The following is a 72,089-nucleotide window of genomic DNA, read 5'->3' as shown; positions in this document are numbered from 1 at the left end:
CGTGTTCTGTCTCCTAGAGATAAACGTACTTTGGTGCGAAAAGTGCAAATCAATGCTAGAACAACAGCAAAGGACCTTGTGAAGATGCTGGAGGAAATGGGTACAAAAATATCTATATACACAGTAAAACGAGTCCTATATCGAAATAACCTAAAAGGCCGCTCAGCAAGGAAGAAGCCACTGTTCCAAAACCGCCATAAAAAAGCCAGACTACAGTTTGCAACTGTACATGGGGACAAAGATCATACTTTTTGGAGAAATGTCCTCTGGTCTGATGAAACAAAAATATCACTGTTTGGCTGTAATGACCATCGTTATGTTTGGAGGAAAAAGGCGTAGGCTTGCAAGCTGAAGAATACCATCCCAACCGTACATTCTATCTAATTCTAAATGAAAATTATGCAAATCTAAAAGTAACTTTGATTATAATTACACTTCCTAAAGGAGGGAAACGAGGTACAACACCTGTTTGTCCCCACCCTTTCCTTGGTCGGTGAAGAGCGGTATTAAATTTAAGGAAGAAATTCAAGCCTCACTCTCGTCACCTGTAGAAGGTGGGGCTTCCAGCAAGGTGTGAATTTAATTGTATGTTGTACCTTGTTTCCCTCCTTCAGGGAACAGTAGTTATAGTCATAACGTGTGGATTTAATAGTATGCTGTACCTTGTTTCCCTCCTTCAGGGAACAGTAGTTATAGTCACAACGTTATGCTTGTCATATGATGAGCTTTAACTTAAATATGGGATCTTGCTGTCGGACAGTTTTTTTACATTTACATTTACATTTAAGTCATTTAGCAGACGCTCTTATCCAGAGCGACTTACAAATTGGTGCATTCACCTTATGACATCCAGTGGAACAGCCACTTTACAATAGTGCATCTAAATATTTTAAGGGGGAGGGGGTGAGAAGGATTACTTTATCCTATCCTAGGTATTCCTTAAAGAGGTGGGGTTTCAGGTGTCTCTGGAAGGTGGTGATTGACTCCGCTGTCCTGGCGTCGTGAGGGAGTTTGTTCCACCATTGGGGAGCCAGAGCAGCGAACAGTTTTGACTGGGATGAGCGGGAACTGAACTTCCTCAGTGGTAGGGAGGCGAGCAGGCCAGAGGTGGATGAACGCAGTGCCCTTATTTGGGTGTAGGGCCTGATTAGAGCCTGGAGGTACTGAGGTGCCGTTCCCCTCACAGCTCCGTAGGCAAGCACCATGGTCTTGTAGCGGATGCGAGCTTCAACTGGAAGCCAGTGGAGAGAGCGGAGGAGCGGGGTGACGTGAGAGAACTTGGGAAGGTTGAACACTAGACGGGCTGCGGCGTTCTGGATGAGTTGTAGGGGTTTAATGGCACAGGCAGGGAGCCCAGCCAACAGCGAGTTGCAGTAATCCAGATGGGAGATGACAAGTGCCTGGATTAGGACCTGCACCGCTTCCTGTGTGAGGCAGGGTCGTACTCTGCGGATGTTGTAGAGCATGAACCTACAGGAACGGGCCACCGCCTTGATGTTAGTTGAGAACGACAGGGTGTTGTCCAGGATCACGCCAAGGTTCTTAGCGCTCTGGGAGGAGGACACAATGGAGTTGTCAACCGTGATGGCGAGATCATGGAACGGGCAGTCCTTCCCCTGGAGGAAGAGCAGCTCCGTCTTGCCGAAGTTCAGCTTGAGGTGGTGATCCGTCATCCACACTGATATGTCTGCCAGACATGCAGAGATGCGATTCGCCACCTGGTCATCAGAAGGGGGAAAGGAGAAGATTAATTGTGTGTCGTCTGCATAGCAATGATAGGAGAGACCATGTGAGGTTATGACAGAGCCAAGTGACTTGGTGTATAGCGAGAATAGGAGAGGGCCTAGAACAGAGCCCTGGGGACACCAGTGGTCAGAGCGCGTGGTGAGGAGACAGATTCTCGCCACGCCACCTGGTAGGAGCGACCTGTCAGGTAGGACGCAATCCAAGCGTGGGCCGCGCCGGAGATGCCCAACTCGGAGAGGGTGGAGAGGAGGATCTGATGGTTCACAGTATCGAAGGCAGCCGATAGGTCTAGAAGGATGAGAGCAGAGGAGAGAGAGTTAGCTTTAGCGGTGCGGAGCGCCTCCGTGATACAGAGAAGAGCAGTCTCAGTTGAATGACTAGTCTTGAAACCTGACTGATTTGGATCAAGAAGGTCATTCTGAGAGAGATAGCGGGAGAGCTGACCAAGGACGGCACGTTCAAGAGTTTTGGAGAGAAAAGAAAGAAGGGATACTGGTCTGTAGTTGTTGACATCGGAGGGATCGAGTGTAGGTTTTTTCAGAAGGGGTGCAACTCTCGCTCTCTTGAAGATGGAAGGGACGTAGCCAGCGGTCAAGGATAAGTTGATGAGCGAGGTGAGGTAAGGGAGAAGGTCTCCGGAAATGGTCTGGAGAAGAGAGGAGGGAATAGGGTCGAGCGGGCAGGTTGTTGGGCAGCCGGCCGTCACAAGACGCGAGATTTCATCTGGAGAGAGAGGGGAGAAAGAGGTCAGAGCACAGGGTAGGGCAGTGTGAGCAGAACCAGCGGTGTCATTTGACTTAGCAAACGAGGATCGGATGTCGTCGACCTTCTTTTCAAAATGGTTGACGAAGTCATCTGCAGAGAGGGAGGGGGGAGGAGGATTCAGGAGGGAGGAGAAGGTGGCAAAGAGCTTCCTAGGGTTAGAGGCAGATGCTTGGAATTTAGAGTGGTAGAAAGTGGCTTTAGCAGCAGAGACAGAGGAGGAAAATGTAGAGAGGAGGGAGTGAAAGGATGCCAGGTCCGCAGGGAGGCGAGTTTTCCTCCATTTCCGCTCGGCTGCCCGGAGCCCTGTTCTGTGAGCTCGCAATGAGTCGTCAAGCCACGGAGCGGGAGGGGAGGACCGAGCCGGCCTGGAAGATAGGGGACATAGAGAGTCAAAGGATGCAGAAAGGGAGGAGAGGAGGGTTGAGGACGCAGAATCAGGAGATAGGTTGGAGAAGGTTTGAGCAGAGGGAAGAGATGATAGGATGGAAGAGGAGAGAGTATTTTTTTAATATTTTTTTTATTATTATTATTTTTTAAATAGTTTTTGTATTCTGAAATGCACTCAAACTATGTATCATTTAGTGGCTCCTTATGTTACGCTGGGAAAACAGTTTTCATGGGCACAGTGCTAAATCCAATGGTTTTTAACTGTGTCATCTTGTAATCCATCTTGTAATCCAATAAAGACGTGTTTGTTGTAAATGTTATGCTTTATTCATATATCTTGCAATATATTTCACTCTTTTTCCATTTTTAAATTAAATATACCTTCCGGCAACCCACCTCACCCAATGTGATATGGATCTGCTATTTTTTTAGACCTTATAGCTAGAACCTCCATCAGAAGCTAGCCATCAGAAGCTAACCAGCTAATTAGCTACTAGCTATTTAGTCATTGTTAGCCACTGCTAGCGGTCTTTACCTTTTTAGCTCAGGCACCAGCCGCTTTTAGCCTGGATAATACCTGCGCTGTCTTCACAGCGCGATATCAACCCTGAGCATATCAGACTGTTTTTATTCACTTCATCACCATATTCCTGCTGTAAGCTCTGGACCATAACACCGGATAATCGCAGCTAGCTAGCTGCCACCAAGTGGCCCAGCCTCAAAGCTAGCCTTGAGCCAGGCCCATCTCCCGGCCTGCTCAGTGGACCCTATGATCACTCGGCTACACAGCTGATGTGTCCCAGACTCTTCACTAAGACGACTAGAAGCCACTACGTCACCGGATTCCTGCTGTAAACTCTGCACCTGATTGGCTGTAGTGGCTAACGCCCTTAAGTTAACACCAGTTACCCTCGAGCCAGGTGCATCTCCCGGCTAGCGTAGTAATGACTACCTAATGGCTTCCCTGGTTCATATATTGCTGTTCACTGGACCCTATGATCACTTGCCTGCTGGACTGTTCATTAATCACGGTACTCCATTTAGTTTATTTTGTTTATCTGTCGGCCCTAGCCTCGAACTCAGGCCCTGTGAGTAATTAACTGACCCTCTCTGCCCATTCATCACCATTTTACCCATTTTGTTGTTGTCTTAGCTGATTAACTGTTGTCTTACCCGTTGTTGTCTTAGCTACCTCCCCCAATCAACACCTGTGATTGCTTTATCCCTCGCTTTATGTCTCTCTAATGTCAATATGCCTTGTATACTGTTGTTTAGGGTAGTTATCATTGTTTTATTTTACTGCGGAGCCCCTAGTCCTACTCAACATGCCTCCGAGAACTCTTTTCTCCCACCTCAAACATATTCGGTGACCTCACCTAGCAGAACTGGTGCCTCCAGAGATGCAACCTCTCTTATCGTCACTCAATGCCTAGGTTTACCTCCTCTGTACCCGCACCCTACCAAACCCTGTCTGTACATTATGCCTTTTATTCTCTGTTCACAACGCATTAGACGACCAGTTCTGATAGCCTTTAGCCGTACCCTCATCCTACTCCTCTCTTCCTCGGGTGATGTAGAGGGTAACCCAGGCCATGTGTGTCCCCAGGCGCTCTCAATTGTTGACTTCTGTAACCGCAAAAGCCATGGTTACATGCATGTTAACATCAGAAGCCTCCTCCCTAAGTTTGTTTTACTCACTGCTTTAGCACACTCTGCCAACCTTGATGTCCTTGCCGTGTCTGAATCCTGGCTTTGAAAGGCCGCCAAAAATTCGGAAATTTCTATCCCCATCTACAACATTTTCCGTCAAGACATAACTGCCAAAGGGGGGGGGGAGTTGCAATCTACTGCAGAGATGGCCTGCAAAGTTGTATCATACTTTCCAGGTCCATGCCCAAACAGTTTGAACTTCTAATTTTAAAAATTAATCTCTCCAGAAATAAGTCTCTCACTGTTGCCGCCTGTTACGGACCCCCCTAAACTCCCAGCTGTGCCCTGGACACCATATGAGAATTGATTGCCCCACTCACCCCCCCTATCTATCTTCAGAGTTCGTTTTGTTAGGTGACCTAAACTGCGATATGCTTAACCTCTCTAGAGTGTGTGGGACGCTATCGTTCTTAACACCCCAGCCGTCCTACAATCCAACCTAGATGCCCTCAATCTCACAGAAATGATCAAGGATCCCACCAGGTACAACCCTAAATCCGTAAACATGGGCACCCTCATAGATATTATCCTGACCAACTTGCCCTCCAGATGTTTTATTTGACCTTTAATTAACTAGGCAAGTCAGTTAAGAACAAATTCTTATTTTCAATGACTGCCTAGGAACAGTGGGTTTTACTGCCTTGTTCAAATACACCTCTGCTGTTTCAATCAGGATCTCAGCGATCACTGCCTCATTGCCTGCATCCGTTATGGGTCCGTGGTCAAACGACCACCCCTCATCACTGCCAAATGCTCCTTAAAACACTTCTGCAAGCAGGCCTTTCTAATCGACCTGGCCCGGGTATCCTGGAAGGATATTGACCTCATCCCGTCAGTAGGGGATGCCTGGTTGTTCTTTAATTGTAATTTCCTCACCACCTTAAATAAGCATGCACCTTTCAAAAAATGTAGAACTAAGAACAGATATAGCCCTTGGTTCACTCCAGACCTGACTGCCCTCGACCAGCACAGAAACATCCTGTGGCGTACTACACTAGCATTGAATAGTCCCCGCGATATGCAACTTTTCAAAGAAGTCAGGAACCAATACACACAGTCAGTTAGGAAAGAAAAGGAAAGCTTTTTCAAACATAAATTTGCATCCTGTAGCTCTAACTCCAAAAAATGTTGGGACACTGCAAAGTCCATGGAGAATAAGAGCACCTCATCCCAGCTGCCCACTGCACTGAGGCTAGGAAACACTATCATCACCGATAACTCCACGATAATCGAGAATTTCAAGAAGCATTTCTCTACGGCTGGCCATGCTTTCCTCCTGGCTACCCCAACCCCAGCCAACAGCTCCCTAACCCCTCAGCTACATCCCCAAGCCTCCCCCAGCTTCTCCTTCACCCAAATCCAAGATAGCTGATGTTCTAAAAGAGTTGCAAAACCTGGACCCGGTTGGGCTAGACAATCTGGGTTGCCAACAACGATGAGACGGCCTACAGGGAGGTAGGGCTAGACAATCTGGACCCTTTTTCTAAAATTATCCACCGCCATTGTGGCAACCTCTATTACTAGTCTGTTCAACCTCTCTTTAGTATCGTCCGAGATTCCTAAAGATTGGGAACGCTTCCGCGATCATCCCCCTCTTCAAAGGGGGGTGACAATCTAGACCCAAACTATTACAGATCTATATCCTGCCCTGCATTTCTAAAGTCTTCGACAGCCAAGTTGACAAACAGATCACTGACCATTTCGAATCCCACTGTACCTTCTCTGCTGTGCAAGACTGTAAACTCTCCTTCTAGACTAATATTAAGCTTTTCCAATCCCAAATTACATCTTGAATCGGCTTCCTATTTTGCAACAAAGCCTCCTTCGCTCACGCTTCCAAACATACCCTCGTAAAACTGACTATCCTACCGATCCTTGACTTCTGTGATGTCATTTTCAAAATAGCCTCCAACACTCTACTCAGCAATCCAGATGCAGTCTATCACAGTGCCATCCATTTTGTCACCAAAGCCCCATGTACCACCCACCACTGCGACCTGTATGCTCTCGTTGGCTGGCCCTCGCTACATATTCATCGCCAAACCCACTGGCTCCAGGTCATCTATAAAGCTTTGCCTGGCCGCCTTTACTCAGCTCACAGGTCACGATAGCAATACCCACCCATAGCATGCGCTCCAGGAGGTATATCCTGTTATGGCTGCATCCCTTTGTTCTCAATTTCCGCCTGAAGACATACCCAAATCTAACTGCCTGTAGCTCAGCCCCAGAGGCAAGGATGTGCATATTCTTGGTATCATTTGAATGGAAACATTCTGAAGTTTGTGGAAATGTTAATTGAATGTATGAGAATATAAGACAGTAGATCTGGTGGAAGAAAAGAGAAAGAAAGAGCATACGTTTTGTTTTTTATTGTTGTAGTATCATCTTTCACATGCATTCTTGAATAGCCACACAGTCAGATAGGATACTGGAGATAATTCTGATGGATAACACAAGAGGGCAACTAGGTGTGCAAAGTTTCAGACTGATAACTTCAGGAATGGGTGAGCTACATGACATTTGGCATGAAGTCACCCAGGTGTCCCACACAAGTTGCCCAAATGTACCCAAGTGGCCGAATTGGTGAAATGATCCATAACTATATACAGCAGTGCAAATAACTATATACAACACATCAAAAAGCAATTCTAACACACACACACAATTTTTATATTTTTTATATTAAAAATAAATATAGAAAAAAAAAATAGTACACCCCTTGGAATCCTCGTCACAGTATTTTTCTGCCTGTGCCCTGTCCTATTGCAGTCTCTTTCTGATGTAAAGCAGAGGCAAACTGAACAAGTGGTGGATTTCATGCGACACAGAACACAACGACGCCTCCATGCTGTGCCCTTTTGGCCCTAAGGCACAGTCATGCCTGCAGTAATGAACGTTACATGTACAATACTATCCCATTTTGGAAATCTTACATGGACAATACTATCCCATTTTGGAAACGTTACATTTACAATACTGTCCCATTTTGGTAACGATACATGTACGCCCCCTTGTGGAGGGAAATTAATATCTTAGATTGTAGCTGTAGATGGGATTCAAAAGCATAATGGTATTAATACAGTGTCTAGACTTCCTCTTTTGTATAAATGCCCTTCAGAATCCAAACACAGTATTGCCACGCAGCAAAATGGTGCGTATAATCTTTCAATTCAGCCTGATAAAATATTAAACAATTTGTGTTCAAAGATATCTTTGAAATGTGATATTAGGCCTGTATGGCAGTACTGTATTGGCTAGTGCTTTCTCCAATATGTTCTTCTATTTTGCATTCAATTGTATGTTGATGCCATTTATGTTTCAATATTTATATTTCAATATATATATTTATATATATATGTATATTTTCATGCTTGTTAGACTATTATTTGACACATTTCTCTTCCTTTGAAATTCTTATAGGACAGAACATGGACACAATGCAATTGGGATCAAGAAGAAGGTACAGATATGTTGTAGGACAGCTGCATCTTTTCAAATACATTTTTGATAGGTGGGAAAGCCCCAATGTCAAAACACAGTTTTAACGTGTCCAAATCGATAACCAATATGCAGAAACAGTTTGTGATATATTGAAAAACTAAAACATATGTGCACAAACATCTGCCACAATATTCATATTAATTATATATTTTTTAAACAAGCTCCTTATAAACTGCACAAACACCAGAAACACTGTTGTTTTGACAAGTAGCAATAAATCACTGATATCGATCAGGGGGGAAATCAGGTTGTTCGTGATGTTGAAACTAACTAAACTAACTCTTCCATCAGTTCGTATAGGTCATACTGATTACAAAGAACAAAAGTGGTCTAAGACACTGGCCTCCTAAGTCATGGATTGTGAGATCTAGTCTTTTCTGAAGTTTAATGGGCATGTGTAAGTGCCATAAAAAATTTTTTACCTCTTCCATCAGTTCATTTAGGTCATACTGATTACACAGAACCCCAGTGGCCTAAGACCATAGCCTCCTAAGCCATGGATTGTGAGTTCTGGTCTTTTCTGAAGTGGCTGAAAGCAGAGTGGCGCAGCGGAAGTGTGCTGGGCCCATAACCTAAAGGTCGATGGATCGAAACCATTCTCTGCTAACCAGCTTGTTTTTAGCATTGAAGTGCAAAAAAAAACCGCGTAGTTTTATTGCATGTGTAATTGCAATTATTCGTTTTTTATACCTCTTCCATCAGTTCATTTTGGCCAAACACATGGAAATGGGAGATATCTTTTACCTCACTGGTTACAGGAAAGCCTGCAGAAGACAGTCAGCTACAATTTGGAGTGATGCATTTAAATTTAGAGTTCGCTAAACAAAGGAACGAACACATTTGTCATCAATCAACGATATCATGTTGAAATCAATTGTGCGAGAGGGGGGAGATGAGGTTGCACGTCCTGTTAAAACTAACAGCTCAAAAACCAAACGGAATTTACATTTTGAATTGTTGCGTTTTGATTCCAGTGGGTCACCGACGTGGTAAGTGTAACACAACTATTTTGTTGTTAGTCACTTTTTTGTTAAATCTCATAAATAGTATTCTTTCAATTCAGAGCCTGGATTTTCCCCCTGAGGCTAATATCCATATCATGCTGAAATCAATAGAACAGGCGACAAACGTTTAGGGTTCTACATTGTGACATCATTAAAATACTCCTACTACAATGTTAAAACATTCTACATTGTGACATTATTTAATTGATGTATACTCCATGTATTTTCTGATGTTTAGTCAGAGATCTTTTATCAGAGTATCTCTTCCCACACTGATTACAGCTAAGAGATTTCTCTCCTGTGTGTCTTCTCTGGTGCAAAGTCAGCTGGCTAGATGTTCCGGAGTTCTAAATTGAGCAGCTGCTGAAAAATGAGCTCCTGTATATATTGAGATTTAAATGGTTTTTTAGAGTGAAGTACATCAAAAAAATCAAGAGAAAACTGCAAGACTCAATAGAAGACAAAACAAGGAACAAACCAAAAAGACAGGCTTTTGAAAAATTAACTATTTTTCATAAAATTGTACAGTTATCTTAGCTAGCTGAATTGCTAGCAGAATTGTTTACTTGTTGCTAAGCAGTTGCTAGGGACTCTCCTGGAAGAAGCTAGCTAGCTTACAAAGAATAACAACAAAAAATATCTAGTTAACAGAAGAAAGGAAGACAAAATAAGGACAAAAGAAGGACAGAAGAAAAAGGAAAAGAAAGAGGACAACATAGTGAAACAGTACTTCTATTGCAACTTGTATTTCGTCGTCCTAACGTAGTCGACACTGCTATCTGCCCAGCAGCTAGCCAGCTAGCATACGTCCACCGTCTACCGAATTGCAGCACTGTAGAAACTATTACACTCAACTGAACGACTTGATTAGTGTAGTGTTAGCTAGCTACATAGTTGTCTTTGCTGTCTTCGTATCCAAGATAATTGTGTAGTTTAGAGCGTGTAGTCTTAGAGTGATTATCTTAATTTACTGAGGTTAGCTAGCCAGCTATTTGTCGTCCTTAACGTAGGAGACACTGCTAGCTAGCCAACAGCTAGCCAACGTCTACTGAATAGAACTTCCGCACTCAACAACCCGGTCGCATTCCGCTTCGCTCCACAGGTAGTATCACATTTTTCATTTCATTTCATTACAGCACAACGGTTTGATTTGTTTGATCGTAGCTAGCTACATAGCTAGCTACATAGCCGTCTGTGTATCAAAGATAATTGTTGTCGTTCTTTTAACGCAACGTAACGTAATCAACACTGCTAGCTAGCCAGCTAGCCCCGAATAGCAGCACTGTAGAAACTATTACACTCAACGGAACAACTTGATTAGTGTAGTGTCAACAACGCAGCCACTGCCAGCTAGCCTACAAAGTCAACAACGCAGCCACTGCCAGCTAGCCTACTTCAGCAGTACTGTATCATTTTAATCATTTTAGTCAATAAGATTCTTGCTACGTAAGCTTAACTTTCTGAACATTTGAGACGTGTAGTCCACTTGTCATTCCAATCTCCTTGCATTAGCGTAGCCTCTTCTGTAGCCTGTCAACTATGTGTCTGTCTATCCCTGTTCTCTCCTCTCTGCACAGACCATACAAACGCTCCACACCGCGTGGCCGCTGCCACCCTAATCTGGTGGTCCCAGCGCGCACGACCCACGTGGAGTTCCAGGTCTCCGGTAGCCTCTGGAACTGCCGATCTGCAGCCAACAAGGCAGAGTTCATCTCAGCCTATGCCTCCCTCCAGTCCCTCGACTTCTTGGCACTGACAGAAACATGGATCACCACAGATAACACTGCTACTCCTACTGCTCTCTCTTCGTCCGCCCACGTGTTCTCGCACACCCCGAGAGCTTCTGGTCAGCGGGGTGGTGGCATCGGGATCCTTATCTCTCCCAAGTGGTCATTCTCTCTTTCTCCCCTTACCCATCTGTCTATCGCCTCCTTTGAATTTCATGCTGTCACAGTTACCAGCCCTTTCAAGCTTAACATCCTTATCATTTATCGCCCTCCAGGTCCCCTCGGAGAGTTCATCAATGAGCTTGATGCCTTGATAAGCTCCTTTCCTGAGGACGGCTCACCTCTCACAGTTCTGGGCGACTTTAACCTCCCCACGTCTACCTTTGACTCATTCCTCTCTGCCTCCTTCTTTCCACTCCTCTCCTCTTTTGACCTCACCCTCTCACCTTCCCCCCTACTCACAAGGCAGGCAATACGCTCGACCTCATCTTTACTAGATGCTGTTTTTCCACTAACCTCATTGCAACTCCCCTCCAAGTCTCCGACCACTACCTTGTATCCTTTTCCCTCTCGCTCTCATCCAACACTTCCCACACTGCCCCTACTCGGATGGTATCGCGCCGTCCCAACCTTCGCTCTCTCTCCCCCGCTACTCTCTCCTCTTCCATCCTATCATCTCTTCCCTCTGCTCAAACCTTCTCCAACCTATCTCCTGATTCTGCCTCCTCAACCCTCCTCTCCTCCCTTTCTGCATCCTTTGACTCTGTATGTCCCCTATCTTCCAGGCCGGCTCGGTCCTCCCCTCCCGCTCCGTGGCTTGACGACTCATTGCGAGCTCACAGAACAGGGCTCCGGGCAGCCGAGCGGAAATGGAGGAAAACTCGCCTCCCTGCGGACCTGGCATCCTTTCAGTCCCTCCTCTCTACATTTTCCTCCTCTGTCTCTGCTGCTAAAGCCACTTTCTACCACTCTAAATTCCAAGCATCTGCCTCTAACCCTAGGAAGCTCTTTGCCACCTTCTCCTCCCTCCTGAATCCTCCTCCCCCCCCTCCTCCCTCTCTGCAGATGACTTCGTCAACCATTTTGAAAAGAAGGTCGACGACATCCGATCCTCGTTTGCTAAGTCAAACGACACCGCTGGTTCTGCTCACAGTGCCCTACCCTGTGCTCTGACCTCTTTCTCCCCTCTCTCTCAGATGAAATCTCGCGTCTTGTGACGGCCGGCCGCCCAACAACCTGCCCGCTGACCCTATCCCCTCCTCTCTTCTCCAGACCATTTCCGGAGACCTTCTCCCTTACCTCACCTCGCTCATCAACTTATCCCTGACCGCTGGCTACGTCCCTTCCGTCTTCAAGAGAGCGAGAGTTGCACCCCTTCTGAAAAAACCTACACTCGATCCCTCCGATGTCAACAACTACAGACCAGTATCCCTTCTTTCTTTTCTCTCCAAAACTCTTGAACGTGCCGTCCTTGGTCAGCTCTCCCGCTATCTCTCTCAGAATGACCTTCTTGATCCAAATCAGTCAGGTTTCAAGACTAGTCATTCAACTGAGACTGCTCTTCTCTGTATCACGGAGGCGCTCCGCACCGCTAAAGCTAACTCTCTCTCCTCTGCTCTCATCCTTCTAGACCTATCGGCTGCCTTCGATACTGTGAACCATCAGATCCTCCTCTCCACCCTCTCCGAGTTGGGCATCTCCGGCGTGGCCCACGCTTGGATTGCGTCCTACCTGACAGGTCGCTCCTACCAGGTGGCGTGGCGAGAATCTGTCTCCTCACCATGCGCTCTCACCACTGGTGTCCCCCAGGGCTCTGTTCTAGGCCCTCTCCTATTCTCGCTATACACCAAGTCACTTGGCTCTGTCATAACCTCACATGGTCTCTCCTATCATTGCTATGCAGACACACACAATTAATCTTCTCCTTTCCCCCTTCTGATGACCAGGTGGCGAATCGCATCTCTGCATGTCTGGCAGACATATCAGTGTGGATGACGGATCACCACCTCAAGCTGAACTTCGGCAAGACGGAGCTGCTCTTCCTCCCGGGGAAGGACTGCCCGTTCCATGATCTCGCCATCACGGTTGACAACTCCATTGTGTCCTCCTCCCAGAGCGCTAAGAACCTTGGCGTGATCCTGGACAACACCCTGTCGTTCTCAACTAACATCAAGGCGGTGGCCCGTTCCTGTAGGTTCATGCTCTACAACATCCGCAGAGTACGACCCTGCCTCACACAGGAAGCGGCGCAGGTCCTAATCCAGGCACTTGTCATCTCCCGTCTGGATTACTGCAACTCGCTGTTGGCTGGGCTCCCTGCCTGTGCCATTAAACCCCTACAACTCATCCAGAACGCCGCAGCCCGTCTAGTGTTCAACCTTCCCAAGTTCTCTCACGTCACCCCGCTCCTCCGCTCTCTCCACTGGCTTCCAGTTGAAGCTCGCATCCGCTACAAGACCATGGTGCTTGCCTACGGAGCTGTGAGGGGAACGGCACCTCAGTACCTCCAGGCTCTGATCAGGCCCTACACCCAAATAAGGGCACTGCGTTCATCCACCTCTGGCCTGCTCGCCTCCCTACCACTGAGGAAGTACAGTTCCCGCTCAGCCCAGTCAAAACTGTTCGCTGCTCTGGCTCCCCAATGGTGGAACAAACTCCCTCACGACGCCAGGACAGCGGAATCAATCACCACCTTCCGGAGACACCTGAAACCCCACCTCTTTAAGGAATACCTAGGATAGGATAAAGTAATCCTTCTCACCCCCCCTTAAAATATGTAGATGCACTATTGTAAAGTGGCTGTTCCACTGGATGTCATAAGGTGAATGCACCAATTTGTAAGTCGCTCTGGATAAGAGCGTCTGCTAAATGACTTAAATGTTAAATGTAAATGTAAATGTAAATGTAGATGAAGTAAAACCCTTCCCACATTGACTCCAGCTATAAGATTTCTCTCCTGTGTGTGTCCGCTTGTGTATATTCAGGCTGTCTGGCCGAGAAAAACCCTTCCCACATTGATCACAGCTATAATATTTCTAACCAGTGTGTGTTCTCTGGTGTAAAGTCAGCTGGCTAGATGTAGTAAAACATTTCTCTCCTGTGTGTGTTCTCTGGTGTACTATCAGGCTATTTAGCTGAGTGAAACACTTCCCACATTGATTATAGCTATATGGTTTCTCTCATGTGTGTGTTCTCTGGTGTATCCTTAGATAACTAGATGTAGAAAAACTCTTCCCACATTGATTACAGCTATAAGATTTCTCTCCTGTGTGTATTCTCTGGTGTGTTTTCAGAGTTTTTAGCCGAATAAAACTTTTCCCACAGTGATCACAGACAAAAGGTTTCTCTCCAGTGTGAATTATTTTATATATGTTAAGGTCTAACTGGAGAATTGAATCTTTTCCCAAAGTCAGAGCAGCAGTGAGATTTCCCTCCAGTGTGAATTCTCAGGTGTACTTTTAGTGAATTAGATCTTATGAAACATTTCCCAAAGTCAGAGCAGCAATTCGATTTATTCCCTGTGGGTCTCTGCTGGTGTTTCTTGAGAAGTTCTGATCTGGAGAGACTCTTCTCTGCCTCGTCAGCATCATGATGTTATTTAGGATCCCCAGAGGATCCACGATAGTCCCGTCTCTCTCCTGTGTGAATCACAAAGTCAGACAGATGGTTAAATGCCAACAACAGCAGATTTGAAGAAAATGTGATACCCATAAAGTTGTATAACAATTGACATCTGATAGATTTGACAATTAATACAGTCAAGTTAGCAACAATAGTCATATTTTGTCTTGTTTTCACATTAGTAGTAACTAGAAATAAGTTATTAAAGTTGTTGAAATCCAAACAGGCTGACTACACCGCTCGCGTTGCAAAATAAAATTAGAAATCTATATAATTTAATTATTGCACCCACACTGCTTGCACGTGCCAACAAGCGTCTGTGTTGCTAAGGGCTAAAATAGTCAGTTCTATTTGTGATGTAGATCGCGCTGCAAGTCCTGCCTCTCTGTTACAGGAATTCTATTCCTCTATTTTTTAATACCCAATTAAAATTAAACACTCTGTCAATTCCTAAGAATTTGTAAGACTCTTATTTCTATGAAATGGACAGAGACCAGTCTCAAATATCAACCAGCTGTGTTTATTCTCGAGAGTACTGAACATGATACAGTTTACCACAGATTATAAACTGAAAATGACGTCATTAGTTTTCGTACTACCCCGTCTCATCAACCAGCAGTACAGTGGCTGTATAGTTCTCAAGCCTTCCCACATCGTCTCTCCCTACTAAGATAATTTACGACGCAAGCCAAGCTCTGCCTGTGTAGATAAGCATTCTAGCCAGTCTGGCTATAAGTTCATTCATTTCTACCAAGGAACAGACAGTCATTGTTCTACTTCTTGATTATATTTACACACAATATATTCAGTACTAGGGTTAAAATAAAATTCATACATCTATACAGTAACATAATAGTATTCTGATTAGTCAGTCCTGATTGAAATGTATATATAATTAGTCATTATTGATTAAAAAAAATCCCATAACACTCTTCCCATTTCCTTATTGGTTTATAGAAGCAGGTATCCACGTGCCATCTCCTCATTGGTTATACCCACATGGGTGACTGAAAGACGAACGAGGTCAGTTTCGGTAATGGACCTAATTTATGAAAATTGCCAATCGCAATGTAAAGTCAAGAGAAGAAAAAGCCTGGAAGGAAGAGAGATGACTAGAAACGATTCGGTTGACTGTTTACATGTGGACTCATTGGTAGAGTAGAGTATCTTGTGCATTTCAGCTAAAATAACAACTCAATGTTGATATCCCAGGACAAATTAGCTAGCAACAGCAAGCTAGCTAAATAGGGAAAATTAGCTAACAAGTGCAAGCCAGCTAGCTAAATTGCCATAAATGTTTAATGCTTTTCGACGTGTCCCCAAATTAATATAATTGGTTCAGTTTGTTTTGAAATTTTAATCTGCGTGTCGTGATCACGTTTGGTGTGGGGGGACAAAATACATTTATGCACGATGGCGCACGTGCGCTGCCGGTTTGGGTTCCGTTTAAGCAGTGCGCCAGAAAACTTTTGGTCTCCAATATAGGCCCCTTTCTGTGTTTGCTAAAATTGGCGCACGATGGTGATGCACATGCAATTTGGTTCATAACCTGATCACCAGATAATTTTGTGAATTATCTCCCAAGGCTACTTTGTAATGTGTTGTCATTCTAAATGCCCTGAATAAAGGAAAATAGCTCTGTGTGTTGTACAATAGCCTATCCATCAAGGAACAGTTCTCCACACATTATGAGCTAAGTATTTCTGTTTCCACTAACGAGACCCTACTATAAATCAAGCAGACAATAACACATTATAAACACCAATTTGTTAGGGATGGTGGACCCAACATGGAGCATGGCATAACTGTCTTTACCAGAGTAATTAACGAAGAAGCACTTTGGTTGTTGTTGCATGTCGTGATGTTTGTCATTTGACTGAAATTCAGAAAATTATTTCCTGGATCAGCTGATGATAGTTGGACATGCGACTAACTAAACAGCTACAGTATTAAGTATTATGTGTAATTATTGAAGAACTGCGTTAATGACAGTATCCATTTGGGTGTTGTCAATAAAGTTAATGTGACTCTCGATTAGAACCATTTGATTTTGCGAACTTTTAGGATTTAGGATTTCTGTGCCCATGAAAACTGTTTTCCCAGCGTAACATAAGGAGACACTAAATGTTACGTAGGTAGAGTGCATTTCAGAGATCTGAATACAAAAAACTGTACGAACAGGAAAATAACCTAAACCACAAGGCCAAATCTACACTGGAGGAGTTTACCAAGATGAATGTTCCTGAGTGGCCTAGTTACAGTTTGGACTTAAATTGTTTTGAAAGTCTATGGTAAGACTTGAAAATGGATTTCTAGATCAACAACCAACTTGAGAGAACATGAAGGATTTTAAAAATAATAATGAACATTCACATGAAGATCAGTCACCTATTGGATGACATCCCGACTTCCCATCAAGCCAACTCGTTGAAGGTCTTACTATGACATCACTCACTCCTTCGTACAGTACAAAAACAGATTCAAGTGTAGAATGCATTTGAAAAAAATCACACATTAGTTCAACAACGGCAGAGTTTGTATCCTTGTTTAAGATAGTACTCACTGCATTTACTGGTGTTAATCAGATCAATGTCCCTGTTTTATAAGATAGTACTCACTGCATTTACTGGTGTTAATCAGATCAATGTCCCTGTTTTATAAGATAGTACTCACTGCATTTACTGGTGTTAATCAGATCAATGTCCCTGTTTTATAAGATAGTACTCACTGTATTTACTGGTGTGAATCAGATCTCCAGTCTTCTCTTCTTCGTCCTCCTCTAAATGTGACAGTAACCTCCCCCTCTTCATCCTTCATTCCTAAAACGTTTTCATCTTCTTTCATTTCATCCTCCACTCCAAAAACTGCATCTTCCTCCTTTTCTTTCACAGTAACATCCTCTTTCACTCTGAACGAGTCTTTCTCTTCTTCTTTCACTGTGACAGCCTCACTCTCTACTTGTTTTTGTATTGTAACAGCTTCCTCTTTCTCCTCCTCTGTCACGAGAGCTTCTTTCTCCGTCCAGCAGACCTGCTCTTCTTTAGCAGGAGAGTAGCTTTGTGAGCTCATGGTCGAGAATTATAATATTATAAAGCAGTTTAGGGAAACGTTTTTTTCTCTCCATTAAATATGAATATTATATAAACACGTACAAAGAGCAACAAGTGTTGTTTGATTAGTTCAGATCTTTTATGAGAATTTAAAATAAACTCAACATCTACTACACATCTGTATTTCTGATTCAGTCAAATAACTAGATATCAACATAAGCACCTATTTATAGATACCCTTGATAAAGATGTGTGTAGATGTATATAATGAACAGACTAGGTCTATACTGCTCCTACATGGTGTAACAATACATCATGTAGATGTATATAATGACCATACTAGGTCTATACTGCTCCTACATGGTGTAACAATACATCATGTAGACGTATATAATGAATAGACTAGGTCTATACTGCTCCTACATGGTGTAACAATACATTATGTAGATGTATATAATGAATAGACTAGGTCTATACTGCTCCTACATGGTGTAACAATACATCATGTAGATGTATATAATGAATAGACTAGGTCTATACTGCTATTACATGGTGTAACAATACATTATGTAGATGTATATAATGAATAGACTAGGTCTATACTGCTCCTACATGGTGTAACAATACATTATGTAGATGTATATAATGAATAGACTAGGTCTATACTGCTATTACATGGTGTAACAATACATCATGTAGATGTATATAATGACCCGACTAGGTCTATACTGCTTCTGGGGCGCCAGCGTAGCCTAGTGGTTAGTGTTGGACTAGTAACCGGAAGGTTGCGAGTTCAAACCCCTGAGCTGACAAGGTACAAATCTGTCGTTCTGCCCCTGAACAGGCAGTTAACCCACTGTTCCCAGGCTGTCATTGAAAATAAGAATGTGTTCTTAACTGACTTGCCTGGTTAAATAAAGGTTAAAAAAAACATGGTGTAACCAGTGTTTAACTGCTAAAGTGTAATTATTTTGCCACCATGGCCTATTTATTGCCTTAACTTCCTTATCTTACCTAATTTGCACTCACTGTATATATACTTGCTTTCTTTTTTTCTACTGTATTATTAACTGTATGTTTTGTTTATTTCATGTGTAACTTGTTGTATGTGTCGAATTGCTTTATCTTGGCCAGGTCGCAGTTGCAAATGAGAACTTGTTCTCAACTAGCCTACCTGGTTAAATAAAGGTGAAATAAAAAATATAAAAAATAAAGTGTGTGTGTGAGCATGGAGGCCTATGAACCTGACACAGTTACACCAGCTCTGTCAGGAGGAATGGGACAAAACTTATTGTGGGAAGCTTGTGGAAGGCTACCCGAAACATTTGACCCAAGATAAACAATTTAAAGGCAATGCTACCAAATACTAATTGAGTGTATGTGAACTGCTGACACACTGGGTATGTGATGAAATAAATAAAAGCTGAACTAAATAATTCTCTCTACTATTATTCTGACACTTCACATTAAAATAAAGTGGTGATCCTAACTGACATAAGACAGGGAATTTCTATTAGGATTAAATGTCAGAAATTGTGAAAAACTAAGTTTAAATGTGTTTGGCTAAGGTGTATGTAAACTTATGACTTCAACTGTATATAGGTCTTGTGTTGGAGATCATTCCACACTCCGTGGATCTCCAGCATGTATTTTCTGATGTTTAATCAGACTACTTGAATGAGAGTATCTCTTGTCACATTGATCACAGCTATAAGGTTTCTCTCCCGTGTGTGTTCTCTGGTGTGATTTCAGGCTGTTTGACTGAGTAAAACTCTTCCCACACTGATTACAGCTATAAGGTTTCTCTCCTGTGTGTACTCGCTGGTGTACTACCAGCTGGCTTGATGTAGTAAAACTGTCTGCACATACATCACAGCTATATGGCTGATGTCCTGTGTGTGTTCTCTGGTGTGATACCAGGTTGGTTGACAGAGTAAAACCCTTGCCACACTGATCACAGCTATATGGCTGTTCTCCTGTATGTGTTCTCTGGTGTGATACCAGGCTACTTGACTGAGTAAAACTCTTGCCACACTGATCACAGCTATAAGGCTTCTCTCCTGTGTGTGTTCTCTTGTGTGATACCAGGTGGCTTGACTGAGTAAAACTCTTCCCACATTGATTACAGCTATAAGGCTTCTCTCCTGTGTGTAATCGCTGGTGTTTTTTCAATTCTGATGAAGATTTGAAACGTTTCCCACAGTCAGAGCAGCAGTAAGGTTTCTTTCCTGTGGGTCTCTGATGTTGTTTCTTGTGGTGTTCTGATGTGGAGAGACTCTGCTCTGCCTCGTCAGCTTCATGATGTTGTTGAGGCTCCCCAGGGGATCCACGAAGTTCACATCTCTCTCCTGTATGAACGTCAAAGTCAGACAGTCAATGTAGTGAATGTTTAAATGTTTTTACAAACATTGACAATGAGTATGGCACCTGCCCAGCCGTGGAATCCATAGATTATGGCATAATTTATTTACTTCAATTGACTTCTATGAACTGTAACTCAGTAAAATCTTTGAAATTGTTGCATGTTGTGCTTATAATATTGTTGAAGTTAAGACCTGGACAATTCCACAGTAACGGAATTACACCAGGCTCTGAATTCTCACTTTAAAATGTACTAAAATAGAAAACCATGACTGCTTTTAACCACGTTTGTGTACAGCAGTAAAACAACTGCAGAGTTTGTGCCCCCGTTATTAAATATTAGTGTTTACTGGTGTTAATCTGACCTTCCGTCTCCTCCTTTCCTTCCTTCTTCACTCCAAACACTACACCCTCCTCTTTCTCTTCTTTTACTGGAACATCCTCCTCTTTCACTCTGAACGAGTCTTCCTCTTCTTTTACTGTAACGTCTTTCTCTTCATCTTTCACAGTAACAGCCTCACCCTCTACTTCTTTTTTTACTGTGACATCCTCCTCTTCCTTCTCCTCTTTCACGACAATGTTCAGCCCCAGAGTTTCTTTCTCCGTCCAGCAGATCTCATCTTCTTTAACAGGAGGGGAGATGTTTAGGGAGCTCATGTTCGGGGATGTTAGTTATGTATCATTAGCGACTAGGCTAATGCTAACTTAACCAGCCAGCTACTATAGCTGACTAATACAAAATAACGTAATATTAAATTAAATAGGTTAACAAGTAGATACGACAGAAGTACTTCTAAAACACAGAAGCCAATATAGACCGAAAGCGTATAAATAGCTTGAATGTTTCGGCTATGTTGGCTAGCAAGCTACCGAGGTGGTTGACGAGCTGTTTCTGAAGAACCGTCCACTAGATTATACGTCATGCTGGCAGCGTCGTATTCCAATGGCAAAATCCAAGATCATTTTAAAAGCACATCATTAGAAAACCCTGCTGACTGGATTATAGAGGCAATAAAACTGTCCTTCTTTAGAAACGAGCAGTTGAGGATCATATTTTATTTTCAGATAAAGTTCATTTTAAATGTATTTAATTAAATAATACTATTATACTGAGACATACAAAGACCTGAATGTGCTGATTGATTAGTGCGACTAAAAATATTTACTACAGCAGATTTAAGGAAGTTTCATTAAGTCAAACTACATCTAAACAAGTAGCCAGCTACTGTAGGTCTATACTGCTCCTGCATGGTGTAACAATACATCATGTAGATGTCTATAATAAACAGACTAGGTCTATACTGCTCCATCATGGTGTCACAATACATCATGTAGATGTATATAATGAACAGACAAGGTCTATACTGCTCCTACATGGTGTCACAATACAGCATGTAGATGTATATAATGAACAGACTAGGTCTATACTGCTCCTGCATGGTGTAACAATACATCATGTAGATGTATATAATGAACAGACTAGGTCTATATTGCTCCTACATGGTGTCACAATTTTTTTTTATTTTTTTATTTCACCTTTATTTAACCAGGTAGGCTAGTTGAGAACAAGTTCTCATTTGCAACTGCGACCTGGCCAAGATAAAGCATAGCAGTGTGAACAGACAACACAGAGTTACACATGGAATAAACAATTAACAAGTCAATAACACAGTAGAAAAAAATGGGCAGTCTATATACAATGTGTGCAAAAGGCATGAGGTAGGCGAATAATACAGTTTTGCAGATTAACACTGGAGTGATAAATGATCAGATGGTCATGTACAGGTAGAGATATTGGTGTGCAAAAGAGCAGAAAAATAAATAAATAAAAACAGTATAAAAAACAGTATGGGAATGAGGTAGGTGAAAATGGGTGGGCTATTTTCCTATAGACTATGTACAGCTGCAGCAATCGGTTAGCTGCTCGGATAGCTGATGTTTGAAGTTGGTGAGGGAGATAAAAGTCTCCAACTTCAGCGATTTTTGCAATTCGTTCCAGTCACAGGCAGCAGAGTACTGGAACGAAAGGCGGCCAAATGATGTGTTGGCTTTAGGGATGATCAGTGAGATACACCTGCTGGAGCGCGTGCTACGGATGGGTGTTGCCATCGTGACCAGTGAACTGAGATAAGGCGGAGCTTTACCTAGCATGGACTTATAGATGACCTGGAGCCAGTGGGTCTGGCGACGAATATGTAGTGAGGGCCAGCCGACTAGAGCATACAAGTCGCAGTGGTGGGTGGTATAAGGTGCTTTAGTGACAAAACGGATGGCACTGTGATAGACTGCATCCAGTTTGCTGAGTAGAGTGTTGGAAGCCATTTTGTAGATGACATCGCCGAAGTCGAGGATCGGTAGGATAGTCAGTTTTACTAGGGTAAGCTTGGCAGCGTGAGTGAAGGAGGCTTTGTTGCGGAATAGAAAGCCGACTCATGATTTGATTTTCAATTGGAGATGTTTTATGTGGGTCTGGAAGGAGAGTTTGCAGTCTAGCCAGACACCTAGGTACTTATAGATGTCCACATATTCAAGGTCGGAACCATCCAGGGTGGTGATGCTAGTCGGGCATGCGGGTGCAGGCAGCGATCGGTTGAAAAGCATGCATTTGGTTTTACTTGTGTTTAAGAGCAGTTGGAGGCCACAGAAGGAGTGCTGTATGGCATTGAAGCTCGTTTGGAGGTTAGATAGCACAGTGTCCAATGACGGGCCGAAAGTATATAGAATGGTGTCGTCTGCGTAGAGGTGGATCAGGGAATCGCCCGCAGCAAGAGCAACATCATTGATATACACAGAGAAAAGAGTCGGCCCGAGAATTGAACCCTGTGGCACCCCCATAGAGACTGCCAGAGGACCGGACAGCATGCCCTCCGATTTGACACACTGAACTCTGTCTGCAAAGTAATTGGTGAACCAGGCAAGGCAGTCATCCGAAAAACCGAGGCTGTTGAGTCTGCCGATAAGAATATGGTGATTGACAGAGTCGAAAGCCTTGGCGAGGTCGATGAAGACGGCTGCACAGTACTGTCTTTTATCGATGGCGGTTATGATATCGTTTAGTACCTTGAGTGTGGCTGAGGTGCACCCGTGACCGGCTCGGAAACCAGATTGCACAGCGGAGAAGGTACGGTGGGATTCGAGATGGTCAGTGACCTGTTTGTTGACTTGGCTTTCGAAGACCTTAGATAGGCAGGGCAGGATGGATATAGGTCTGTAACAGTTTGGGTCCAGGGTGTCTCCCCCTTTGAAGAGGGGGATGACTGCGGCAGCTTTCCAATCCTTGGGGGATCTCAGACGATATGAAAGAGAGGTTGAACAGGCTGGTAATAGGGGTTGCGACAATGGCGGCGGATAGTTTCAGAAATAGCGGGTCCAGATTGTCAAGCCCAGCTGATTTGTACGGGTCCAGGTTTTGCAGCTCTTTCAGAACATCTGCAATCTGGATTTGGGTAAAGGAGAACCTGGAGAGTCTTGGGTGAAGAGCTACGGGGGGGGGGCGGAGCTGTTGGCCGAGGTTGGAGTAGCCAGGCGGAAGGCATGGCCAGCCGTTGAGAAGTGCTTATTGAAGTTTTCGATAATCATGGATTTATCGGTGGAGACCGTGTTTCCTAGCCTCAGTGCAGTGGGCAGCTGGGAGGAGGTGCTCTTGTTCTCCATGGACTTCACAGTGTCCCAGAACTTTTTGGAGTTGGAGCTACAGGATGCAAACTTCTGCCTGAAGAAGCTGGCCTTAGCTTTCCTGACTGACTGCGTGTATTGGTTCCTGACTTCCCTGAACAGTTGCATATCACGGGGGCTATTCGATGCTATTGCAGTCCGCCACAGGATGTTTTTGTGCTGGTCGAGGGCAGTCAGGTCTGGAGTGAACCAAGGGCTGTATCTGTTCTTGGTTCTGCATTTTTTGAACGGAGCATGCTTATCTAGAATGGTGAGGAAGTTACTTTTAAAGAATGACCATGCATCCTCAACTGACGGGATGAGGTCAATGTCCTTCCAGGATACCCGGGCCAGGTCGATTAGAAAGGCCTGCTCACAGAAGTGTTTTAGGGAGCGTTTGACAGTGATGAGGGGTGGTCGTTTGACTGCGGCTCCGTGGCGGATACAGGCGATGAGGCAGTGATCGCTGAGATCCTGGTTGAAGACAGCAGAGGTATATTTGGAGGGCCAGTTGGTCAGGATGACGTCTATGAGGGTGCCCTTGTTTACAGAGTTAGGGTTGTAGATGTATATAATGAACAGACTAGGTCTATACTGCTCCTACATGGTGTCACAATACATCATGTAGATGTATATAATGAACAGACTATCATGCTCCTAGGTGTAACAATACATCATGTAGAGGTATATAATGAACAGACTAGGTCTATACTGCTCCTACATGGTGTAACAATACATCATGTAGATGTATACTACTGTTCAAAGTTTGGGGTCACTTAGAAATGTCCCTGTTTTTAAAGAAAGCACATTTTTTGTCCATTATAATAACATAAAATTGATCAGAAATACAGAGTAGACATTGTTAATGTTACAAAAAAATATATAACAAATATTTTTTAAATGCACCTTTATTTAACCAATTGGCCATGATGTCATAATGATAGTTTAACCAGGTGGCCAGTTGATACAAGTTCTCTTTTACAACTGCGATCTGGCCAAGATAAAGCAAAGCAATGAGACACAAACAACAACTTGTTCTTTAACAAAGGATTTGTAAATAGTGTTGTTGCATAACAATCAGGCAGTAGAACAACCATAATCATCACCCTCTTGACCAATCTTCCCTCCCCTTAACATTGGGTTTGATTCAGACCCTGCCAGTGTACCAGGTGGTCATTGAGTTTGATTCAGACCCTGTCAGTGTACCAGGTGGTCATTGGGTTTGATTCAGACCCCGTCAGAGTGCCAGGTGGACATTGGGTTTGATTCAGACCCCGTCAGAGTGCCAGGTGGACATTGGGTTTGATTCAGACTCTGCCAGAGTGCCAGGTGGACATTGGGTTTGATTCAGACTCTGCCAGCATGGCCAGAAATGTATTCCAAGGTCAGAAACGTATAACCACAGAACCACCCCAGACCTTTCATGCATGACTGAAAACACCTAAGAAATTCGATTTTCTGCCATGGTCACTGCCTCAGACACCATTCACAATGCTGGCTGAGGTATGAGTAAAACATGACATATTATTTCCTAATTGTAAAACAATCTCCACTCCTTTAGTCCATAATCAACTTGTCTCCCACTGATTTACCAGAATAACATGAGTTGTTTCCTTCAAACGATTAGACTGTTAGTCCCTAATCATATTCAGCTACTTAATGTCGTCTATTGTCATTGTCACGCCCTGGTCTTAGTATTCTGTGTTCTCTTTATTATTTTGGTTGGGCCAGGGTGTGACATGAGTGATTTATGTGTTTTGTTTTGTCTAGGGGTTTTGTAGTTTATGGGATTGTGTTTAGTTAAGTATTCTAGGTAAGTCTATGGTTGCCTGGAGTGGTTCTCTATCAGAGGCAGGTGGTTATCGGTGTCTCTGACTGGGAACCATATTTAGGGAGCCATATTATTTAGGTCTCTTGTGGGTGATTGATTCCCGTCTTTGTGATTGTTGCACCAGATAGGGCTGTTTTGGTTTTTTCACGTTTCTTGTTTTGTATATTGTTCTATTTTCATCTTTCATTAAAGATGTATAAAGATAACCACGCTGCATTTTGGTCCTCCTCTCTTTCACCAGAAGAAAACCGTAACAGAATCACCCACCACAACAGGACCAAGCGGCGTGGTGAATCATACTTTATCAATATATTTGTCTCTTTACTCTCAAATTGGAAAATGTTAATTAGCATCAAAGTAGGCAACATGCAAAACAACAAATACCTGCAAGCTCCTTTCACAGAACAGTTCACTGAATTGTTCATTGAAATACATTTTGCCAATTGAATCATTGCTTCATTAAGGCCTGATTGGTGGAGTGCTGCAGAGATAGTTGTCCTTCTGGGTGGTTCTCCCATCTCCACAGAGGAACTCTGGAGCTCTGTCAGAGTGAACATCGGATTCTTGGTCACCTCCCTGACCAAGGCCCTTCTCCCCCGATATCTCAGTTTGGCCGGGTGGCCAACTCTAGGAAGAGTCTTGGTGGTTCCAAACTTCTTCCATTTAAGAATGATGGAGGCCTCTTTGTTCTTGGGGACCTTCAATGCTGCAGACATTTTTTGGTAGCATTCCCCAGATCTGTGCCTCGACACAATCCTGTCTCAGAGCTTTATGGGCAATTCCTTTGACCTCATGGCTTGGTTTTTGCTCTGACGTGCACTGTAAACTGTGGGACTTTATATAGACAGGTGTGTGCCTTACCAAATCATGTCTAATCAATTTACCACATGTGGACCCCAATCAAGTTGTAGAAACATCTCATGGATGATCAATGGAATCAGGATGCATCTGAGATCAATTTTGAGTCTCATAGCAAAAGGTTTGTATAGTTAAATACATTTGCAAAAATGTAAAAAAATAAAAAAAATGTATTTGGTTTGTCATTATGAGCTATTGTGTGATTGATGAGGGGGAGAAATTATTCAATTTTAGAATAAGGCTGTAATGTAACAACATATGGAAAAGGTGAAGGGGTCTGAATACTTAACGAATGAGATCATTCTGACATTTCCATTCCCAACTACAACATGTTCTGTCAAGATAGAACTGCCAAAGCGGGAGGAGTTGCAATCTACTAGAGAGATTGCCTGAATGGTTCTGTCATACTTTCCAGGTCTATGCCCAAACAGTTCGAGCTTCTAATTTAAAAAATGAATCTCTCCAGAAATAAGTCTCTCACTGTTGCCGCCTGTTACAGACCCCCCTCAGCTCCCAGCTGTGCTCTGGACACCATTTGTGAATCGATTGCCCCCCATCTATCTTCAGTTCGTTCTGCAAGGTGACCTAAACTGGGATATGCTTAACACTCAGGCCATCCTACAATACAAGATAGATGCCCTCAATCTCACACAAATCGTCAAGGAACCCACCAGGTACAATCCTAAATCTGTAAACATGGGCACCCTCAGATATTATCCTGACCAACTTGCCCTCCAAATACACCACTGCTGTTTTCAATCAGGATCTCAGCGATCACTGCCTCATTGCCTGCATCCGTTATGGGTCCGCGGTCAAATGACCACCCCTCATCACTGTCAAACGCTCCCTAAAACAATTCTGCGAGCAGGCCTTTTTAATCGACCTGACCCGGGTATCCTGGAAGGATTTTGACCTCATCCCGTCAGTAGAGCATGCCTGGTTGTTCTTTAAAAGTAATTTCCTCACCATCTTAAATAAGCATGCCCCTTTCAAAAAATGTAGAACTAAGAACAGATATAGCCCTTGGTTCACTCCAGACCTGACTGCCCTCGACCAGCACAAAAACATCCTGTGGAGTGCTGCACTAGCATTGAATAGTCCCCGTGATATGCATATTTTCAGAGAAGTCAGGAACCAATACACACAGTCAGTTAGGAAAGCAAAGGCTAGCTTTTTCAAACAGAAATTTGCATCCTGTAGCTCTATCTCCAAAAAGTTCTGGGACACTAAAGTCCACGGAGAATAAGAGCACCTCATCCCAGCTGCCCACTGCACTGAGGCTAGGAAACACTGTCACCACTGATAACTCCACGATAATCGAGAATTTAAAAAGTGCCATCCGTTTTGTCACTAAAGCCCCAAACATCCACCACTGCGACCTGTATGCTCTCGTCGGCTGGCCCTCTCTACATATTCGTTGACAAACCCACTGGCTCCAGGTCTTCTATAAGTCTTTGCTAGGTGAAGCTCTGCCTTAACTCAGCTCACTGGTAACCATAGCAACACACACCCATAGCATGCACTCCAGCAGGTATATTTCACTGGTCATCCCCAAAGCTAACACCTCCTTTGGCCACCTTTCCTTCCAGTTCTTTGCTGCCAATGACTGGAACAAATTGCAAAGATCGCTGAAGTTGGAGACATATCTCCCTCACTAACTTTAAGCATCAGCTATCTGAGCAGCTTACCGATCGCTGCAGCTGTACACAGCCCATCTGTAAATAGCCCATCCAACTTCTTACCTCATCCACATGTTTTACTTTTCTTTTTTTGCTCTTTTACACACCAGTATTTCTACTTGCACGTCATCATCCGCACATCTATCTCTCCGGTGTTAATTTGCTAAATTGTAATTACTTCACTACTATGGCCTATTTTTTTGCCTTACCTCCGTACTCCATATGCACACACTATATATATTTTTCTATTGTGTTATTGACTGTTTGTTAATCCTACGTGTAACTCTGTGTTGTTTTTGTCGCACTGCTTTGCTTTATTTTGGCCAGGTCGCATTTGTAAATGAGAACTTGTTCTCAACTTGCCAACCTGGTTAAATAAAGGTGAAAGAAATATCCTAACTTTATTTTAGTCACATGTTCAATCAACTATCATCAGCTGATCCAGGAAATCATTGTCTGAATGACAGTCGCATGACAAACATCACGACATGCATCTAGACATAGAGCATTTTACTGGTTGAAGTGTTGTTTTAAGTACAAAGTGGTTGATTTGCGATGATGACACAAACATTATATTAAGCAGGACATTCAAACGAGCCTTACAATTATAATCCAAAGTGGTGTGAAATGCTCTCATAAGCAACCTGGAGATGGAGGTTACTCCCCTGAGTTTTCCCCATTCACATTCAGAATAGAATGTGAAAAACTAAAATCTTTGCTCACCATTTTTGCTCCAGGCAGATATACTACATCCATAACTATCGGTATCCTCATTAGCAGGGAGGTGTTTCTGCAATCAGATTGTGTGTTTATCGCCCTCATGCCGCAATTTGCCTCATGCCGCTGATCCTCAACACGGGGGCCCCACAAGGGTGCGTTCTGAGCCCTCTCCTGTACTCCCTGTTCACCCACGACTGCGTGGCCACGCACGCCTCCAACTCAATCATCAAGTTTGCGGACGACACAACAGTGGTAGGCTTGATTACCAACAACGACGAGACGGCCTACAGGGAGGAGGTGAGGGCCCTTGGAGTGTGGTGTCAGGAAAATAACCTCACACTCAACGTCAACAAAACTAAGGAGATGATTGTGGACTTCAGGAAACAGCAGAGGGAACACCCCCCTATCCACATCGATGGAACAGTAGTGGAGAGGGTAGCTAGTTTTAAGTTCCTCGGCATACACATCACAGACAAACTGAATTGGTCCACTCACACTGACAGCGTCGTGAAGAAGGCGCAGCAGCGCCTATTCAACCTCAGGAGGCTGAAAAATTCGGCTTGTCACCAAAAGCACTCACAAACTTCTACAGATGCACAATCGAGAGCATCCTGGCGGGCTGTATCACCGCCTGGTACGGCAACTGCTCCGCCCTCAACCGTAAGGCTCTCCAGAGGGTAGTGAGGACTGCACAACGCATCACCGGGGGCAAACTACCTGCCCTCCAGGACACCTACACCACCCGTTGTTACAGGAAGGCCATAAAGATCATCAAGGACATCAACCACCCGAACCACTGCCTGTTCACCCCGCTATCATCCAGAAGGCGAGGTCAGTACAGGTGCATCAAAGCTGGGACCGAGAGACTGAAAAACAGCTTCTATCTCAAGGCCATCAGACTGTTAAATAGCCACCACTAACATTGAGTGGCTGCTGCCAACACACTGTCATTGACACTGACCCAACTCCAGCCATTTTAATAATGGGAATTGATGGAAATGATGTAAATATATCACTAGCCACTTTAAACAATGCTACCTTATATAATGTTACTTACCCTACATTATTCATCTCATATGCATATGTATATACTGTACTCTACAACATCGACTGCATCCTTATGTAACACATGTATCACTAGCCACTTTAACTATGCCACTTTGTTTACTTTGTCTACACACTCATCTCATATGTATATACTGTACTCAATATCATCTACTGTATGCTGCTCTGTACCATCACTCATTCATATATCCTTATGTACATGTTCCTTATCCCCTTACACTGTGTATAAGACAGTAGTTTTTTTTGGAATTGTTAGTTAGATTACTTGTTGGTTATCACTGCATTGTCGGAACTAGAAGCACAAGCATTTCGCTACACTCGCATTAACATCTGCTAACCATGTGTATGTGACAAATAAAATTTGATTTGATTTGATTTGATTTGATTTTAGCAAACACAGAAAGGGGCCTATATTGGAGACCTAAAGTCATCTGGCACACTGCTTAGAGTTTCAACAATATGAATAAATGATTTCTAGTCTACAGTCTTAGATGTTACTACTAATGTGAAAACAAGACAATATGACTATTCTTGCTAATTTTAAGAAAAATGTCAAATAATCATTACAGGCGTCAATTGTGTCAAAACACAGTTTTAACGTGTCGAAATCAATAACCAATATTATGCAGAAACAGTTGTGATATATTGGAAACCTAAATGTAAAAATTACCATATACACAAACATCTGCCACAATAATCATATTACTTTTAAACAAGCTCCTTATAAACCGCACAAGCACCAGAAATGCTGCTGTTTTGACAAGTAGCAATAAATCACTGATATCAATTTTGGGGGAAATCAGGTTGTACGTGCTGTTGAAACTACTCCTACGACAATGTTAAAACATTCTACATTGTGACATTATTTCATTGTTTTTATTTCATTCACAGCTATAAGGTAACTCTCCAGTGTGTATTATCTGGTGTGACATCAGGCTGTTTGACCGAGTAAAACTCTTCCCACGTTGATCACAGCTATAAGATTTCTCTCCTGTGTGTGTTCTCTGGTGTATAGTTAGACAGCTAGACCTAGTAAAACTCTTCCAATATAGATTATAACTACAGTGGGGCAAAAAAACGTATTTAGTCAGCCACCAATTGTGCAAGTTCTCCCACTTAAAAAGATTTCATCATAGGTACACTTCAACTATGACAGACAAAATGAGAAGAAAAAAATCATATTGTAGGATTTGTAATGAATTTATTTGCAAATTATGGTGGAAAATAAGTATTTGGTCACCTACAAACAAGCAAGATTTCTGGCTCTCACAGACCTGTAACTTCTTCTTTAAGAGGCTCCTCTGTCCTCCACTCGTTACCTGTATTAATGGCACCTGTTTGAACTTGTTATCAGTATAAAAGACACCTGTCCCCAACCTAAAACAGTCACACTCCAAACTCCACTATGGCCAAGACCAAAGAGCTGTCAAAGGACACCAGAAACAAAATTGTAGACCTGCACCAGGCTGGGAAGACTGAATCTGCAATAGGTAAGCAGCTTGGTTTGAAGAAATGAACTTTGGGAGCAATTATTAGGAAATGGAAGACATACAAGACCACTGATAATCTCCCTCCATCTGGGGCTCCACCCAAGATCTCACCCCGTGGGATCAAAATGATCACAATAACGGTGAGCAAAAATCCCAGAAACACATGGGGGGACCTAGTGAATGACCTGCAGAGAGCTGGGACCAAAGTAACAAAGCCTACCATCAGTAACACACTACGCCACTAGGGACTCAAATCCTGCAGTGCCAGACGTGTCCCCCTGCTTAAGCCAGTACATGTCCAGGCCCTTCTGAAGTTTGCTAGAGAGCATTTGGATGATCCAGAAGAAGATTGGGAGAATGTCATATGGTCAGATGAAACCAAAATATAACTTTTTGGTAAAAACTCAACTCGTCGTGTTTGGAGGACAAAGAATGCTGAGTTGCATCCAAAGAACACCATAGCTACTGTGAAGCATGGGGCTGTGTACCTATGATGAAAATTACAGGCCTCTCTCATATTTTTAAGTGGGAGAACATGCACAATTGGTGGCTGACTAAATACTTTTTTGCCCCACTGTATAAGATTTCTCTCCCGTGTGTGTTATCTGGTGGACTATCAAGGAGCTTGACGCAGTAAACCTCTTTCCACATTGATCACAGCCATAATATTTCTCTCCTGTGTGTGTCCGCTGGTGTACTATCAGGCTGATTAGCTGAGTATAACTCTTCCCACATTGATCACAGCTATACGATTTCTCTCCTGTGTGAATTCCTTGATGTAATTTAAGGTCTACTTTAGAGTTGAATCTCTTCCCACAGAGAAGAGCAGCAGTTAGATTTCTTCCCTATGGGTCTATGCTGGTGCTTCTTGAGGAGTTCTGATCTGGAGAGACTTCTCTGCCTCCTCAGCATCATGATGTTGTTGAGGTTCCCCAGAGGATCAACGATAGTCCCGTCTCTCTCCTATGTGAACGACAAAGTTAGACAGATGGTTAGTGATCCCTTCACGCGCCAATCCCGTTAACGGGATTGATTTGACACAGCGCGCCAAATTCAAAAACAGAACTACTTATAATAATAATTCATCAATCAAACAAGTGTTATACATGGGTTTAAAGATGAACTTCTTGCTAATCCAGGCACGGTATCAGATATCAAAAAGGCTTCACAGCGAAAGTAAACCATGCTATTATCTGAGGATAGCACCCCATCAAACATACACATGAAAATCATAATTCAACCCACCAGGCACAACACAAAAGTCAGAAATAACATATAATTCATGCCTTACCTTTGAAGATCTTCTTCTGTTGGCACTCCAATATGTCCATTAAACATCACAAATGGTCCTTTTGTTCGATAAATTCTGCCGTTATATATCTGAAATGTCAATTTATTTGGCGCGATTGATTCAGAAATACACCGGTTCCAACTCACCCAACATAACTACAAATGATCTAAGAAGTTACCCGTAAACTTGATCCAAACCTTTCAAATAACTTTCCTATTCCAACTTTAGGTATTTTTAAATGTAAATAATCGATACAATTTAAGACGGAATAAACTGTGTTCAATACTGGAGGAAAACAATGTGGAGCGTGCTTTCAGGTTGCGCGCCCCAACCACAACAGTACACTAGACTTGACCCTCGTTCTGAACAGGGCTACTTCTTAATTTCTCAAAAGGAAAAACATCAACCAATTTCTAAAGACAGTTGACATCCAGTGGAAGAAATAGGAACAGCAAGCAACTGCCTTAGAATTATAGATTCTCAATGAAACCCCATTGAAAAGAGAGTGGCCTAAAAAAAATGGATGATTTGTCCTCTGGGTTTCACTTGCCAAATAAGTTCTGTTATACTCACAGACATCATTCAAACAGTTTTAGAAACTTCAGACTGTTTTCTATCCAAATCCTCTCATACTATGCATATCCTAGCTTTTGGGCCTGAGTAGCAGGCAGTTTACTTTGGGCACTTTTCATCCGGATGTGAAAATAGTGCCCCCCTAGCCTTAAGAAGTTTTAAAGGCCCAAAACAGCAGAAATCCACGGATTATTTGAGGTAAAAGGTGATGCCCAGATCGTACCCACGAAGTTGTACAACAATTGACGTCTTAAATGATTTGACAATTAAGACAGTCAAGTTAGCATCAAGTCATATTTTGTCTTGTTTTCACATTAGTATTAACTAGAAATAAGTTATTCAAGTTGTTGAAATCATAAGCAGTGTGCCAGAAGACTTTTGCTCTCCAATATAGGCCACGTTCTGTGTTTGCTAAAATTGTGGCACGAGGGCAATGCACACGCAATTTGGTAGCAGAAACTCCTCCCTGCTAATGAGGAAACAGCTAGTTATGGATGTAGTATATTTTGTTGTAGAAACTCCTCCCTGCTAATGAGGAAACCGTTAGTTATGAATGTAGTATATCTAGTAATGAGGAAACCACTAGTTATGGATGTAGTATATCTGGTTGGTGCAAAAATGGTGAGCGAAGATTTGTTTTTCACAATGTATTCTGAATATTACAGAGCACTATCAGCGCAAGATCAGGAGTGCTACTCAAGGAAGCTCACATTAAGCTCTGTATCTATTCACTATTTCACCACCACGGGGATAAACTCAGAGGAGTTCTAATAGGCTGAAAGAAAATATAGCCTCCGTTTCCAGGTTGCTTATGACATTACTTTTAGGTTATAATTGTAAGGCTCGTTTGAATCTTAATGTATTTGTGTTACTGTCAAATCAATTGCTTTATTCTTCAACCATCAGCCTGACAATGAGGGTTTGTACACTAAGTGTATGCCAATTGGCCCATAACTTAACCTAAAAATAACATAGACCTAGTGTACACGTCCTGGTAATCTGTCTGGCCCTGCAGCATTGTGAATGTTGACCTGTTTAACGGTCTTACTCACATCAGCTGCAGAGAGCGTGATCACAGAGTCGTCTGGAACAGCTGGTGCTCTCATGCATGTTTCAGTGTTATTTTCCTCTAAGAAAGCATAAAAGTACTTTTGCTCGTCTGGTAGAGCGTCGGAGCCAGTGTAGTACGATTTGATCTTTGTCCTGTATTGACACTTTGCCTGTTTCATGGTTCGTCAGAGGGCATAACGGGATTTCTTATACGCTCCTTGAAAGCAGCAGCTCTAGCCTTCAGCTCAGCGCAGATTTAGCCTGTAATCCATGGCTTCTGGTTGGGGTATGTAAGTACAGTCACCGTAGGGATGACGTCATCGATGCACTTATTGATGAAGCCAATGACTGATGTGGTGTACTCCTGAATGCCACCAGAGGAATCCCAGAACATATTCCAGTCTGTGCTAGCAAAACAGTCCTGTAGCTTAGCATCTGCTTCATCTGACCACTTTCTTTTTGATAGAGTCACTGGTGCTTTCTGCTTTAATATTAGCTTGTAAGTAGGAATCAGGAGGATAGAATTATGGTCAGATTTGCCAAATGGAGGGCGAGGGAAAGCTTTGTACACGTCTCTCTGTGTGGGGAGAAATTGTGGTCTATAGTTTTTTTCCCTCTCGGTGCACATTTAACATGCTGGTAGAAATGAGGTAAAACGGATTTAAGTTTCCCTGCATCAAAGCCACTAGGAGCGCCGCCTCTGGATGAGCATTTTCCTGTTTGCTTATGGCAGAATACAGCTCATTGAGTGTGGTCTTCGTGCCAGCATCGCTCTGTGGTGGAATGTACACAGCTACGAAAAATACAGATGAAAACTCTCTAGGTTGATAGTTTGGTCTACAGCTTATCATGAGATACTCTACCTCAGGCAAGTAAAACCTTGAGACTGCCTTAGATGTCATGCACTAGCTGTTATTTTACAAAAATACATTATCCGACACCCCTGGTCTTACCAGACGCCACTGCTCCATCCTGTCGGTGCAGCGTATAATCAGCCAGCTGTATGTTGATAATGTCATCAGTCGCCCACGACTCCGAGAAGCATTAGATATTACAGTTCATAATGTCCCGTTGGTATTTTAATCTTCCTCATAGGTTATCAATTGTATTTTCCAAAGATTGTACGTTTGCTAGTAGAATTGAAAGCAGTGGGGGTTTACTCGACCGCATACGAATCCTTAGAAGGCAGCCCGAACTCTGCCCCCCTTTTCTCTGTCTTCAATTCACGCAAATGACATGGGCCTGTTCCGGGAAAGCAATATGTCCCTTACATAGGGCTCGTCGGACTCGTTGAAGGGAAAAAAATAGCTTCCAGCTCGTGGTGGTGAGTAATCAATGTTCTGATGTCCAGAAGATATTTTCGGTCATAAGAGACGATAGCAGCGACATTATGTACAAAATAATATTTAAAAAATAAGTTACAAACAAAGCAAAAAACAAACAAAATAGCACAGTTAGCGCTAGTAAATTCATTATTCTGCTCTCTGGTACTCAGACGAGAGAGCTCTGAAATCGGAGTAGAAAGGCAGAGCGGATTTATGAAAGCACCTGAATGTCCATTGAAAAAGCACAACGACTATGCCATTTAGCTAAGCTAAGAATGACGGGAATAATCATGTCAATAAACATTGGGTAGTTAGTTAGAATATAGTTCATATACTGTATAAGTAGCCAACTAGCGTTAGGTAGCTAGTTGACATACCGGTACATACTGCTGTAATAGCATGCAAGTAAATTGTCAGTCAAACTAACGTGTATGGTAACTTATTTGAAAAGTCATTACTTTATTACATTGCTCAGTATTTTATTAACATTTGTCATAATTAGTTAAAACAATGAATTTGTATCGGCTCTCGTTGGACTTAGTCTGAATATTTTCTGCCATTTTCTTAAAATCTGAAAACGATGTGAAGCCACACCCATTTGATGAAGAATTGCATTATGGACCCTAACGTACTGCGTGTTTACGTCATATTTTGGCGAAGATAGTACGACATCAGGGAACTTTTAACATATTAACTATATCCATACTATGACCAATAAGCATACTATATACTCAATTAACATCACAAATAGTAGGGTTAGTATGAGTATTCTAACACAGCTAATGACTTATCAACGGCTCTAACAATTTGACCCCTACAGGAAATCTACACTGGCAGTTATAGAAAGACCCATTTACTATATAGCCACTGATTCTTGAAAAATATAACTTAAGTTAATATAACTTACCCCACCAGAAACCAAAATATAAGCTTGTATAACGCCACTGTTTGTAAACAAGCACTGTATAGCCTTGAAATCTGTTTAAAACTATCATTTTGACCTTATGGATGGCTAGTCCTTGTATTTATAGTCAATTCAGGGGGTAGCCCTTAGCTGGACTCAAACCTGGGTCCAGCGACTATCAAGCCAACACCTTATAACTGTTACGCCAAGATGTCTGAACTTCTTGACGAGGTCGCTAGGTGTTGGGTTACGGTTTCTACAATAGCTTTCTCTATTAATTTGAGAGTGGTTACATTTCTCCAGCCCCCATCCCTCAGCTGTTTACCAAACCAAGTCTCAGGGCTGACATTTAGTTGCTGTTTAAGTGGCCCCTTTAAAAAAGCCACACAATCAACCAACCAATCTGCAGTTCAAACAATAACAAAGATGTCATTCCACCACTGTTTTGGTAATAGGATTATGGATGGGGCTGGAGGTATGTAACTACTCTCAAATTCATAGACAGACCTATGGATGCAAGGACTGACCATCCATAATATCAACATTATAGTTTTAACCATGTTGAGGCTATACAGTGTTGATTTACATTCTTTCTAAACATTGGCGTTAAATACTATTATCTGGGGATCTGATGGGGTACAACAGTTGAACGAAGCTCATGAGGCATGTTATACTCTTCAAGAATCAATGGCTATAAATAAACCCATTTAAAACGTCTAAATATGGATGTAGCAATTGCATATTTCCCATCAGTTCAACAACTGCAGAGCTTACGCCTCTGTTTTTAAGACAGTACTTACTAGTGTTAATCAGGGCCCGTTCATCGTTAGAACCATTGGATGCTTTAACATGCCTTTGGGAAACCGGGCCCAGAAATCCAGTTTCCTCATCTTCTTTTACTGAAACTTCCTCTTTCACTCTGAACGCGTCTGCCTCTTCTTATTTCACTGTAACAGCCTCATCCTCTACTTGTTTTTGTATTGTGACATCCTCCTCTTCCTTCTCTTCTTTCCCGACAACGTTCACCCACAGACCCTCTTTCTCCGTCCAGCAGACCTTCTCTTCTTTAACAGGAGAGTAGCTTAGTGATTTTCAGACAACAAGTTAAAGGGGAAGCATTATTTGTTATTCACCAGTGTAGCAACACAGTGTGTTTGGAGACTTAATAACTTAGTTGTGTTGAAGATCTGGTTACCTATAAGCACAAACAGTTATGGTTTTGCATCATTACATATTTATTCACTTATTTCCAGATCTCTTCGAAACTACCCACAATGCACTATTTCTCAACATCATATGGAGGATATACTCTGTGCTACAGAGTTTGTATGCTAGCTCGGTCGCTAGCTCAAGCTTGCAAACATTAACCACACCCACACCTTTTTATGAAATGTGTGGTTGTGTTATCTAGTGGGAACCCATTAGCACCATAGACTTCTTACCGTGGGCACAAAATGAAAGAGAAAATCAACCTGCTTGCTCCTTTTTGTTTTGTCAACTTTTCGGTAGGGATGTTATGTTTGATACCGGAGCTACGAGGCATACGCCCAAATCGCTAAGCAGTAAACTTCAAAACAGTGTGCTGATGCCTGTATCACTTTATCAGCAGCACGTGACCAACAACTTCTGAAGCTTAATTTCGTTGAACAACCACCTGATTGGATTGGTATTGGGCTTGTTTGACACTGCAGGCGACTGCCAACTGACTGATATACAAATCCCCTTGCATCATAAATAACTCCTCGTTGTTATTTATAAATCAGTCAGCCAGTCACAATTTACCCACAATTCAGCATGGATTTGATGCTCTCGAAAATGGCCAGTGGATTAGTAGATGACATAAAGGCTACGCTGCACAGGCTCTAAGGCGTGGGGACGTCTTCAAAAATAATGTGACTGTTCTAAATTCTGTGTTGCTCAAACCTGTTGAAACCTACATTACCGTTCAAAAGTTGTCAATTTGTTGAGGTAATCTGAAGAGATTTCACCCCATGCTTCCTGAAGCACTTCCCACAAATTGGATTGGCTTGATTGGCACTTGTTATGTATCATACGGTCAAGCTGCTCCCACAACAGCTCAATAGGGTTGAGATCCGGTGACTGTGCTGACCACTCCATTATCGACAGAATAACAGCTTACTGCTTCTTCCCTAAATAGTTATTGCATAGTTTGGAGCTGTGCTTTGGGTCATTGTCCTGTTGTAGGGGGAAATTGGCTCCAATTAAGCACCGTCCACAGGGTATGGCATGGCATTGCAAAATGGAGTGATAGCCTTCCTTCTTCAAGATGCCTTTTACACTGTATAAATCTCCTACTTTACCACCACCAAAGCACCCCCAGACCATCACATTGCCTCCACCATGCTTGACAGAAGGTGTCATTTTTTCTGCATCTCATTAATGTTATTGTTTGTGATCCAAATACCTGAAACTTAGATTTGTCTGGCCATAACACTTTTTTCCAATCTTCCTCTGCCCAATGTCTGTGTTATTTTGCCCATCTTAATGTATTTTTATTTTTAAATGATCTGAGATATCGATTTTTCTTTGCAACTCTGCCTAGAAGGCCAAAATCCTGGAGTCACCTCTTCACTGTTGACATTGAGACTGGTGTTTTGCAGGTACTATTTGATAAAGCTGCCAGTTGAAAACTTGTGAGGTGTCTGTTTCTCAAATTAGACACTAATGTGCTTGTCCTCTTGCTTAGTTGTGCACTGGGGCCTCTTTCTATTCTGGTTAGAGCCAGGTTGCACTGTTCTGTGAAGGGAGTAGTACACAATGTTGTACGAGATCTTCAGCTTCTTGGCAATTTCTCGCATGGAATAGCCTTAATTTCTCAAAAAATAATACTGACGATTTTCAGAAGAAAGTTATTTGTTTATGGCCATTTTGAGCCTGTAATCGAACCCACAAATGCTGATGCTCCGGATACTCAACTAGTCTAAAGAAGGCCAGTTTTATTGCTTCTTTAATCAGACCAACAGTTTTCAGCTAGAAAACAAGGGTTTTCTAATGATCAATTGTTAGCCTTTTAAAATGATAAACTTGGAGAATATAAAATATTTTGATTTGTTTAACACTTTTCTTTGGTTACTTCATGATTCCATATGAGTTATTTCATAGTTTTGATGTCTCCACAATTATTCTACAATGTAGACAATAGTTACAATAAAGAAAAAACATTGAATTTGTAGGTGTGTCCAAACAATTGACCGGTACTGTATATGCATTGTGGAGTAGAGCTGATCATAGATCTGTACAAAGGCATAACATCTACAGCAGGAACAACTGTCTGTGTTAAAAAGGCCCAGCTGGATTGAATTGAGCTATTTAAAATGACATATTTGAATGTGAAATTATTTGTTCTGTTTGTCAATACAAGACAGGGTCTGTGGAGGCTTGGCCTATTAGTTGTGAATTTGACATGTCAGTTGGAATAGTGATAGATTTTGGGAGGGACCCTTGTCACTACAGCCAATCAGTGAGCAGCTTCCCTTCCCACACATCCCAGACAGTTCTGTTACTCACAACACTTCCCCTGTTTTCCTCAACAATGGAAAAGCACACTGAGCTAAAGCCTTGCCATTTTTTTACAATTAGGAAATAATATGTCATATTTTACTCATACCTCAGCCAGCATTGTGAATGGTTAGGAAATATTTCATGTTTTACTCGTACCTCAGCCAGCATTGTAAATGGTGTCTGAGGCGGTGACATACTAAACCATGGCAGTAAATCTAGTCACGCATGAAAGGGCTGGGGTGGTTGTGTGGTTATAAGTTAATGACCTTGGAATAAATATTTGGCCATGCTGGCAGGGTCTGAATCAAACCCAATGTCCACCTAGTACACTCTGGGCTAAACTTTGCTGTCTCTTTCCATGAAACATGGACACCAACATAAAATGCCTGGGAACCTAACAAGTCTTCAGGCAAGGTTACTCACGTGGTTAACTATACCACCTCTAATAGACGTCACCGCCTTGGACCTCATCTCAGTGAGTTTAGGTTTTGGAAACCATGGAGGAGAGGGCTTTGGACCACATCTCAGTGAGTTTAGGTTGGGGAAACAGTGGAGGAGAGAGCTTTGGACCTCATCTCAGTGAGTTTAGGTTGGGGAAACTGTGGACGAGAGGGCTTTGGACCTAGTTCATGGCATTGAGGAGAGAGCAGCTCTAACACAGTATCTGGTCTAGTTCATGGCATTGAGGAGAGAGCAGCTACAACACAGTACCTGGTCTAGTTCATGGCATTGAGGAGGATAGAGCAGCTGTAACACAGTATCTGGTCTAGTTCATGGCATTGAGGAGGAGAGAGCAGCTGAAACACAGTACCTGGTCTAGTTCAAAGGGACAATGGGGATACTAAGAGGGACCAAGAGTCTGTTGATTGGTCGGTCATTGGGTTAATTTGTTTTACAATATGTTAAAATCTAGCTTTATTTATACAGCACATTTCAGACATGGATGCAACATAATGGCTTCGTAGGAAAAAACAATGAAAATAAACAGAAATATTTAGTAGACAAACATAAGAGGATAAAAAACAGGAGAATAACAACTGAAAGACTAATGAACATTCTAAGGAAATGCCATTGAATAAAATATGAATTAGATGCAATATCCAACCCAAAATACAAGATTGTTTTTTAGGTTGGGCTCTGATAGACACTATGGGGGTGTCCACTGAAAATTGACTAGTAACAACAACTGGGACCTAAAAGACACCCACCATGAGACCCACTAAATCTGCCCAAGAAGAGGCAAACAAAAGAAAAACACACACCAAACTTAAAGACAAGAAGTAAATAGAAAAATGTTAAATTTATTACAATCAATACCATTCATACTATTACAAAATCATAATTCTCATTCATTCTTAATTAATTCTATTTACAAAAACATCAAACAAAAACAAACCTCAGGGGAGCATCGTCCCTCCCCGTCATACCTAACCAATACCTAACCCTTTCCCTATCTCCCCTTCCCTAATCTATCCCCTTACCAAACTCACTCTAACACTCCCAGCCCTAAACCCCCTTTCCACCTCTCCCGTGCCGCATGCTTCCCCCACTTCCTCTCCTCCCTCTTCATCCTCCCCCCTCAAATCACCTTCCACCCTTCTCACTATCCCTTCCACCCCCCCAATCTCTCCCTGTCTTGACTAAATTCTACCTGGCTTCCCACAGTCCCTTTTTAAAGACACTCATGAGAAGCCAGAGCAGAAACCTGTCCCTATCCGTTCCCTTTGCTCTCCCTACGCCTCTCTCTAGCCTAGCCCATGTCAAAACAAAATCCCTCCTAACCACACCTAGCATCACCCGTGCCCTAGCCCATACTAGTCCGGCACAGGCACAGTCCCAGAAGGCATGGCGCACAGTCTCCTCCCTGCCACAAACAGATCTTGGACAGGTGGGGGATCGCACCACACTATACCGGTACAAGATGGAAAGTACCGGCAAGCACTTATGGAGGCTCAACCAATTCAGGTCCTTGAGCCTGTTGTCCAGGCCCCGCGCCTGCACTCCCTCCCAGACCACTGACGAGATGCCCGCTACAGGCGCAGGACTCCCTGCCTGCCTGACCTCTTCGTACAGGTGCCTGTGATCTTAACCTACTCGGGCAACTTCAACCTCGGGGTGCGCACGCAGCCACTTTGCCGCATGGCCAAAGTGCCACGGCAGCTGTTCCGCCCGAGGACCCGCGTTAAACCACACCATTACGCTTCTCGACTGGTACGAGAAGAACACCCGCAGGAGGTAACCGGACGGGTGTATCACTGGCTGAGCAAGCTCCGCTAACAAGAAAGAAACAAAAATTGAGTCCAGCTTGAGGGGGAAATGTGGTACCCCCCTACCTCCCTCCCCGATGGGACAGATCATGCGTGCCCTGGCGACCCACTCGCACCTGCCACTCCACATAAACTGAAACACCAGCCTCACTAGAGGCCTCCTCAGACAAGTCGGCAATGGGTAGATGTATGCCAAATACAAAAGAGACGGCAACACATCCACCTTTACGACCAGGACTTTGCCCATAAAAGACAAATACCTAGCCTTCCACATTGCTAGCTTCCTCTGTACCACTGCGATACGCATGTTCCAGTTTAGCGTCGCTGAGCCGGAGGTCTCAAAATGAACCCCGAGAATCCTCAGGTCCCCTTCGCAGAGAGATAAACCCCCAGGCACATCCGTTCTACCGCGCCATCTTCCGAAAAACTTCACGGAAGACTTTGCATGGTTCAGAACTGCTCCCGATGCTCGGGTGAAATCCCCAAAGATGGCAAGGGACCTTGTCAGGCACGAGTCCTTGCACAACAGCAAGGAAGTGTCGTCGGCGTACTGTGTCATCTTAACACGCAGCCCACCACTTCCAGGGATCAACAAGCCTTCCACCCCGGTGTCTGCCCTAATGGCAGCCCCCAGAGGCTCCATGTACAGAATGAAGAGGAGAGCCGAGAGTGGGCATCCCTGCCTGACCCCAGACGAGAGGTCAAAAACGTCACCTAAATGGCTATTTACACTAACTCGACACCCCGCTCCGACATTTAATGTACGAATCCATCCTATAAACTTCTCCCCAAATCCTAATCTACCTAACACCCAGAATAGAAGAGATCTATTCACGCGATCAAAAGCTTTCGCCTGATCTAGCGCTGCTACCATTAAAGGCAGCCCTCTATCTTCAACCCAAGCGATGGAATCCCTGATCAACTGTCGGTTCCATCTTATAGAGCGGCCCTCTACCCCGCACGTCTGATACTCGTGGACGACGTAGGGAAGGGCTGTGCGCAACCGGTCTGCTAAAACCTTTGCAAGAATCTTGTAATCTACGCACAGCATGGTCAAAGGCCACCAGTTGCCAAGGTCAGTTGCTTCCCCCTTCTTATAAAGAAGTGACAGCACACCAACAGCCATTGATCCCCCCGGGACCCCCGTCTCAAGGATGGCCTTCAAGACTTCGAGAACCACTGGTCCAAGTATACCCCAAAACTTGAGGTAAAACTCAGCCGGCAGCCCATCCATCCCAGGCACCTTCCCTTTTCCCATCCTCCTAAGAGCGCTCTCAACCTCTTCTAGTGAGATCTGGGCCTCCATCACGTCTCTAATGTCCTCTGGCAGCCGCCGGGACAAGTGTTCTAAAAACACGTTTCCCTGCTCTACATCTATTTCCCTTTCCTTAAATAAACCTTGGAAACGATCAGTTGTCACCCTGACCATTTCCTCTGGTTTACTTACTATACTACCATTTTCTTCCCTAACTCCGTGCATTACCTTCATACTCTGCCTGGCCCTAACCGATTTAAAGAACATAGCGAAACAACTCTCATTATGTTCTCGAAAGCCACTATGCGCACGCTCCAGGAAAGCTCGAGCCTTCTGCTCCTGCAGCTCCCTGAGCTGCGCCTTTAGGGCTGCGAATCTCTCTCTCCCAGTCAATCGACCCGTCAAGGTTGCCTGCCTCGTACTCGAGAGACTGACGGAAGCACCAATCAAACGACAGAACTCCCTCCAAAACTGTGACGTGAATTGCGGGCCTCCGTCTGAAACGGCGTCTAACGGGAGGCCATGAATTCTGAACACATTCTCAATGATGATTTGTGCCGTCTCCTTAGCGGAAGGAAGCTTAGCGAGGGGAATGAAATGTGCCGCCTTAGAGAACCTTTCGACAACCGTAAGAATCACAGTCTTCCCCGCAGACGAAGGCAGACCGGTAATGAAGTCTAAGGCGATGTGAGACCATGGTCGAGAAGGAATGGGAAGCAGTCTGAGACGACCGGCAGGAGGAGAGTTACCTGACTTAGTCTGCGCGCAGTCCGAACAAGCAGCCACGAAACGGCGCGTGTCACGCTCCTGAGTAGGCCACCAAAACCGCTGGCGAATAGAAGCAAGTGTACCTCGGATGCCGGGATGGCTAGCTAACTTGGCAGAGTGAGCCCACTGAAGAACAGCCAGACGAGTAGAAACAGGAACGAAAAGAAGGTTACTAGGACAAGCGCGCGGCGACGCAGTGTGAGTGAGTGCTTGCTTAACCTGTCTCTCAATTCCCCAGACAGTCAACCCGACAACACGCCCATAAGGAAGAATCCCCTCGGGATCGGTAGAAGCCACAGAAGAACTAAAGAGACGGGATAAGGCATCAGGCTTGGTGTTCTTATTACCCGGGCGATAAGAAATCACAAACTCGAAACGAGCGAAAAACAACGCCCAACGAGCTTGACGTGCATTAAGTCGTTTGGCAGAACGGATGTACTCAAGGTTCTTATGGTCAGTCCAAACGACAAAAGGAACGGTCGCCCCCTCCAACCACTGTCGCCATTCGCCTAGGGCTAAGCGGATGGCGAGCAGTTCGCGGTTACCCACATCATAGTTGCGTTCCGATGGCAACAGGCGATGAGAAAAATAAGCGCAAGGATGGACCTTATCGTCAGACTGGAAGCGCTGGGATAGAATGGCTCCCACGCCCACCTCTGAAGCGTCAACCTCGACAATGAATTGTTTAGTGATGTCAGGAGTAACGAGGATAGGAGCGGACGTAAAACGCTTCTTGAGGAGATCAAAAGCTCCCTGGGCGGAACCGGACCACTTAAAGCACGTCTTGACAGAAGTAAGAGCTGTGAGAGGGGCAGCAACTTGACCGAAATTACGAATGAAACGCCGATAGAAATTAGCGAAACCTAGAAAGCGCTGCAACTCGACACGTGACCTTGGAACGGGCCAATCACTGACAGCCTGGACCTTAGCGGGATCCATCTGAATGCCTTCAGCGGAAATAACAGAACCGAGAAATGTGACAGAGGAGACATGAAAGGCGCACTTCTCAGCCTTCACGTAGAGACAATTCTCTAAAAGCCGTTGGAGTACACGTCGAACGTGCTGAACATGAATCTCGAGTGACGGTGAAAAAAATCAGGATATCGTCAAGGTAGACAAAAACAAAGATGTTCAGCATGTCTCTCAGTACATCATTAACTAATGCCTGAAAAACAGCTGGAGCATTAGCGAGCCCAAACGGCAGAACCCGGTACTCAAAATGCCCTAACGGAGTGTTAAACGCCGTTTTCCACTCATCCCCCTCTCTGATGCGCACGAGATGGTAAGCATTACGAAGGTCCAACTTAGTAAAGCACCTGGCTCCCTGCAGAATCTCGAAGGCTGACGACATAAGGGGAAGCGGATAACGATTCTTAACCGTTATGTCATTCAGCCCTCGATAATCCACGCAGGGGCGCAGAGTACCGTCCTTCTTCTTAACAAAAAAAAAACCCCGCTCCGGCAGGAGAGGAAGAAGGCACTACGGTGCCGGCGTCAAGAGAAACAGACAAATAATCCTCGAGAGCCTTACGTTCGGGAGCCGACAGAGAGTATAGTCTACCCCGAGGGAGAGTGGTCCCCGGAAGGAGATCAATACTACAATCATACGACCGGTGAGGAGGAAGGGAGTTGGCTCTGGACCGTGCGCAGATCATGATATTCCTCCGGCACTCCTGTCAAATCACCAGGTTCCTCCTGAGAAGAGGGGACAGAAGAAACAGGAGGGATAGCAGACATTAAACACTTCACATGACAAGAAACGTTCCAGGATAGGATAGAATTACTAGACCAATTAATAGAAGGATTATGACATAAGTCGCTTTGGATAAAAGCGTCTGCTAAATGGCATATATTATTATTATTATTATTACATACTAGCCAGGGATGACCCAAAACAACAGGTGTAAAAGATGAACGAAAAATCAAAAAGGAAATGGTCTCACTGTGGTTACCAGATACTGTGAGGGTTAAAGGTAGTGTCTCATATCTGATACTGGGAAGAAGACTACCATCTAAGGTGAACATGGGCGTGGGCTTCCCTAACTGTCTGAGAGGAATGTCATGTTTCCGAGCCCATGCTTCGTCCATAAAACAACCCTCAGCCCCAGAGTCTATCAAGGCACTGCATGAAGCAGCCGAACCGGTCCAGCGTAGATGGTAGTACAGGATCTTGATGGAGAGACCTGAGTAGTAGCGCTCACCAGTAGCCCTCCGCTTACTGATGAGCTCTGGCTTTTACTGGACATGAATTGACAAAATGTCCAGCAGAACCGCAATAGAGGCAAAGGCGGTTAGTGATCCTCCGTTCCCTCTCCTTAGTCGAGATGCGAATACCTCCCAGCTGCATGGGCTCAGTCTCTGAGCCGGAGGGAGGAGATGCTTTTACACCTGCATTGTTTGCTGTTTGGGGTTTTAGGCTGGGTTTCTGTACAGCACTTTGAGATATCAGCTGATGTACGAAGGGCTATATAAATAAATTTGATTTGATTTGATGGTTGCGATGCGGAGAGGGGGAACACCGTTAACGCGAGCTCTCTTCCACGAGCTCGGTGACGAAGATCTACCCGTCGTTCTATGCGGATGGCGAGTGCAATCAAAGAGTCCACACTGGAAGGAACCTCCCGGGAGAGAATCTCATCCTTAACCTCAGCGTGGAGTCCCTCCAGAAAACGAGCGAGCAGTGCCGGCTCGTTCCAGTCACTAGAGGCAGCAAGAGTGCGAAACTCTATAGAGTAATCCGTTATGGATCGATCACCTTGACATAGGGAAGCCAAGGCCCTAGAAGCCTCCCTACCAAAAACTGAACGATCAAAAACCCGTATCATCTCCTCTTTAAAGTTCAGATAATTGTTAGAACACTCAGCCCTTGCCTCCCAGATAGCTGTGCCCCACTCTCGAGCCCGACCAGTAAGGAGTGAAATGACGTAAGCAATCCGAGCTCTCTCTCTTGAGTATGTGTTGGGTTGGAGAGAGAACACAATATCACACTGGGTGAGAAAGGAACGGCACTCAGTGGGCTGCCCAGAATAACATGGTGGGTTATTAACCCTAGGTTCCGGAGACTCGGAAGACCAGGAAGTAGCTGGTGGCACGAGACGAAGACTCTGAAACTGTCCTGAGAGGTCGGAAACCTGAGCGGCCAGGGTCTCAACGGCATGACGAGCAGCAGACAATTCCTGCTCGTGTCTGCCGAGCATAGCTCCCTGGATCTCGACGGCAGTGTTACGAGAATCCGTAGTCGCTGGGTCCATTCTTGGTCGGATCCTTCTGTTATGCTGGTGAATGAGGACCCAAAAGCGACTTAACGAAAACAGAGTCTTTATTCCAGTATATGACAAAAGTAATAATCCTGGAAAAATCAAGAAGAAAACAAAACTGGAAAAAACTTAAATCCACTCGTAGTAACGAGGAAAGACTGGAGACTCGACCATTGACTGCAGGTTGCTTCGGGAAGGCACCGACCGTAGCAGACTAAGACACCTGCTCACACGCAGCATCTGAAGGAGACAAAACACGACAGGGCGAGACAAGGACACAGAACAGCGAACATCATACAAGGATCCGACAAGGACAGAAGCGGAAAACAAGGGGAGAAATAGGGCTCTAATCAGAGGGCAAAATAGGGGACAGGTGTGAAAAGAGTAAATGAGTGAGTTAGGAGAATGAGGAACAGCTGGGAGCAGGAACGGAACGATAGAGAGAAGAGAGAGAGGGAGGGGGAGAGAGAGGGATAGAAAAAGGGAACGAACCTAATAAGACCAGCAGGGGGAAACGAACAGAAGGGAAAGCACAAGGACAAGACAATATATGACAAAACATGACACAATTAACCTCTGGATACGATCCACCTCCCTCCTTTCCTCCCTTTTTTTCCTTCTACAATATCCTATTATAAAAGCCCTAATCCTCACCTTAACTAAATCCCACCACTCTAACACCCCCTCGCACATGGACCGGAGGCCGTCAAGCCTCCGAAAGAGACAAAAAAATGTGTCAACGAAAGCCTGCTCCTCCAGTATATCCCGATCTAACTTCCAGTACCCCCTACCGAAGAGGCAGACTGGCGACCCTACCTGCAGGAACACCCCGTCGTGATCCGTGAAGAAAACAGGCACCAGCCGCCCAGACAACTGACCCAAAGACCTGGATACAAAAATATAGTCAACCCCCCTGGAGTTGCGCCATGTAGGACTGACCATTGCCGGAGTAGTGTGCATGCCACCATCAACCAGACCATGGCAAGCCATTAGCCCAGTGATGGCGCCTGCACTGCTATCACCACCTACCCCTAAATCTATATTAAAATCCCCTCCTATCACCAAGTGCCTGTTTGTAACACACAGGGGCGCCAGACAGTCCACCATCTCCCTCCTGTCTGCCGCCACCTGTGGCCCATACACCCCAATTAACCTATATCTAGCTTCTCTATACTTGACATCTATCCCCAATACTCTACCCTGCATTATAACAAAAGTGCTCTCTACCTTAACCTCTCTGTTCCCACACAGAATCCCTACTCCTGTTGAGTGCACCCCTCCTATGCCCCAAAAAGATTCCCCCTTATCCCACTCCCTCCTAAATCTACACACATCCCCACCATCCTTCAGGTGAACCTCCTGTAAAAAAAACAGAAATCAAACCCCACACCCTCTAAATAACAAAAAAACGCCCTCCTTTTAACATTATCCCTTAACCCCTTAACATTTAGACTAAAAAAAGAAACAGAACTATTCATTTAATTTTTTCAACAAATAAACCCCAAAAACCAAAGAAAAAAACAGGAGACTCACCCGATGCTCCCCTGGTCCATCTCCACTGGCGGGGACGTCCTCTCCACTCCTGACACTCCCCCGTCCTCCATCCCAACCCATGACCCAGGCAGTGTGTTGGGTCCTCCCTCCCCACCCACCATCCCCCCCTCCCTGTTTGCCTCGGGGCTGCATCTCCTCAAACAGGAGTTGGGATCCCTCTAGCAAACAGCTCACCGACCCCTCACTGGAGTCATCCACTAAAGTGCAAGGGGCTGAGGCAAACCGGGAGGAAAAATTACCACCCCCCACTCTCTTAGCCTCCCCCTCCACACCCCCTCCCTCTCACTTCCTGCCAAGCTCCCCCTCTTCATCCCTTTCTTCTTTGGTGAAGGAGGTAGCGGGGAGACAACGTCCCATCCCCGCTAACTCCTCCACCAAATCCCTAATTTCGACCTCGAGGAAGCCTGGCAGGCTGTCCCCCCACTCCTTCCCCCTCCCACCTCCACTCCTCCCTCCTTCTCCGTCACTGTCCCGTTCCCTCTTCCACTCCTTCTTGTACCACTGTCCCCTTCTCCCTCTTCTCTGCTCCTCCACATTCTTCCACCTTCTTTTTAATCTCTCCTTTTTCCTTCTTTCCATCTTCTCTCCTCTTTCTTTTCGCCTCTTCCTTCTTCCCTTCTTCGTCCTTCTCCGTCCTTTCCCCTGTGCCATCCGTACAATCCGCGTCCTCTCTTTCCTCCCCCCATCCCCCGCTCCCCCAGCTGCAGACGCGTATGACCTGTGACGAGCCGGGCAATCACGCCACAGGTGTGCTCTTGAGCCACACCCGTGGCAAGACTTGGGCTCGTCACATTCCTTGGCCTCGTGCTCTTCCGACCCACAAAATCGACACCTCTTGGCACTGCACGAGGCCAGGATATGGCCATAGGCCATACAACGCCTGCAGAACGGGGGCTGACGTGCATAGTATAGTGTTCCCCTCTCAGCCCCCAGGGAGAACATCGCCGGAGGATGGAGATAGCCATCCACACTCTTCGGGGACTCCCTGAGTAATGCCTGGAAACCTCTCTTTCCGTTCCAGAAACCCAGGGAGTCCCTGAGGTACCTCGCTGAGGAGACATTGTCCATGTACCTCCCCAGAAAGCCCTCACCTCTTCATCTTTCACATGCGGATTGTACATGGTTACGGTGACCATCCTGAAGTTGTTCTGCGCCAGGCTGGTCACCGCATAATGGAACAGGGGTCCCGTTTTCTCCGCTTCCTTTGCCATCTTCATTACTTCGTCATGTTTTTCTTCTTTGTGAAACGTCACATCGAAAGCCTTCTCATTCGGGTTCCCTTGAAGGCAGAGCACTTCCTTCACCTCTATCCTGAGGCATCCCATCAAAATGGTCCTTCCAAATGTCTCTCTACTCCACGGCTCCATCTCCTTTTCAGTCCAGGCAAATCGTAAGGTATTTGCCATACCAATCCCCGGAAACGATCTTGTTTGCTTCTATTGATTCATTTAAAAAAATAAGCTCTCTTCAGAAAGAATCTTCAACCTGAAATGAAAAACATCTTTAATAGAAAAAGGTGGAGCAACTAAAGCTGTTGACTCTCCACATCTAGCAAGACAACTGGTGCACTGGGCCAGACACTCTTAAATAGAACCTGGACCAGCTCAGGTGAAACACCTTCCCACTAACGAGATGGACAAGCCAGCACAGGTGTAACACATACTGACTAACGAGGTGACACCAATCAGTGCACCGAAGACACATTTCAGTTGAACAAGGTATCCTCCTTTCCTACCTGCTAACCTCCAACCTCAAAACATAAATGGAAAAACCAAAGCCTGTAACACCTTCCCCCTAAAGACAACAAATATATCCTATATCTGGAAAACAACTTCCAGCCTCCTGGGTGGTGCACAGCCTCCTGCGATGCAGTGTTAGCTGTGCCACCAGACTCTGGGTTCGAGCCCAGAGAAATATGAGGCGATTTGAATCATGCTTCTTCAGTTGTGAAATGAAGACATCTAGCACTTGAATGCTGTAGGACTGTTCATAAAATTGATTATAGACCAATTTATTACACTGCGACCATGTGTATAGGCTGTAAGTATGTTGAAATTAAATTGTTTTCTTTTCAACATTCAACTAATACCAAACATATATTGTACGTCGGGCAAAGTATTATTTTCAACAACATTTTCCTAGGTGGGATAGCCCCAATGTCACAGTTTTAACGTGTCCAAATAAATAATCCAAATGCAGAGAAAGTTTGATAACTTGAAATCCTAAACATAAAATGTTCTATATACACAAACATCACCTTATAAACTGCACAAGCACCAAAAACGCTGTTGTTTTGACAAGTAGCAATAAATCACTGACATCGATTAGGGGGGAAATCCGGTTGTACGTGATGTTGAAACTAACACAACTAAAAAAACACATGGAAATGGGAGATATCTTTCACCTCACTGATTAGAGGACAACATGCAGAAGACAGTCAGCTACATTTGGGAGTGATGTATTTAAATGTAGGGGTTGCTAAATAAAAGAACGCAACACTTATTTGTCATCACTCATCGATATCATGTTGAAATCAATTGTGCAGCAGGAGGGAGATGAGGTTGCACGTCCTGTTAAAACTAACAGCTCAAAAACCACACGGAATCTGGGAATAATGTGTACATCCCTGGTTAGAGGACAACTTGTAGAAAACAGACAGCTACATTTTGAAGTGGTGCAATTTGATTCAAGTGGGTCACTAACATGTTAAGTGTAACAACTTATTTGATAGTCACTATTTGTTAAATCACGTTAATAGTAACTCTTCCAATTCAGAGCCTGGATTTATCCCCTGAGGCTAATATCCATATCATGTTGAAATCAATAGAACAGGGGACAAAGGGTTAAGGTTCTACAATGTGACATCATTAGAATACTCCTACTACAATGCCAAAACATTCTACATTGTGACATTACTTCATTGATATCATGAAACAACTCATTCATGTATTTATTTTCTGATGATTGATCAGAGATCTTTTATCAGAGTATCTCTGGTCACAGCTATAAGATATTTACATTTACATTTACATTTAAGTCATTTAGCAGACGCTCTTATCCAGAGCGACTTACAAATTGGTGCATTCACCTTATGACATCCAGTGGAACAACCACTTTACAATAGTGCATCTAAGTATTTTAAGGGGGGGGGTGAGAAGGATTACTTTATCCTATCCTAGGTATTCCTTAAAGAGGTGGGGTTTCAGGTGTCTCCGGAAGGTGGTGATTGACTCCGCTGTCCTGGCGTCGTGAGGGAGTTTGTTCCACCATTGGGGAGCCAGAGCAGCGAACAGTTTTGACTGAGCTGAGCGGGAACTGTACTTCCTCAGTGGTAGGGAGGCGAGCAGGCCAGAGGTGGATGAACGCAGTGCCCTTATTTGGGTGTAGGGCCTGATCAGAGCCTGGAGGTACTGAGGTGCCGTTCCCCTCACAGCTCCGTAGGCAAGCACCATGGTCTTGTAGCGGATGCGAGCTTCAACTGGAAGCCAGTGGAGAGAGCGGAGGAGCGGGGTGACGTGAGAGAACTTGGGAAGGTTGAACACTAGATGGGCTGCGGCGTTCTGGATGAGTTGTAGGGGTTTAATGGCACAGGCAGGGAGCCCAGCCAACAGCGAGTTGCAGTAATCCAGACGGGAGATGACAAGTGCCTGGATTAGGACCTGCGCCGCTTCCTGTGTGAGGCAGGGTCGTACTCTGCGGATGTTGTAGAGCATGAACCTACAGGAACGGGCCACCGCCTTGATGTTAGTTGAGAACGACAGTTTGTTGTCCAGGATCACGCCAAGGTTCTTAGCGCTCTGGGAGGAGGACACAATGGAGTTGTCAACCGTGATGGCGAGATCATGGAACGGGCAGTCCTTCCCCGGGAGGAAGAGCAGCTCCGTCTTGCCGAAGTTCAGCTTGAGGTGGTGATCCGTCATCCACACTGATATGTCTGCCAGACATGCAGAGATGCGATTCGCCACCTGGTCATCAGAAGGGGGAAAGGAGAAGATTAATTGTGTGTCGTCTGCATAGCAATGATAGGAGAGACCATGTGAGGTTATGACAGAGCCAAGTGACTTGGTGTATAGCGAGAATAGGAGAGGGCCTAGAACAGAGCCCTGGGGGACACCAGTGGTGAGAGCGCGTGGTGAGGAGACAGATTCTCGCCACGCCACCTGGTAGGAGCGACCTGTCAGGTAGGACGCAATCCAAGCGTGGGCCGCGCCGGAGATGCCCAACTCGGAGAGGGTGGAGAGGAGGATCTGATGGTTCACAGTATCGAAGGCAGCCGATAGGTCTAGAAGGATGAGAGCAGAGGAGAGAGAGTTAGCTTTAGCGGTGCGGAGCGCAGTCCAGTTGATACAGAAACCTGAATTTGAGCAGTCTCAGTTGAATGACTAGTCTTGAAACCTGACTGATTTGGATCAAGAAGGTCATTCTGAGAGAGATAGCGGGAGAGCTGACCAAGGACGGCACGTTCAAGAGTTTTGGAGAGAAAAGAAAGAAGGGATACTGGTCTGTAGTTGTTGACATCGGAGGGATCGAGTGTAGGTTTTTTCAGAAGGGGTGCAACTCTCGCTCTCTTGAAGACGGAAGGGACGTAGCCAGCGGTCAGGGATAAGTTGATGAGCGAGGTGAGGTAAGGGAGAAGGTCTCCGGAAATGGTCTGGAGAAGAGAGGAGGGGATAGGGTCGAGCGGGCAGGTTGTTGGGCGGCCGGCCGTCACAAGACGCGAGATTTCATCTGGAGAGAGAGGGGAGAAAGAGGTCAGAGCACAGGGTAGGGCAGTGTGAGCAGAACCAGCGGTGTTGTTTGACTTAGCAAACGAGGATCGGATGTCGTCGATCTTCTTTTCAAAATGGTTGACGAAGTCATCTGCAGAGAGGGAGGAGGGGGGGGGGAGGATTCAGGAGGGAGGAGAATGTGGCAAAGAGCTTCCTAGGGTTAGAGGCAGATGCTTGGAATTTAGAGTGGTAGAAAGTGGCTTTAGCAGCAGAGACAGAGGAGGAAAATGTAGAGAGGAGGGAGTGAAAGGATGCCAGGTCCGCAGGGAGGCGAGTTTTCCTCCATTTCCGCTCGGCCTTCCGGAGCCCTGTTCTGTGAGCTCGCATTGAGTCGTCAAGCCACGGAGCGGGAGGGGAGGACCGAGCCGGCCTGGAAGATAGGGGACATAGAGAGTCAAAGGATGCAGAAAGGGAGGAGAGGAGGGTTGAGGAGGCAGAATCAGGAGATAGGTTGGAGAAGGTTTGAGCAGAGGGAAGAGATGATAGGATGGAAGAGGAGAGAGTAGCGGGGAGAGAGAGCGAAGGTTGGGACGGCGCGATACCATCCGAGTAGGGGCAGTGTGGGAAGTGTTGGATGAGAGCGAGGGGAAAAGGATACAAGGTAGTGGTCGGAGACTTGGAGGGAGTTGCAATGAGGTTAGTGGAAGAACAGCATCTAGTAAAGATGAGGTCGAGCGTATTGCCTGCCTTGTGAGTAGGGGGGAAGGTGAGAGGGTGAGGTCAAAAGAGGAGAGGAGTGGAAAGAAGGAGGCAGAGAGGAATGAGTCAAAGGTAGAAGGTTAAAGTCGCCCAGAACTGTGAGAGGTGAGCCGTCCTCAGGAAAGGAGCTTATCAAGGCATCAAGCTCATTGATGAACTCTCCGAGGGGACCTGGAGGGCGATAAATTAAGGATGTTAAGCTTGAAAGGGCTGGTAACTGTGACAGCATGAAATTCAAAGGAGGCGATAGACAGATGGGTAAGGGGAGAAAGAGAGAATGACCACATGGGAGAGATAAGGATCCTATGCCACCACCCCGCTGACCAGAAGCTCTCGGGGTGTGCGAGTGCCAAGAAGTCGAGGGACTGGAGGGAGGCATAGGCTGAGATGAACTCTGCCTTGTTGGCTGCAGATCGAGTGGGTCCACCACCAGAGGGTGGCAGCGGCCACGCGGTGTGGAGCGTTTGTATGGTCTGTGCAGAGAGGAGAGAACAGGGATAGACAGACACATAGTTGACAGGCTACAGACTGAGAGGAGAGCTGCCTAGAGAGCTGGACGGCGCGATGAGGCAGATGGGAGAGTAGAAAGGGCTAGACAGAGGAGGAAAATGTAGAGTTGAGGAGGGAGTGAAAGGATGCCAGGTCCGCTCCTCAGGAAAGGAGCTTATGAGCTCAAGGCATCAAGCTCATTGATGAACTCTCACTGGAGCCGGCGATAAATGATAAGGAGTTAAGCAAAGGGCTGGTAACTGTGACAGCATGAAATTCAAAGGAGGAGTGATGGGTAAGGGGAGAGCTTCCACATGGGAGATAAGGATCTGGAGAAGCTCTCGGGGTGTGCGAGCAGAGGGCTAGAGCAGTGTTGATCTGTGGTGATCGTTTCTGAGTGAAGAAGAGAGGAGGCATAGGCTGAGACAACTCTGCCTTGTTGGCTGCAGATCGGCAGTTCCAGAGGCTAGGAGAAACTCCACGTGGGTCGTGCGTGCTGGGACCACCAGATTAGGGAAGAACAGCGCTAGTGTGGATTTGTATGGTCTGTTGCAGAGAGGAGAGAACAGGGATAGACAGACACATAGTTGAGCTACAGAAGAGGCTACGCTAATGCAAGGAGATTGGAATGACAAGTGGACTACACGTCTCGAATGTTCAGAAAGTTAAATAGCAAAATCTTATTGACTAAAATTATTAAAAATGATACAGTACTGCTGAAGTAGGCTGTGGCAGTGGCTGACTTTGTAGGCTGAAATGTGGCTGCGTTGATGTGATACTAATCACCTCCGTGAGTGTAGTAGTTTCTACAGTGCTGCTATTCGGGGCTAGCTGGCTAGCTAGCAGTGTTGTTGTTGAAAAGTGCTGGAGCTAACCTAGTTACTATCTTTGATACACAGACGGCTATGTAGCGCTTGTAGCTGTGCTAGATCTCAAACCGTTGGCTACCTGTGGAGCTAGCAGTTGTTGAGTGCGGAAGTCTATTCAGTAGATTGGCTAGCTGTTGGCTAGCTAGCAGTGTCTCCTACGTTACGACAAATAGCTGGCTAGCTAACCTCGGTAAATTAAGATAATCACTCTAAGACTACACGCTCTAAACTACACAATTATCTTGGATACGAAGACAGCAAAGACAACTATGTAGCTAGCTAACACTACACTAATCAAGTCGTTCAGTTGAGTGTAATAGTTTCTACAGTGCTGCTATTCGGTAGACGGTGGACGTTTGCTAGCTGGCTAGCTGCTGGGCAGATAGCAGTGTAGACTACGTTAGGACGACGAAATACGAAGTTGCAATAGAAGTGCTGACTGTTTCACTTTGTTGTCTTCTTTCTTTTCCTTTTTCTTCTGTCCTTCTTTTGTCCTTATTTTGTCTTCCTTTCTTCTGTTAACTAGATATTTTTTGTTGTTATTCTTTGTAAGCTAGCTAGCTTCTTCCAGGAGAGTCCCTAGCAACTGCTTAGCAACAAGTAAACAATTCTGCTAGCAATTCACCTAGCTAAGATAACTGTACAATTTTATGAAAAAAATAGTTAATTTTTCAAAAGCCTGTCTTGTTTAGTTTGTTCCTTGTTTTGTCTTCTATTGAGTCTTGCAGTTTTCTCTTGATTTTTTCGATGTACTTCACTCTAAAAAAACATTTAAATCTCAATAAATACAGGAGCTCATTTTTCAGCAGCTGCTCAATTTAGAACTCCGGAATTTTATTAGATTTATTTATTAGATTAGATATTAGATATCTCTCCTTTGTGTGTTCTCTGGTTTCAAGTCAGCTGGCAAGATGTTGCAAAACTCTTCCCACATTGATCACAGCCATAAGATTTCTCTCCTGTGTAAATGCAGCTAGCAAGATGTAGTAAAACCCTTCCCACATGGATCACAGTCATAAAGGTTCTCTCCTGTGTGTGTTCTCTGGTGTCTAGTCAGAATGCTAGATGTATTAAAACTCTTCGCACATTGGTCACAGCTATAAGGTTTCTCTCCTGTGTGTGTTCTCTGGTGTACTGTCAGATGGTCAGATCGAACATAACTCATCCCACATTGACCACAGCTATAAGGTCTCTCTCCTGTGTGTGTTCTCTGGTGTACTGTCAGATTGCCAGATCGAACAAAACTCTTCCCACATTGATCACAGCTATAAGATTTCTCGCCTGTGTGTGTTCTATAGTGTCTAGTCAGAATGCTAGATGTATTAAAACTCTTCCCACATTGGTCACAGCTATAAGGTTTCTCTCCTGTGTGTGTTCTATGGTGTCTAGTCAGAATGCCAGATGTAATAAAACTCTTCCCACATTGGTCACAGCTATAAGATTTCTCTCCTGTGTGTGTTCTATGGTGTCTAGTCAGAATGCTAGATGTAATAAAACTCTTCCCACATTGATCACAGCTATAAGATTTCTCTCCTGTGTGTGTTCTCTGGTGTACAATCAGATGGCTAGATGTCGTAAAACTCTTCCCACATTGATTACAGCAATAAGGCTTCTCTCCTGTGTGTACTCGCTGGTGTATTTTAAGTTCTGATGAAGTTCTGCAACGTTTCCCACAGTCAGAGCAGTAATGAGATTTCTTTCCTGTGGGTCTCCGCTGGAGTTTCTTGAGGTGTTCTGATGTGGAGAGACTCTTCTCTGCCTCGTCAGCATCATGTTGTTGTTGAGGCTCCCCAGAGGATCCACGGTAGTCCCGTATCTCTCCTGTGTGAACAACAAGTCAGACGGTTAAAGGCCCACAACAGCAGAAACTTTAAAAGGTGATGCCAACAGCGTAGCCATGATGTTGCACAACAATTGACGTCTGACACCTTGGTTCACTCCAGACCTGACTTCCCTCGACCAGCACAAAAACACCCCGTGGTGTACTGCACTAGCATCGAATAGTCCCCGCGATATGAAACTTTCAGGGAAGTCAGAAACCAATACACACAGTCAGTTAGGAAAGCAAAGGCTAGCTTTTTCAAACAGAAATATGCATCCTGCAGCACTAATTCCAAAAAGTTTTGGGACACTGTAAAGTCCATGCAGAATAAGAGCACCTCATCCCAGCTGCCCACTGCACTGAGGCTAGGAAACACTGTCACCACTGATAAATCCACGACAATGGAGAATTTCAATAAGCATCTCTCTACGGCTGGCCTTGCTTTCCACCTGGTCTGTTCAACCTCTCTTTCGTATCTTCTGAGATTCCTAAAGATTGGAAAGCTGCCGCGGTCATCCCCCTCTTCAAAGCGGGTGACACTCTAGACCCAAACTGTTGCAGACCTATATCCATCATGCCATGCCATTCTACAGTTTTCGAAAGCCAAGTGAACAAACAGATCACCGACCATTTCGAATCCCACCGTACCTTCTTCGCTACGCAATCTGGTTTCCGAGCTGGTCACTGTTGATGGAATTTATATGAATGACTAGAATAGTCCACCCTGAACCCTGAAGCCGTATAATCGCATGAGTATGAAATTGATTAGAATTATGTATAACCATTATCTGTACAATATGTCTATAAACCTTATTTATTTAACAGACAGACTGTCTGAGAAAGATTCAGCACCGACCTTGGCTGGGGCACCTGAGAGTACTTCCCAGCGTCTCCCTATCTTGAGGCAGGATGGGGAGTAAGTCTCCCGGAATCCCTTCATCTTTGTCGGCTGGGTAGCAGGACATGTTGTGCTAATGTTAGTGTGAATGTTTGTGAGTATGTTTGTGTGTGCGTGTGTGAGTATGTTTGTGTGAATGTGTGTGCGTGAGAAGCCAGTATAAAATGAACAGGCTAGCGCGCTCTCGTAAATAGATGTTCTGACTATCGTAGCTGGCCTTCATTTCAACCAGTTTCTCACAAATGCTGGGTTTATGCCAAACATACCCTCGTAAAACTGACTGTCCTACCGATCCTTGACTTAGGCGATGTCATTTACAAAAGGTGATTCTACAAAGTATTGAAAATTATTATTGGTGTGAATACAATAACAATAACATAGATGAAGTTAAGGGTCCTACAGAAACCACTAGTTATACAAATACCATAGACCTACTGTAGGACCCATAACTTCACATAACAACAACATAGAAAAACTGCTTGACCCATAACTTCACCTAACAACAACATAGACCTACTGTAGGACCCATAACTTTTGTCAATAAAGTTAAGGTGACTCTCGGTTAGAACCATTGGATTTAGCAAACTCTGAAATGATTTAGGATTTCTGAGAGCATTTCAGAGATCTGAATACAAAAAACTGTCCGACAGCAAGATCCAGTATTTAAGTTCAACTTCATCATATGACAAGCGTAATGTTATGACTATAACTACTGTTCCCTGAAGGAGGGAAACTAGGTACAACATACTATTAAATTCATGCCTCACTGGAAGCCCCGCCTTCCACAGGTGATAGGTGATGAGCGTGAGATTTCAATTTAATACCGCTCTTCACCAACCCAGGAAGTGGCGGGGCCAAATAGGTGTTGTAACTCATTCATAACTGGCACGCAGATTGGTAGAAATGGTAAGATAAATTGGCTCTCCAAATGGAAATGGAAAAAGTTTGCCGATTTTACTGGAAACTTCACGAGCATAACGTCAGAATTTACGAAGGCCAGCAGCAGGTCGGGAATTGGTTATTTTCTTCTGGTTAAATTGATCTCTGGCTTCCTCAAGTCATCTGTGTGTCTTAATTATTTAATCAAACGCTTGAAGCATCTGTTCAGTTGAAGTTCTGCATATACAGTTGATGTTATTAAACATGTGTGTCTATATGAGGTGTGTCTATATGAAAAAATTACACACAAAAATACACATCATAACTAATCAATTGGTAGAAAGAAAATACTATTTAAAAAAAAAATCTGGGACAGCCCTAGAACATACAACATACATGCATTCAGACCCTTTCCCTTTTTACACATTTTGTTACGTTACAGCCTTATTCTAAAATAGATTAAATAGAAAAATGTTCCATTTAAAAAAATATAAAGCAATCGTCCGACAATACCCCATAAAAGTGAGAAAAAAGTTTAGAAATGCGTGCATACCAACTCTCTAGGTCATGCCAGTAGGTTACATCTCTCTAGGTCATTCCAGTAGGTAACAGTAGGTTGTATCTCTAGGTCATGCCAGTAGGTTACAGTAGGTTGTATCTCTCTAGGTCATGCCAGTGTAACGGATGTGAAACGGCAAGCTTAGTTAGCGGTGGTGCGCACTAAATTGCGTTTCAATCGGTGACGTCTCTTGCTCTAAGACCTTGAAGTAGTAGTAGCGGCTTTTGTGGAGCGATGGGTAACGATGCTTCGTGGGTGTCAGTTGATGTGTGCAGAGGGTCCCTGGTTCGCGCCCGGGGCGAGGGGACGGTTTAAAGTTATACTGTTACATTGATGCTGTTGACCCGGATCACTGGTTGCTGCGGAAAAGGAGGAAGGTCAAAAGGGGGGGTGAGTGTAACGGATGTGAAACGGCTAGCTTGGTTAGCGGTGCGCGCTAAATAGCGTTTCAATCGATGACGTCACTTGCTCTGAGACCTTGAAGTAATAGTTCCCCTTGCTCTGCAAGGGCCGCGGCTTTTGTGGAGCGATGGGTGAGGATGCTTCGTGGGTGTCAGTTGTTGATGTGGTTCGGGCGAGGGGACGGTCTAAAGTTATACTGTTACATGGACACGTGACATATCGACAACTTTGATAAAAACACTATAGGAGTTGTCTCCAGATCGCTATGCATATTCATGCTAGTAGCTTAGCATCTCTCTCCATTGAATACAGGCGGTTGACGTCAACAAACCTCATATAATATAAACAATAGATTACAATAAGACGATGTATCCACCAATCCAAAGAAAGGATAGGTGGGATCTAGACAACCCGCATGGCCACTTTGAAGACAAAGACTCCCCTTGTTAGGGCAGAGAATCATCTTGTCAGTATATCCATAATCTTTGGTGTAGCCAACCCAACTCTTACATGGCACAATTGGGGGGGCACGGTGTGTAGTAAATCATCACTACACGAAAATCACTACATGCCGCGCTCCCCAGCAGATAGACCCTTCTCAAATATATATATATGTTAAGTCACTTTTTGGAAACGGAAAGGAGAAAACAAGGGGTGGCTTGCTCTCTACGTTGTCTGACTCTAGACATATCAGTCATCATCTCAGGGCCCTCCGTTGAAGAGGTATTGACGAGCCAACTCCGAATATCCAAAGTGAAAAAACACATTTAAGGCGGTACTTACTGGTGTTAATCAGATCTCCAATCTCCAACTCTTCATCTTCCAATGTGACAGTAATCTCGCCTTCCTCTTTCACTCCAAAAACTGCATCCCCCTCTTCCTCTTCTTTTACTGTAACATCCCCCTCCTCTTTCACTCTGAACGCGTCTTCCTCCTCTTTCTCTTCCTCTTCTTTCACTGAAACGTCTTTCTCTTCTTCTTTCACTGTAACAGCCTCACCCTCCACTTGTTGTTTTACTGTAACATCCTCCTCTTCCTTCTCCTCTTTCACAACAATGTTCAGCCCCAGAGCTTCTTCCTCCGTCCAGCAGACCTCCCCTTCTTTAACATGATTGGAGTAGTTTAGGGAGCTCATGTTCGGGGATGTTAGCTAGCTACCATTAGCGACTAGGCTAGTGCTAACTTAACCAGCCAGCTTCTATAGCTGACTAATACAAAATAACGTAATATGACATTAAATAGGTTAACAAGTAGATACGACAGATGTGTGTCTAAAACACAGCAGCTAATATACACCGAAAGCGTATAAATAGATTGAATCTTTCGGCTATGTTGGCTAGCAAGCTACCGAGGTGGTTGACGAGCTGTTTCTGAAGAACCGTCCACTAGATTATACGTCACGCCGGCAGCGTCGCCTGAAAGAAGCACATCGCCGTCTGCTGACTGGAGGGGAAACGCAGTTGAGGATCATATTTTATTTTCAGACAAAGATTATTTTAAATGGATTAAATTAAATAATACTTTTATATTGAGACATAGAAAGACCTGAATGTGCTGATTGATCAGTGTGAATAAAAAAATATTTACTACATCAGATTTAAGGCAGTTTCATTAAGTCAAACTAAATCTAAATAAGTAGCCAGCTTCTGTCAGTCTATACTGCTCCTACATGGTGTAACAATACATCATGTAGATGTATATAATGAACAGACTAGGTCTATACTGCTCCTACGTGGTGTAACAATACATCATGTAGATGTATATAATGAACAGACTAGGTCTATACTGCTCCTACGTGGTGTAACAATACATCATGTAGATGTATATAATGAACAGACTAGGTCTATACTGCTCCTACATGGTGTAACAATACATCATGTAGATGCATATAATGAACAGACTAGGTCTATACTGCTCCTACATGGTGTAACAATACATCATGTCGGATCTATATACATTTTTTTAATTTGATTTATTTCAAATTTATTTAACCAGGTCGGCAAGTTGAGAACAAGATCTCATTTACAATTGCGACCTGGCCAAGATAAAGCAAAGCAGTTCGACACATACATCATGGAGTAAAACAAACATACAGTCAATAATACAGTAGAAAAATAAGTCTAAATACGATGTGAGCAAATGAGGTGAGATAAGGGAGGTAAAGGTTAAAAAAAGGCCATGGTGGCAAAGTAAATACAATATAGCAAGTAAAACACTGGAATGGTAGATTTGCAGTGGAAGAATGTGCAAAGTAGAAATAAAAATAATGGGGAGCAAAATAAATAAATAAATAAGTACGGTAGGGGTAGTTGTTTGGGCTAAATTATAGATGGGCTATGTACAGGTGCAGTAATCTGTGAGCTGCTCTGACAGCTGGTGCTTAAAGCTAGTGAGGGAGAACAGTGTTTCTAGTTTCAGAGATTTTTATAGTTTTTGCCAGTCATTGGCAGCAGAGAACTGGAAGGAGAGAATTGGTTTTGGGGGTGACCAGAGAGATATACCTGCTGGAGCGCATGCTACAGGTGGGTGCTGCTATGGTGCCCAGCGAGCTGAGATAAGGGGGGACTTTACCTAGCAGGTTCTTGTAGATGACCTGGAGCCAGTGGGTTTGGCAACGAGTATGAAGCGAGGGCCAGCCAACGAGAGCGACAGGTCGCAGTAGTGGGTAGTATATGGGGCTTTGGTGACAAAACTATTTTGTAAATAGTTGAGGATCAGCAGGATGGTCAGTTTTACAATGAGTCTGGAAGGAGAGTTTATAGTCTAACTAGACACCTAGGTATTTGTAGTTGTCCACATATTCTAAGTCAGAGCCGTCCAGAGTCGTGATGCTGGACGGGCGGGCAGGTGCAGGCACCGATCGGTTGAAGAGCATGCATTTAGTTTTACTTGTATTTAAGAGCAGTTGGAGGCTACGGAAGAAGAGTTGTATGGCATTGAAGCTTGTCTGGAGGGTTGTTTAACAGAGTGTCCAAATAATTATTTGACACACTGAACTCTATCAGAGAAGTAGTTGGTGAACCAGGCAATACATACATCATGTAGATATATATAATGAAAAGACTAGGTCTATACTGCTCCTACATTGTGTAACAAAAGTTTGGAGTCAGTAAGAAGTGTCCTTGTTTTTGAAAGAAAATTTTAAAAACTGTCCATTAAAATAACATCAAATTGATCAGAAATACAGTGTAGACATTGTTAATGTTGTAAATGACTATTGTAGCTGGAAATGGCAGATCTTTTATGGAATATCTACATAGGCATACAGAGGCCCATTATCAGCAACCATCACTCCTGTGTTCCGTTGTGTTAGTTATTCCATCATTTTAATAGGTTAATTGATCAGTAGAAAACTATTTTGCAATTATGTTAGCACAGCTGAAAACTGTTGTGCCGATTTAACAAAGCTTTTGTAAACAGTGTGTGGGCCTTCTTGTTAGAGAGATTAAAGTAGACGGCACGCGTCAAAGTAATTGATTTATGACCCTGCGTCATGATGACGTGTGCATGTCCAAATATGGGCCTGTTCCTGTGGTCACGTGTTAGAGTGTGTGTGTTATTTTATATCTATATGGCATCCTTTGAAGTAGTCCTGGTGATTGATGTCTAGGGGCCTGGTTGAACTGGGGGGGGTTAAGTGTTTGAACTTTTTAACGTGTATGGCCCCCACCCCCAGTTTTATTGTCCTTATGGTTGTTATCTATGAAGCAGGAATGTGTGTGTGTGTGTGTGTGTGTGTGTGTGTGTGTGTGTGTGTGTGTGTGTGTGTGTGTGTGTGTGTGTGTGTGTGTGTGTGTGTGTGTGTGTGTGTGTGTGTGTGTGTGTGTGTGTGTGTGTGTGTGTGTGTGTGTGTGTGTGTGTGTGTGTGTGTGTTAGAAACAAGGTCCCTTGGCATTGTGTCCATTTCAGGCTTTAAACAACAATTAAACAGCCATCTGAATAACGTTTCTCATCCTAGTTTCCTATTTAGTTATCTTTATATGTCCAGGCACAGAGTTTCCAGATGGCTCCAGCCTAAGGATTTCAGTGCATGTACACCTGGGGAGATTAGAACCCCAAAGAAAAGATCCTAAAGGTAATTTCAGTTTCAGGTTTATCATGACAGCCGCTTTATGAAAGGCCTTTACTTATGGCTAAACAGCTTCTACACAGTTTATTAATTAATGCTGTGGGATGAAATGAGGTGTTTCTAGGAGGGCTTAAACAAATCTACAGTGAAACAAACATGTACACTTTCCACACATATTTATTGACATTTAAAAAGACCACAGTAACATGACAGAATTTGTGCAAATGCGACGAAATCTGCTAGTGGATATTAAATGTACAACAGTAGTATTCTGTAACAAGCAATACGTGGTAAACATGTGGCACAGGCAATCATGACAGTCTCTTTATGAAAGGCCTTTAACTATGGCTAAACAGTTTTCTACACATCTTATTCATTAATGATGTGGGCATACCCAGGATTTACAGGCAGGACGTTTGATCTACACAGGGAGGGAAAACTTACGGAGTTATGATGGAGCGGGCAAGCGTCTTTGAGTTGGTGAATTCGAAACGAATAATGGTCAGGGCTAACCGGACCCTTTATCTGTAAGAAATAGTAAACATTTTGGAATTATAACGTGTTAAAATTTAGGTACTAAATATTTTGAATTAAATCACTGGTTTTAAAAATGTATCTCACGCTTTAACAATAGGGGAAGAGGTAATTTCATATTTCGGTTTAGGGGGGTTATTAACTTTGTGGAAAACAATATTCACACTATGTGGATTATAAACACGTACATACATAGAGAACCAACACATCAAGATCTAACAGGGATGAGTGGGGATTCATAGTACAACAGGAGGCTTCTGTAACCTGCAATACGTGTTAAGTATGTTTTACATACATCCACGACTGAATGGTTTCACAAACTACCTTTAAAGGTTTTGTCAGAAAGTTGTAACAGGCCTCATTCAACAGTCTAGAGATGAACCTAGAGACACCAAAAACATCACCGCTTAGAGCAGCTTGGAGATTATTACCCATGTAAGTGGGGAGCAAAAGAGCGGATTTAACCAACTCTGTACAAACAGAATGTCTCGACATCCCCTCCTGTTGTTTGAATTCACCGCCATTGTTCTCTAAACCAAATATACAAGGTGTTGCATACAGGATATCTCCCGAAACTCATTCCGTACTTTCGATAGTTAGGGACAGAACGTGGAGCAAATACTTTAACACTATGTTACCACAGCTTTAGCGCAAACACACAGGCCCGAATATTTAGCTGCCAGGACAGATTAAAAAAGAGATGTGAATAAGTGAATCCCTCCTAATAGATATTTCTGAAGGCTACTGGACATAGGTGATTGGGAAGCGATTGTACACGAGTTATTTGTGTTTTAAACAGGGGGGACAACATTTTTTTTTTAATACTTTGCACAACATATACATAGTTTTTACAACTCTTTTATAATCTAAATGTATATGTTGTGCAATGTATTTTGGATTCATAGTCCACAGAATGGAACACCTATCAATTAACCATGAAAACGGGAGTTAACCATGATATACACTATTGTGTTCTATGTTGGTAGGTCTAATAAACAAATATATTGTATACATTGATAATATTATTTTGTCAGAAATTCAAAGCCGTTGATACAGTTGTGTACTCTATCGCCCGCCCTGCTGAACTACATTATGCAAAGTATTCTAATGATTGAAGTGTATGTACCTAGTATGTTGTACTAGTATATACGTTAAGCTGACTTAAAAACATATTTATGAGTTAGTTAATTCAGAAGCTGAATATAAAAAGTGTGGCTTCTTACATAGAAATGGGTCAGGCCTCTTGCTCAATAGCACAAAGCAGATCATTCAATCTATGTTCTTACTGGTTCTAGACTATGTTGAAATAATCTAAATGAATGCAGCGACCACTTCATTAAAAACTATAGATGCATTTGACCGTAGAGGTAAATCAGCTCTTTGCTCCCCCCTTACATGGGTAATAATCTCCAAGCTGCTCTAAACGTTGATGTTTTTGGTGTCTCTAGGTTCATCTCTAGACTGGTGAATGAGGCCTGTTACAACGTTCTTACAAAACCTTTAAAGGGAGTTTGTGAAACCATTCAGTCATGGATGTATGTAAAACATATTTAACACGTATTGCAGGTTACAGAAGCCTCCTGTTGTACTATGAATCCCCACTCATCCCTGTTAGATCTTGATGTGTTGGCTCTCTATGTACGTACATGTTTATAATCCACATAGTGTAAATATTGTTTTCCATAAAGTTAATAACACCTAAACCGAAATATGAAATTACCTTTAGGATCTCTTACCACCCTATTACTTTATGGTTCTAATCTCCCTCTTTCAAAATCGCCCCAGTGACCAAATCTCTAACATTCCTGATCCTTCCCATATATTTTAACCCTAAACCTCCCACAATAACTATTGTCTATTGTTAGTCTCCGTGACCTTACTGACAATATCCACGTTTAAAACAGATCGATATACATTGTTGGATACAGTTTTCATGTCTTTGATTATGCAGACATTTGTTTTATTAGACTATATTTCTCATTGTGAATACGGTTGTCATCCCCCTTGGAGGCTTGGTGCATGTACAAAGAAAAAAGTACCAAATTCTACCATGGGTGGCTGTTAACTCAAATAATGGCAATGCGTGTAGTCGTGTTAAGGTTTTCATTGTTTTCTTGTCAGTGTTTTATGGTTTTGCATATGACTGTGCATTATATGCTGTCGTAATAGGGTTGAGGATCAGGTCAAGCTGTCACGAGCGTCATGGGCAATAAGAAGCGGACCAAAGCGCTGCGTGGTGTGAATGCATCGTTTTAATGGATGACAAAAACACAAAGTAAACTGAACAAGCCAATAAATGAACAACGACCGTGACGCTATATACCAAATGTGCTGACACAAGCACCTAACATAGACAATCACACAACAATGACAACACAGGCTACCTAAATATGGTACCCATCAGAGACAACGACTAACACCGGCCTCTGATTGAAAACCATATCAGGCCAAACACAGAAAAAGACAAACGAGACATACAGCATAGAATGCCCACTCAGATCACACCCATACCAAACAAAACCTATAAACATAAATAGCAATCTATGGTCAGGGCATGACACAAACCTATTGGGAATTCTTGATCAATCAAAATGTACCTGTTTTCCGTATAGAATGACTTGTATACAGATTATATGACAACTTTTTGTGTTTTGGCTTAGTGGTTGTTTCTTTACTAACTAGGAAAACTCAACAGTGTGTAAGTCTGAGAAACATTATTGAGCTGGTTGGTTTATTGTTGTTGAAAGCTTGAAATGTACACACAGTGAGAAGTGATATTGCAGCAACAGTTTTAAAGTGGGTAATCATATCATATATGTATATATATCCTTGCATGTTTGAATTAGAGCTCCTTTAAAGTGTTTTAAATTATGATAATAATGTTATATTATTTTTATAATAATACATATCTGCAAACCAAATGTATTTCTGAAAACCCCTTTTTGCATCTTCAATAGTTGTAGATGTTCCAACTTTCGTAGATGATCCTCAGGAGCGTATAACAACCTGGGTTGTTGTAGAGTGGGCATAAGTTCAACACTCAGGAGTCAATGTGTCATGTATTGTCATATTATGTCTTGTTCCTGTTCTTTCTCTTCACTCCGTCTCCCTCTGCTGGTCGTATTAGGTTACCTTCTCTTCCTCTCCTTCCCCCAGCTGTTCCTCATCTTCTCTAACTACCTCGTTCACCCTTTTCCCACCTGTTCCCTTTTTCCCTCTGATTAGGTCTCTATTTCTCTCTCTGTTCCTGCTTCTGTCTTTGTCAGATTCTCGTTTGAGTTTCTCATGCCAGAACCAAACTATCGTCTCGTTTGCTTCACCCTTGTCCCGTCCTGTCGGAATCTGCCTGTTCATCTGATGCTATGTGTGATCAGGTACCTCTGTCCTCTACGACCCGCGCCTACCCAGAGAGACCAGCAGTCTGTCGCCGCTAACCCAGCTATTCTCCTCTGCTGCTAAGAAGGGGACTCTTCTGTAATTATCAGAAGGACTTTATGATTCATTTGTCGCCCTCTCTGCGGGTTGTCTATTTTGCCATTATATACATCTGAAGAGGATCTATGTCTTCCCTGTGTTTTGACATTAAAGGACTCTGTATTTGTTAAATCGCTTTTGGGTCCTCACTCACGTGCATAACACAATGTCCTAGCTTTTGTCTTTTTCATAGCCTGTGAGAGAGAATATATTCCACAGCCTTGGTTTCTAATCATACTTTCTAATCAATAAGCGGGTCAAGTAGACCCCAAGAGGGCAGAAATGATTGTTTACAAACATTGTGAATTAAAAAAACATTGTTTCATTGTATAATAGTCTTCATTTTTAAAAACATACATGTAAATGCCAAGAATTAATACCTACGGTGATTCTGCGCAATGCACTTGGTCCACAGTTGTGCGTTGGTTGTTGGGGCATGGAATGTGTAGCGAGTGGGTTGAGGTTCCCGGCGGAGTTGTCAGGACGTTTAAATTATCTGTTCTTGGAGTTTTTGGAAAACCTTTCATACAAAAATACATAATACTGTCTGTTTCATCGGTTCCTCCGATGTCGTTCAGAGTCCCTAATGCATCCAAGTCACCCGTTGTGGCAGTTGTCCATCATACCTAAAAAATATTTAAAAAATAAATAAATAAAAAACGTTGTCCCCCCTGTTTAAAACACAAATAACTTGTGTACAGTCGCTTCCCAATCACCTATGTCCAGTAGCCTTCAGAAATATCTATTAGGAGGGATTCACTTATTCACATCTCTTTTTGAATCTGTCCTGGCAGCTAAATATTCGGGGCTGTGGGTTTGCACTAAAGCTATACCTGTTAATTCATAACCCATCATTTATACCTGTTAATTCATAACCCATCATTTATACCTGTTAGTTCATAACCCATCATTTATACCTGTTAATTCATAACCCATCATTTATACCTGTTAGTTCATAACCCATCATTTATACCTGTTAATTCATAACACATCATTTATACCTGTTAATTCATAACACATCATTTATACCTGTTAATTCATAACCCATCATTTATACCTGTTAATTCATAACCCATCATTTATACCTGTTAATTCATAACCCATCATTTATTCATAACCCATCATTTATACCTGTTAATTCATAACCCATCATTTATACCTGTTAATTCATAACCCATCATTTATACCTGTTAATTCATAACCCATCATTTATACCTGTTAATTCATAACCCATCATTTATACCTGTTAAACCCATCATTTATACCTGTTAATTCAAACCCATCATTTATACCTGTTAATTCATAACCCATCATTTATACCTGTTAATTCATAACCCATCATTTATACCTGTTAATTCATAACCCATCATTTATACCTGTTAATTCATAACCCATCATTTATACCTGTTAATTCATTATACCTGTTATAACCCATCATTTATACCTGTTAGTTCATTCATAACCCATCATTTATACCTGTTAATTCATAACCCATCATTTATACCTGTTAATTCATAACCCATCATTTATACCTGTTAATTCATAACCCATCATTTATACCTGTTAATTCATAACCCATCATTTATACCTATTAATTCATAACCCATCATTTATACCTGTTAATTCATAACCCATCATTTATACCTGTTAATTCATAACCCATCATTTATACCTGTTAATTCATAACCCATCATTTATACCTGTTAATTCATAACCCATCATTTATACCTGTTAGTTCATAACCCATCATTTATACCTGTTAATTCATAACCCATCATTTATACCTGTTAATTCATAACCCATCATTTATACCTGTTAGTTCATAACCCATCATTTATACCTGTTAATTCATAACCCATCATTTATACCTTTTAATTCATAACCCATCATTTATACCTGTTAATTCATAACCCATCATTTATACCTGTTAATTCATAACCCATCATTTATACCTGTTAATTCATAACCCATCATTTATACCTGTTAATTCATAACCCATCATTTATACCTTTTGCTCAAAAGGGGCGGTTCAGGCAGACTGGCACGCTCCCTGACCTTACTTCTTACTTGACAGGAACTGATGGGGATCCATAATAAACCCCAGGAAGAGTAGCTGCTGCCTTGGCAAGAACTAATGGGGATCCAAAATAAACACCAGGAAGAATAGCTGCTACCTTGGGAGGAACTAATGGAGATCCATAATAATCCCCAGGACGAGTTGTTGCTGCCTTGGCAGGAACACAGTCATGTGATTCTTGGTATAGAAAAGTCCAATCTTAGGAGAGTACATGAGAGGCACTATACTGTGTATCTGCAGGTGTCTATTTTGTCAAAACCACTGATACAGGAGACCCTCCACCCTCTGGTGGAATGGATCATGTCTGCAGAGAAACCTAGATTCAAAGACTTGTGTATTGGTTTATGTTGTGAAATTGTTTGATATTCCTTGTTAGATATTACTGCACCGTTGGAACTAGAAACACAAGCATTTCACTACACCCGCAATAACATCTGCTAAACATGTGTATGTGACCAATAAAATGCGATTTTGATTTGAAATAAACGTCCTATTTATCAAAGGTGCTTTTGGCTGGGGTCAAAATGACTCCAAAGGATTTTAATTTGTTAAAAGTCCACATTGATACAGAAACACTAAAACATGATTTAGATGTATTAAGAACAAGTTGATTGACAAAGTCATGAAAAATTGGAAGAATTGAATAAACCACATTTTGGCTATGATAAAAGATATGCCTCTGGGGTCAAAATGATCCATGTCAGAATTATGGTTCAATGCAAATGTGTAGTGGGTGGAAAGTTTGTTTTAAATTCTCACACATTAAAAACGAATCATTCAACACGGTTTCCCAAACGCATTAACAAATTTGAATTAGTTTTGTTATTGTTTGAACTGCAGATTGGTTGATTGTTGTGGCTTTGTGACAATCTGGGATTTAAACAGAAACAAAATGCCAGCCCAGAGACCTGAGCTGTGTTTGAATATTCAGACTTACCGCTCTATTAGCGACGTACATTCAGTATGTAGTATACTTATTAGGGCTGCAGGTTAGAGAGGGGGAGGAGGAGGAGAGGAGGTAGACGAGTGGTTAGAGAGGAGGTAGACTAGTGGTTAGAGAGGAGGAGGAGAGGAGGTAGACTTGTGGTTAGAGAGGAGGTAGACTCGTGGTTAGAGAGGAGGTAGACTAGTGGTTAAATCAAATCAAAGTTTATTTGTCACGTGCGCCGAATACAACAGGTGTAGTAGACCTTACAGTGAAATGCTGACTTACAGGCTCTAACCAATGGTGCCAAAAAAGGGGTGTGTGTGTGTAGGTAAGTAAAGAAACAAAACCGTAGAAAGACATTTGAAAAAAGAGTAGCAAGGCTATATACAGACACCTGTTAGTCATGCTTATTGAGGTAGTATGTATGTGTAGGTATCGTTAAAGTGACTGTGGATATATGATGAGAGAGTAGCAGAAGCATAAAAAGAGGGGTTGGTGGGTGGTGGGACACAATGCAGATAGCCCGGTTAGCCAATGTGCGGGAGCACTGGTTGGTCGGGCCAATTGAGGTAGTATGTACATGAATGTATAGTTAAAGTGACTATGCATATAAGATAAACAGAGAATAGCAGCAGCGTAAAAGAGGGGTTGGGGGGGCACACCTTGCAAATAGTCTGGGTAACCAT

The 72,089-nt window shown here is 43.5% G+C and overlaps 2 protein-coding genes and 2 long non-coding RNA genes across 4 annotated transcripts; all 4 read right to left on the bottom strand.

The window, feature by feature from the left end:
- Positions 1 to 13,670: 13,670 nt before the first annotated feature.
- On the bottom strand, positions 13,671 to 17,855 carry LOC124015845. The gene is made up of 3 exons (XR_006835235.1): positions 17,190 to 17,855; positions 16,850 to 16,918; positions 13,671 to 14,478 (listed from the first exon to the last, which is right to left on the bottom strand). It is a non-coding gene; the product is annotated as an uncharacterized LOC124015845 (long non-coding RNA).
- A 1,146-nt stretch (positions 17,856 to 19,001) lies between these two features.
- On the bottom strand, positions 19,002 to 20,743 carry LOC124015812 (zinc finger protein 271-like). Its single transcript, XM_046331298.1, has 2 exons — positions 20,238 to 20,743; positions 19,002 to 19,859 (listed from the first exon to the last, which is right to left on the bottom strand). The coding sequence occupies exons 1-2, from the start codon at positions 20,527 to 20,529 to the stop codon at positions 19,129 to 19,131; spliced, it is 1,023 nt and encodes a 340-aa protein (XP_046187254.1). The 5' UTR covers positions 20,530 to 20,743; the 3' UTR covers positions 19,002 to 19,128.
- Positions 20,744 to 31,869: 11,126 nt separating this feature from the next.
- Positions 31,870 to 37,881, bottom strand: LOC124015841. Its single transcript, XR_006835230.1, has 3 exons — positions 37,755 to 37,881; positions 37,113 to 37,376; positions 31,870 to 32,132 (listed from the first exon to the last, which is right to left on the bottom strand). It is a non-coding gene; the product is annotated as an uncharacterized LOC124015841 (long non-coding RNA).
- An 18,693-nt stretch (positions 37,882 to 56,574) lies between these two features.
- Positions 56,575 to 61,431, bottom strand: LOC124016469 (gastrula zinc finger protein XlCGF17.1-like). Its single transcript, XM_046332044.1, has 3 exons — positions 61,415 to 61,431; positions 61,105 to 61,292; positions 56,575 to 57,582 (listed from the first exon to the last, which is right to left on the bottom strand). The coding sequence occupies exons 1-3, from the start codon at positions 61,429 to 61,431 to the stop codon at positions 56,735 to 56,737; spliced, it is 1,053 nt and encodes a 350-aa protein (XP_046188000.1). The 3' UTR covers positions 56,575 to 56,734.
- Positions 61,432 to 72,089: the final 10,658 nt, after the last annotated feature.

This window comes from Oncorhynchus gorbuscha, linkage group LG26, assembly GCF_021184085.1.
Source record: "Oncorhynchus gorbuscha isolate QuinsamMale2020 ecotype Even-year linkage group LG26, OgorEven_v1.0, whole genome shotgun sequence".
NCBI lineage: Eukaryota > Metazoa > Chordata > Actinopteri > Salmoniformes > Salmonidae > Oncorhynchus > Oncorhynchus gorbuscha.
The sequence above is the reverse complement of the archived record's forward strand: the minus strand, read 5'-3'. Positions and strand labels throughout refer to the sequence as shown.

Excerpts from the sequence above, each read along its gene's own strand:
- LOC124016469 (XM_046332044.1), bottom strand. Across the intron at positions 57,583-61,104 it reads TGGAGATCTGATTAACACCA|GAGAGATACGGGACTACCGT; the intron begins GTAAGTACCGCC and ends TTGTTCACACAG.
- LOC124015812 (XM_046331298.1), bottom strand. The coding sequence starts at position 20,529 with ATGAGCTCCCTAAACATCTCCCCTCCTGTTAAAGAAGATGAGATCTGC. Across the intron at positions 19,860-20,237 it reads AGGAAAGGAGGAGACGGAAG|GAGAGAGATGTGAACTTCGT; the intron begins GTCAGATTAACA and ends ACGTTCATACAG.